This window comes from Anoplopoma fimbria, chromosome 24 (assembly GCF_027596085.1).
Source record: "Anoplopoma fimbria isolate UVic2021 breed Golden Eagle Sablefish chromosome 24, Afim_UVic_2022, whole genome shotgun sequence".
In the NCBI taxonomy this organism is placed as follows: domain Eukaryota; kingdom Metazoa; phylum Chordata; class Actinopteri; order Perciformes; family Anoplopomatidae; genus Anoplopoma; species Anoplopoma fimbria.
In genome coordinates, this window is record NC_072472.1 from 23,512,097 (window position 1) to 23,584,185 (window position 72,089).

Below are 72,089 nucleotides of genomic sequence, written 5' to 3' on the forward strand. Positions count from 1 at the left end.
GGATTTTGGATTATTGCAGAAAAATAAGCTCTGAGGCGAAACAAGCGTGTATTACCGTTTGTTCAGCGAGATGATCGTGTTCAAATGAACACAACATTTAGGATTTTTGAAGCGTGAACACAATCGACAGAAGTATGACGCTAGCGTTAGTCTATAAACAAACTACAACACGGTTGCATGAGCACAAGTATACACAACGAGGCTGTAAAGGTGGACAAGACAGTATGATGGCGTTATGTAGTCTCATTTAGACACTTGTTAACAACCGCCTTTTTAGACACTTAAAAGCTTCAAAATTCTGTATTTACTGTTGTATTTTGTATGTTGCTGAAAAAATTAAAAATCTCTTAGGCTTGTGTTAATTAGGGACTTAACGGAGATTTCAGGCATCTAACCAAAAACTCAAATTTTCAAAATCCATCGACTTTGAGACAAGGTAACTTAAAGTGCAGAAATGCTGATTCATTTCCAGATTTTCGGACTCATTCCTGCAGCCCTCTATTCTGGGAACATTTAGGGAGATTGACGGACACAGGGATGAAAGCGTCTATCTGATCCGATGATGATACCTCTAAAAGCAGATCCTTTTTGGTATAATAAAGCTTCCTCAGACGAGGGATATGAAACTCACATTACATGTCAGCCGGGAAGGCAGGGGAAAAAGTATTTCTTCCGGTTGTTAAAAGCCTGTAGAGACAATGTTATCTGCTTATCTTTATCCGCTTATCTCCCCGTGGCCTTTGAAAGCAGGCCGGGGCCGTAGGAGTTCAAGATAAATGGCCTGATCAATAGCAGACATTATCTGGATCTGGTAGGCAATAATCAGATCCAGTTGACATAGCGGTGCGCAGAAAGAACTGGCCTGTCAGCGGGAACAAACCTACTTCACTGGCCATCCGTCTAATGTCGCTGCCGAGGGACTCACTGTGGAAAACAATGCAGGCAGGAAAATTGGTTTAACCTTCCCTGGCTCAAATGCTTCAGTTACATCCCTAATGCAACCCCCTCCATCACACACACACACACACACACACACACACACACACACACACACACACACACACACACACACACACACACACACACACACACACACTCTCACCACTCCTCTGCCCAGTCACAAGAGAAATGGGAGACCCTTTTGCCTAAATTACAGACATTGCCGTGGAATGTGGGCTGTGGGCTGCGATGCCATGGATAATTTCAGACTAGTCAATTACTCCCCTTCTAACAGAAAGGAGCATATGTGTGCCCCGCCTCAAAACACACACACACACACACACACACACACACACACACACACACACACACACACACACACACACACACACACACACACACACACACACACACACACACACACACACACAGACACACACTATCGTGCGTATAAGGCATGATTTGCCTTGAACATTTTCATTTATCGTCCATATAATTCCAAATTCCCAAATCCAAGTCAAATCGTTGTCCTTATTTAAAGCGCTGTCACTCACTGTTTACATAGAGATTAAATAAGCCGAGGAAACAAAGTGTCGCTTTTGAACCAGGCATGTGACAGGGACATCTGAATTTCAATGTGCAGTATTGTTTTGTTTGTGATCCTCACCTTCATCTTCACGTCACAACGGTGTCCATGTAAACATTGCTGCTTGTCATACAAATCCATGGATAAACGTATTCAGTATAACCTCATCAAGCCCGTATTGGCTTTTGATCTCGATGACAAAACAAAATAGGATTATCAGCTTCTTTTAATATGACCCCAATTTTCTCTGTGAAGCATTACAGTGGAGCCATATCCCAGACAGACAAAACATTCCTAACAGATAACCCGCTGCATGACGAACCCCCAGCTTTAATTTTTCCTTCCTAATCTGCATGTCTTTATATTTGTGGGGACCCAGCAGACATCTACAACCAAAGTGCTGTGGCGCTCTGGAACCCCCCAGTGAGGCCTCGACTTAAGACTAGGCAAGAGCAACTGCGCTGGCAGGGATAATATTTTCCCTTTTCGTCTCTTTCTTCTCAGTGGCGCGATGGGAGCGAGGAGACAAGGGGAGGCAGGGAGATAAAGGAGGAGGAACTAGAGAGGAAGGGAGCGGGAGAAGAAAACCAAACAGGAGGAGATGTGGAGAGACAGACAAGATGGAGAGGGGGGGAAAGGAGCCAAACAGGGAGGTAGTCGGGAAGAAAAGGAGGGGAGAGAAACAGCCTGCTGTGTTATTTAAAAAGGAAGGACTGGAGGAAAGCACTGAGGAAATCACCACTAAGGCCTCGTATTAAAACCTGTCTGACCCTCTGCAGACCCCCGAGTGATTCGCCCGGCTGGAGGAGTATGGTCGGAGGGATTAGGCCTCCGAAACGCTCCGTCAAGACCATTCTGTCAGACAGCCCCAGTCATCCACCCGCACCCCCCCGCATCCCCACTCAAACAAGCCTCTCCAAGGCTCTCTCTATGCTCAACAGCTCTGGAGTGGGGCCTGATGATAGGCTCTCTGGGGGGACACGGATTGGCCACGGACATCAAAAGCCAGCAGGGTGACAGACAGCAGGGAGGTCTCTACCCGCCCTCCCCCCCAGCCTTCTATTTTTTTCCCCCCACTTTCAGTCGCCGTCCTTCTCTCTCCCTCCATCTCATCCCATGCCCCCGCTGGCCATTGAGGGGTTTCTAATTGCATTTTGCAGGGCCTGAGTTAAATAAGGTTGTTGTTCTGTCTACAGTGGCCTCCCTGCTGGGGGGGAGGGAGGGAATGGGCAGTTTAGGCCCCTTGGAGACCAAAAGAACACAAGGGGAACACGAGAGCTGATCTGCTGATTGTTTGTTGGCTGACAGGTGATCCGTGCTGGGTCCCCTCAAGAGGTCCTCAAAAGAGGATCACGCTCTGAATAAAAAAAAAAACCTGAATGCGAGGAGCCTTTCATACTGTGAGTATCTCTGTGTGATAGCGGGAGGCCTCATGGTTGTGGTCGGAGAAGGTTTTGTGTGTTTGAGCTGCAGTGATCTGAGCGTCATGTCATGTGACGGAGTGTTTTAACATGTCGGAGAGACAGCGCTGGGAAATCCTCCCTGACCTCGTCGCTCCTCTAGTGCTCATCTCCCCCTCTGTGTAACACTAGAACGCAGGAGGATGGTTGAACAGGAGGGAGGCTGAGTGCGTAAGTCCATGGAGACGGGAGCAATTTCATCTGTGAATCCCCCTCCACCTTCTCATGGTGGAGTCCGTACGGCCGATAAGTGAGCCGGTGGTTTGTGACCCACATGTGAGGCTGGTGGAGGGCCAGAGACTGGGGCCACGGCGGGGCCGCAGGGGTCTGTGTGTTGACAAGAACGGGAGGCTTCTTCCGCTTTGAAGCCCTGTATATTTAAATATTTCATGACCCTCATCTCAAGCCCCTTTTATCAGATGCGCGCTCTGGCTTGTGGCTGCCTTTCATTAATAGCACAGCGAGAGGAGTTAGTGTCGATCTAATGCCCCCATCAGCGAGGCAGATCTGAGGGAGCCTCTCTCATACCCGGGCCCTTTTGGCACTCAGCATATCTAGAAGACGATCTCGTTAAACGCTAGTAACAATTACACCAATTACAGATAAGCCTAAGTGTGTCAAAGCCACAACACGATGTTTACAATGATTAGCATGTGGCGTTATCAGCGGGGATGGCAATCAACGGCAGTGCCTGGTGCTTCACAAGATCACAGGGCTCTTTATCTGTCACTATCGATGCAAGGCCAGCGGCTGAAGACAGACCTGAGCGTAGCTGTCATGTTTGGCACTCGATCATGCTGCCGGTACCCAGCGCCAGTTAACACAAACCAGGTTTGACGGGAGACTTTACAAGATGTCTCAGGAACGGAACAATGATATCAAAAGGAAGAACATCACAGCTTGCCACACCCTTATTTCTGTTCATTATCGTCAAAAGGCATCACAAAGACACACTCTTCGGATCTCGCTGAAGCACTCATGACTCCACTCTCGCAGTATAAACAAGCCCGGTTGTCAGATTCGGCGAGTGTGAACGATGTGTGCTTCCAGCAGTGGAGTGGAACGCAGTTTGGGCCAGTAGATTTCCAGGAGGGCGCGTGCTGGCATGGCGCGGGGCACCAGTCTGGAAATGCATCTCCAAGACTGGTGACCATGACATAAGGCCCCGCTTGTCTGCCTGTAATAGAGATGCCTTTGAGAGCGGCCCGCATCCGCCCGCGGGACACATTCCACGCTTTCCTCCTCAAACTGTGCGCCGCCGTGAGGCTCTGGGTCCTAAATGTGCACATTGTGAGGCGGCCCTGCTGGCTGCCTGACAGCAGCACATTCACCATGGGGTTATTTGAGTGGACCCAGGCTCCCAGGGCGCAGATGCAGCGTGTTCTCTCTCTGGAAGTGTGTGTGATTCTTTGTGGACTGGTGTGTTTGTGTTTATGTAACTGCGTCCAACGATCCACCTGAAGAGTTTGTTTTTGCTGTTAAACTGATACCAGGACAGGCATAAAGTAGTGCCAGTGTGTGTGTGACGAAAGACTGACGTGGTATTAAGTCTGCAGGTTTCTTTCAGCGTGTGTGTGAGTTTGTGTTGGGGGGCCTGGTGTCATTCGGGGCCACAGGGGACCATCAGTGCTGAGGGCCACCCAGTCAACGCTAAGCCCAATCATCAGTGCCTGTCTCTGCTGGGGCTTATCATGTACTGTGTTTACCAACACCAAGCCTCGACAAGATGATCTGGGGCTTGCTGTCTGTCGCACTCACTCTCTCTCTCTCTCTCTCTCGCTGACACACACGCACAAACACATCCACAGCCTGTAAGAGGATTTGCACTGGCAACAGGGACAGGCGGCGTTGCTTATCCAGAGAGAAAACTGCAGCACCAAACACACAGCTTGACCTCTCATCACATGCCTGAGTACACAGGTAAACACACACGCACGCACGCACACACACGCACACACACACGCACGCACGCACGCACACGCACACACACACACACACACACACACACACACACACACACACAATTCCCTGAAGGAAACTGCGGTTTGGCCCGGCCTTTGCTTGGTCCACAGACATCAGATAAACATCGGTTTGTTGTATAATAAAGTTTTTAATTCAGTTTGAAGAAGGGCTGAATGAACAATACGGCGGTCCACACTGATCACACACTTTTAGCCAAATATGCTTTAGGCTTCATGCTAATGGGTTTAACACACTCTAAACAATAAAACAACAAACCTTTATTCCCACTGTAATTAGACTGTTCAGTTTGCATGTGAAATCATGCAGCATGATATCTACAGTGTTGCGTGGTAGATACTCAGAAGTGTGGTGGTAGCGTTGTTGTTTTCTGAATGAAATAGGTTTTCAGTAGCTTAGCTCTTTTGTTGATAAAATACTGCAGTTGTGTCCACACAGGCTAAATCTTCTCAAGCATTGCTGAAGCTCAAGCATTGGTCTGAGGTCTGAAATAAAACTGCAAAGGATCAGGAAGCGCATCACCGACCCACAGCCGCTTTTTTAATTCTTGCAGATGACGTGTTTGGCTAACAGCTAACGGCTCTACACATACAGCTGACTGAATCGCCGCCGATCCGACGCTGCCATGCGACCAGACACACAGTTATTCAGAGCCTTTTTACTGGGCATCAACCTCCCGTTTTTACGATGTGTTTTTATTGAGTCTTCATTTGAAAGCCTGTTAGCTTGGACAATAAGGTTTTGAATGGAATTGTGATTAGAGGCAGTACTGGCTGTGTTTCCCTCCTCTGTCTGCTGATTAGTCTGCTCCGATGGCCAAATTGTTACGTGATAACAGTGGGCGGTTGGTCGGCCAGCCCTGAGGAAGTCATTTGGTGTGGGTTCACTGACTCTCTGACCAGGGATATTAGAGGAGCGTCTTTTAGTCATGCTCGATGGAGTCCAGGCTCTGACTCCACTAAAGCCTCTGGTCTGCAAGCGGATCTAACAGGGCCAGAGAGGCCTGCAAACACCTGTCATCCACTAACGCTCCAGGCACAATAGCACCTGACACTGCCCATAACTTCACACGCGAGGGGGGAGGTGGCTCACAAACACTATATACATGACATGCCAACCAGCATGTTTATCTATTTGGAGCCATACGCCGGTGATCTGCATGTATGGAGCGCTGAAAATTTACACAACCGACACCTGTGATACGCAATTAATCACACCAGCGAGCACACGCAAACACACACATTGTCAGTGCCTGCAGGAGGTGTCCTCCTGAGACCCCTGAGGTGACAGATGTGTCAAAACAACATATTGGTTTCGCTCCTCTTTGCTGTGGTGTTGCTTTGTTCCTTTACCCCCCCAAAAAACATTGGATGTGATTTGCTCTGCATACTGCTGATGCATTTTTCACGGGTTACTCTGAAAACACCGTGTACCTCGACATTAAAAAGCAATTTAGCACTCTCAGGATTAAAAGCGCATGTTAAATTGAAGGCTACACTTGGCGTGGGCATGAAAAATTGAGTGGCTCCTTATATTAACCAGGTTGCGGGCTGCACACAGCATTTAGATAGACGAAATGGAATCTTTTAGCATTACTAATTCATCCAGAGGAAGGCTGTGGTTGAGACGTCGTGCACGATTCACCGCTACATTGTGAATACAAACATTAGCCGGCTTGCAGTGTCTTGTGAAAAGTGAGAATACCAGGTGGATGTCTATCAGCAGGGATTGTTAAATGTAACCTACTTTCAGATCTCTTTCATTTCAGTTAAGCTCCGCATCTTCCGTTCCCTTAGACAAGCTGTGAACTGTCCTTCAACCCGTATTGCACAAATTCACATACTGTCCATACTTTTATACTTGGCTGATGGTAGACAAAAAAAAAAAGCGCTCATAATCTACCATCAACATCTGTGATCTCTTTTTCCAAACTGATTTGAACTGCAGCAGGGTGAAGCCTTTTGTGAGACCTGGTTAAAAATGAATGAGGGAGCTGTTGGCCTGTGGGAAAAAGCAGACGAGGCACCGCTGTTTAAATTGGCCCTGTTTCCAAAACGTCCTCTAATGTTTCCTCTCAACACACTGAGGAAGCGACGGGAGAGAGCAGATAAAAAGAGCAGGATGAACACCCGTGTAGTGGACCGTGGCCCCACTTAAACAGAATGATGGATGCTAATGATGCCCATAATTACCGTTTCTAAAATGGTGATAATTACAATTCTTTTATAGCTCTTTATCCGCGGCCAATCTTGATAATGATTGTCGGAGTGATAAACAGCGATTGCCCGTGTTTGACCTTTGAAAGCACCACCATAACAAATAAAGCACTGCAGGATGAGCCCAGTGGCTTACTTTAGATGACTTGTAGCAATTACTCTGAATGGTGAGAAAAGTTATTTACTGACTCTTGTAAATAACCTCATTATTAACACAATAGGAATGATAGAATGTCTATCTTAGACAACCTACATTAACTGATTGTATGGCCACTTGGGAGAAGGGGAAACAAAAACAATAACAGCAACGTTTTAGCAAACAGTGGCTTATCTACAAGACCGGTAAAAAAAAAACCCACATGCGAACCACCCCCGGCCTGATATCCAGGTCCACTCTCCCTCCATGCAGCGCCGCCTGGCCTGGCTCCCCCGTCACATGGCATAGATTACGCCTGTGTTACACCAAATGCCTGATAATGCAATCAAGCAGCTTTGAAGCCTGGTGAGTCTCCAGTGCCTGCTGTAATGAGGGGAAAATGAAACCGCTCCCTCAGTGTCTGAGTAACCCCCCCTGATGAGACCTTCATCAGAGATGGACGGACAGAGAGAGAGAGAGAGAGAGAGAGAGAGTGAGAGTGAGAGAGAGAGAAAGCGAGAGAGAGCATTCAAAATGAACTCATCCATCTTCAGCCATGAGCCCAAACAGGGTGAGGGGGGCTGAACACCACGTTTGGAATTGTGTTAGTACCTATGGATGTTTGTGAACAAGTACATCTAGAGTACTGTATCCATCCAGGTGGCATATTGTGGAATTTGGAGACTTTCTGTCATTACTTGGACAGAGTCTGCAGTCAAATACAACTTAATCTGTCTGGATTTATAAAATGATGCAGAAATAGGCATTTCATACTTCACATAATCTATTAACTGCTTCTACTGTATGCACTTAATATGTAGCTATATGCTCTGAGCAGTTTGTCTAGTTGCTATAAGTAACTAACCACTGCTAGTGTTTTCTACATAGGAAATACAGAGGTGGCTAATAAATAGGGAGCCACAAAGCTTGTAGAAACCATGTTATTAGGTCTGTATTACATTGGGAGATTTTTGTAACATGCACATTGTGTGCCCATTTGAGTGCCGCCGCAGCGTCTTTATGTGCTCATGTTACTCAGATAGAGATGGAGGTGACTGCTGCCTTCTGCCTGCAGCTTAGAAACTGCCAGCTGCAGTCTTAACCACTGATCACAGGACAGATCTGCGCATCCACCTTATACACTTCTGTGTCCTGCATCACTCCAGCTCTCATACTCCTTAATTCAACATCCTCCTGCAGTGGCTACAAGCCTTGTCCTTCCACCAGAGTACTGACTTTATTACATTGACAACTCTCACTCTGCACTTGACCTTGTCTTTCATTTGAACCACTCTGGAAATAGAGATGTACACATTATGAGCTTTATGAGATGGGCACAGTAGATTCTACAAAGAAGACCACTTGGGATTCAAGAAATTATGATTCCTACTTGGATATTTTCAATGCAACGACCAAAGCCAGATTTAAGTGGGGGATCTATTTACAGAAATGGAATATTATATTGATAAGTATGTTTTCCTTAGTGTATAATCACCTGAAAATAAGGGTTGTTACCTTAGAATCAGCTGTTTATATCTACATAGTTAAACTACAAAATGCTCATCGTGAAAACAATAATTCCTTTGAGTAAAGTGTGTGTGTGGGCTTAGTATTAATACAAATGTTTTCACAGTATAGTTGTCATACTGAGTATTGCTACTGTATGTATGACAGTATAGCACGCATTGTTATACTTGTATGGTTTCTGCTATTATCGGTGTATGTTAGCGTGCTTACTTAGCGGCTTGTTCGCGTGCAGACTTTGAGTAGAAACATTTCACTCCTGCTGTCACGCTCACAATGAGACACAATGATGGAAGTGAAGCAGAAAGCAGAGTCATTTTTTTCACAAAGAAATGGTTCGTCTGCAATGTGATGAGATAACACTGAACAATCATTCTTTCATTTCAGTCACCGCAGAACCAGCCATCACAGACACATCCAGCCTGCTACTGGATTGCATTATATTCTAAAGTGTTCCCCGCTACTGTGTACATCCACTATATACAGTGTATATAGTGGATACACAATCTATTGTATGAAGTCGCATTTTGTAAGGATGAAGCCAGTATTGTCTCATTGCTGGGATTCTAAAAGCTTATTTTGTGTGTGTCAGAGTCTGACCCCTCAGTCCAGATCACTGCGGGGTAATAACGCCCCCAGGAGCTGCCCATATCACTCTTCTCAGCAGTGATAGCTATCATTGTTGCTAATATAACCACACAGTATGAAGCCACACACACACACACACACACACACACACACACACACACACACACACACACACACACACACACACACACACACACACACACACACACACACACACACACACTACTTGAAGACGGATGTCTCCTGCACTTCCCTGATCTCATCTTTATCTGGGCTTTAATGAAAACCAGGTAGATACAACAGCCCAGTGCGGTCACATCAGCAGCCTGTCTGCTCTGAGCTATGACCCTCCGCTCTTCTCTTTCTCCATGAAACACACTGCCCGTCTGTCTCTCTCCGTTCGGCCGATGATTCATGACTGCTGATCGATGGCAGCTCTCGTGTCATTTCTAACAACTGTTAACTGGGGATCATTTTGCTGACACCTGACAGGAGGCTGCCCCTGGGGAGGATGGATGTGGACATGGAGGAGCAAGAAGGATGCTGGCTGCCTCCCACATGAAAAGCCAAGAACAAAGCTGGCAGTGTGCCCCCGACTAAATCAAATGTTTGACCTCAAACTCCCTCTGAATACAGAGCAAATGGCCTCATACTCATTATAGTTGCACGAGTGACTGTAATAGAGGAGCTTACAACTCCTGCTGGGGGCAGATGAGGTGGGAAATACAAAAATGTTGAATATGCTAATGCAAAGAAGAAAATTAGTCACGTAGAGTTAAAGGTGCTAAATTCAGAATTGAGAGTATGTGTCTGACTGTGGGATTGCCTCCACACGGTTCAAAACATGGCGACTGCTGATCCAGCAGCTAGCCGCTAACGGTGCTAACAGCGCTAACAGTGCAAACAATGGCAACAGCGCTAACAATGGTTACATATTGGGGAACCCGAGGGTGGGGTAGTACCCTTCTGTTACCACCCTTTGGGTCAGGACGGTATTATCAGCAATAACTGCCCCATAAGCGCAGTGCAGAGTGGCGGGCATGAGCCAGCCAGTGGGGCTCACATACTGAGGCTAAGGTTTAAAAAAATGTCATAAACACTTTTCTTTGACCATATGATTTATATACACGATATATATATATATATATATATATATATATATATATATATATATATATATATATATATATACATAATGAGGTGAGATGTGAAGGAATATTCATAGGGAAATATGAAAACACAACTGCAATGCTAAGAGAATGAGACTGCACTTACACAGATAAACCTTATTTCTTACACAGAAAACTAAATGCTGTACAATTCTATTTAGAAGAAAATCCAAAACAGTGTCACACCTCCTAAGAAGGATGTTTTCAATTTATCCAGAATTAACTAGTAAACAGCGGATGTTATCAACGGACAAATGTTGCGTTGCTTTAAATGTTGCGGCCGCAAGGAAGTGTGGGACGGCATTATCTCCTTTCCTTTGGTAAAGGATGGCGGGAGGAAGAGACTACATTCAAATGTTACACCTTTAAGTTGGAGTAGTTTCAATCAACTCAATATATGAGTGAAATGACTAAAGAAGTCTTATATCAGTAAAATGTTTTTTCTAATGCAGGATTAATGCCAAACTCAGGTGTAACATATAACATTTATAACGGCTGTGTCCTATTTAGTTATACCGGTTAAAGTTTTGTTATTGTGCATGCTGAGTTATGATATGCCTGTAATTTTCCTATTGTAACGAGTCAAGTCTGCCTCTGAAAAAGGCCCACCATGCTTTTGGATCATCATGAAGCCTTCTAGTTTACTTACTTACTGTATTAAAACCTTCCTACTAACCTACCCTATGATTACATTTTCCAGCATAGGGCTTTTAGTGGGTATATTTTATTTATATTCCTTGTTGTCATTTTATAGACTCATACAGCCGTGCAGCTTTCCACAATATTTCTGCTGGTTTCACATTCAGTTATGTAAATCAGTTTTCTGAGCTTGTCATCTTGATTTTATTGTTTCCTTTGTTTGTTTTCTGCTTCGTTTTGTTTTGTTTTGGGATGAAATGTTTTTCATATTTCCCACGAGATGAACTCATCTGCACAAATTAACACGTTGCAAAGCCTCTGGTTTTTTTTCCCCTCACCATATCTTTTTATTACAACGTTGCTGTTTTATAACACTTTGATTCTATGTTTAACACTGCAATTACACAAAAATGAATTAAATTAAATGAATGTATTGCAAACAGAAACTGTGTATAGATTAGGTACTTCAAATGCATTTATTGAACAGGCCTATAGATAAGTATGACTATGGCAATTTTTTTGAAATAATTATATATTTTTTGAACCATTATTTAAATTAATCATTTAAAATACAAGTAAAGTAGGCTAAAATGACTAACACATATAACCTCTATACTACCAGTAGAGGGGCCCATATTAAACCTGCATACAAATATTATAGCCTAATTATACTGTGCACACCTTACATTTAACGGAAACACCACCTTAATTAAGAATTCCAATATATCATTTCCATGGCCTCAATCAATATTTGTGAACATGAGCTACTCTCTCCTAAAGCCAGAATAAGAGAAGTAGTGATGTCATCAAGTATAAAGTCTGGAGCTGCATAAACAATAAAAGGGAGACTGATTTTTTTATTACTATTGTAGTGGTCTCAGTTGGGTAACAGAAAATGTTCCCATATACTCAGAACATTGGAGCTCTCAGTGTCCTCTATAAAATTTCTCACAACTCATTGTCTATGGAGCAGTTTAAACTTAATACTTGACGACATCAAATTTAAGTTTTACTATAAAATTGTAGTGTTTGGATTTGGGAGGGTGTTCATATTTTTTGGACTGTCTTTGACTTTAGGAGTAATATGAATGGATTAAAAAAATGTGCGTAGTGCGCCTTTAATCCAAGCACTTTAAAACAACATACTGTAGCTGCAGTACAGCCTTTTAAACTGTCTGCTCTGCTCACATTCTGTCTTTGAGGCTGAGGTTAGGTGAATTCAATACAACACACTGAGCAGACCTTGAACAGTCTGCTCCCAAATCCTCTTAATTAAGTCTTAATAAACAATAGTGGGGTTTAATCAAGGCTGTCAATCTGTGCTACGGCTACATCACATAAAACATAGTTGCTTTGTAAGACAATCTTTTTAATAGCTTCGATCTCCACAGAAATCCTGAAGAGCGGTGGTATAAATTCTTATCCATCCAAGTTATCAAGCGACTACTGTTTGTTCCCTTCACCACCGTTGAGCACCACTCCACTCCACTGCACTGCACTTTTCGGCCAAGAGCATTAAGAGGCCAGAGATTGTATCAGCCAGAAAAGAAAGAAACGGCAAATAAACAACAGCCTATACAAGGACTTTGTTGAAAACAAGAAGAAGCAAGGCTCAAGGTCCCTTTACTTCGGATGGACGCAATTAAGTTTCCATTTGGAGGAATGACAAATTGATCAGAGAAGTCAAAGCCAGCATTAAACACTCCTGGTCTGATGCTACATCTCTCAACTCTCACACATACCTTTCCAACACTCAAACATGCACTGGAATGGGCACAATGTTCTAGCTGTACATCTATATCGCCAGGTATTAAAAAGCCTGCTGGGTACAAATAGAACTTTTGTTTTCATGAAGGAAAAAGCACACAATTAAAAGTTATTATCCCTGTTATTAATACAGAGGAAAGTGAAGCTTCGCGTGGTTTTGCAGACAGCAGTTGGGGCCGGGGGGAGGTGCTGAGTTGGGAGTCTCATGTCGTTAGGGCTTGAAATAATGACGGCAAAATCTCTGAGCAGAAATGATTTGATTAGTGCTTTCAGGTCTAAAAGGGAACCTGGATGCGTACCAAATGACTGTGGAGAGGGAAGGTGCGACAGAGCTCTTAATTGCTGGAACTGCACCTAGAGACTTGATGATTTGTGACATCTTATCCGGTGCTCTGCGCTAACACTAATAACTGTTAATTAACTGTAGCAAGGATGCCAGAGAGGAGGAAGCAAGGGAGGGGATGCGCACACACACAGTCACTCACACACACACACACACACACACACACACACACATACATGGCCTTGTGTGTGTTCTCTAGATTAAAGGAAAAAGCATCTCCAGGGATGTATACGAGATGGAGCGAAGATGTTGTGGAGGTCAGGATGTTTGCTGTTCTGTAATGCTAATGGGCACAGTGGAGCCACACTGCTATCAAACGGGAGATACAACAGCGCTGTCGTTATTGTTTTCGAAATTGATCCGACTGTGTAAATCTGTTAGCCCTAATTGGTCCACGAAGACAGAAAACAAAGTCAATGTTCCGTTCCAAGGCCGGCTTCAATTTCCAAAGCAGATGTTCACAGATGTCGTTTTTGTCATCGGAAGCGTCGGCATCTGCAATCAAGCTCTTTAGTGCGATGACAGGGGAACGCATGTGTTCAGTGGTATCGTCATTAAAGACAAAGTGCCTGGTGTGGCCTCCCTCCCCTCCTGTGTGACTGTGCACGTCGACAGCTTTGGAGCCGTCCTCCATCGGAAAACTGCAGCGAAACGCACGACCCTATGTAATGTCGTCTTTGAAAGCCATGACATTTTCACGGTGATTAATGATGAATCACACAGGGGCCTCATGAAATTGAGGACTTGATGGAGCATTCTTATGTTTATGCATCAACACAAATCCATTACTTTACATGCTTATAAATGGCTAATGATGTCTCCAACAGACAATAAAGTAGAAACAGAGTGTGGCAGCGAGGTGGTCTAGTTCTCTACAGCATGCAAACAGAATCAGACACAACTTTGTTCCGACTAGGGTTGTCATGGTATAAGATTATTATTATTATCGTCATTATTTATATATATATTTTTTTATGTTGCTTACGGACCCATGTGGTCCATTCTTACTTTAGAAGCCTTAAGGGGTATTAAGTGCAGCATGATCTTTTTGTCTGACAGTGAAGGCAATATATATTTATGTGCCATAAAATATCAAATAGGTCTTCAGATGAAAATGCATCCTTCAAGTCCTGATCTAGAGCCCTGCCCTGAATCCAAAACTAACCCAAAGCTATATCTTTGCTTTTTTTCATCCATTACTGATGGTTAGCTTTTGAGGCTAATGTTTCTTTCCCTTCTTCCACTGGACTTTGCATATCTGCTTATGACATGCATGGATGGAGACAGCTGGCACAGTCAGAGATAGAAGGAAATCATTTCTTATAAAACTGCTCTTAAAAATAACCTCAAAAGGAACCTGACCCAAAGCCAGAAGCTTTACACAGCAAAGCGTCCCAAAACCAATCCAGAAGCCCATTTTTTCGTGTGTTCTTTAACGAACTGTATCTTTAACATTTGCTATCCAAATTTCTGTGTCTTTTTCTTTATCTTTGTGTACATTTAAATTGGTCAGAGTTGATGCAACGGGTCAGATGGGGTTATTGATATTAGATCAAACTAAATTCATAAGAAGGCTTTTACAAATTTGCTACTGAAGTAAAAAAAAACTTGACCTCTAGTTGTGTAGCTTTTCCTTTTTTTTTTCTGTAGCAATTTCTCGCCAGAGTCAAGAGTACACCTACGGTATAATGACTGAAACGGCATAACAAAGTGTATTGACTGTTAAGTGTCAAGCTCTGTAGGAGTGATGTTGAAGGCTGATTCTCTATTTCCTCTCCTATCCAAACAGCTGTCATGTTTCATGAATCCAGCGATGCCCTCCTCGCCTGGAGAGCCGGAGCTGTCTTGACAAACAAACACGTCTCCACTGTTATTACCGTGTTTCCATCCCTCCTCCAGTGCCTGCCACTCCGGTGACAGCGACACAAAGAGACATGAGGAGCGTGGCCCTGGAGTAGATAAACAAAGAATGCCATCGCGTGTCACTCCTTCTTGGACTGATGCACTGGCTGCAAATTGAGGGAGTTTGAGGGATGGCTGCGAGGCACAAACACACGCATATGCACGAACACACACACACACACACACACACACACACACACACACACACACACACACACACACACACACACACACACACACACACACACACACACACACACACACACACACACACACACACAGTAAAAGCTTTTCATTTGTCTCTGACATGCCTCGGTCAAGCCATCGCCTTCAGATGTCTTGTGTTAAATACCTATGGGCGAACAAGGTTACGCATTCTGACGGGCACATTCACATTTTCAATTGAGACCTCTACAGTCTATTAAGCTCCAGGATACAGTGCGGCCCAGAGAGACGGAATGCCGCGAGACAGGAAATGGAGCAAACAGACCGACAAGCTGGCGAGTGGCTCGTTGTTATTTTGCGGGGGCCTCAGTGTGCGCTTGTCACCGCACAAAGCCTCAGTGAAGGACGCGGAGGATCACGACGCTGTCTGCTAATCAGAAGAGGGCACACTGCATGTTTTGTTTGGTTCTGTGGTACCTCGCTTCTATCGCACATCAAGGCAAGGCCCTGGAGCGCCGTTGGAGCCACGCAGGTGGGCAGCAATTTTGCTTCCCGCGTTTCAATTTTGACAACACAAGCGCTCCAGGGCCTTCAGAATGTGAGGAGACTGTCAGTGTTTCACTAACAATAGCAGATCAGCTGTGTGATGAATGGAAACATGCCTATATTCAGAGCTCAGAGTCCTTTAAAGATTAAGAGCTAAGAGAGGGAAAAAAAACGTTTCCAAGGAACACTGCACATGGCAGTTGTGTTTACCTAAAATCTAATTTCCTTGAAACAGGACTGTGACAGGCCTTTCTACTGCAGTGTGATCTGGAGTGTTTGTACACAGTGTTGAACAACTTGCTGGCATGTGTCCCTTTCATTTCTGAGATCCGGCCGACGTTTTTGACAGATGAGCGGCGCCGTGATGCAGCCTGTCTGAGAACCAAGGAGCTCAGAGAGACGGCAGATTATTCCTTACAAAGCCAATTAAAGAACGTTTAATGGAGATAGGCCAAATCTATCCTCCTCTCTGTGCTTCTGACAGGGCGCTCTAATTTGAAAGAGAAGTTGTCAGTTTGTCTGAGAGGAGTCCGTCAAAAAAGCGGTGTCTAAAAATAATACATTTCATAGAGTAAAAGAAGATGCTAACACATTCTTGACACCCTGCTGTTGTCTTGCTGTTTGTATCGAATCTCAGAATCATGAGAAACGTATTGATGACGGTCGAGATTCCCTTAAATTGCACCTTTAACACCGCAATGATTGTGCCGATGTAATGCTATATTGATCTACACAACGTTGCCTCCAGCTGTACTCCAGGAAATATCCCGATTCAAAATACTTTTTTTTTTTCAGAGCAGCCAAGGTAAGAATAATACTGGCTGTTTTTCTCTCAGGCAGTGTCTTTCAAGAGTAAGGACAACTGTGACAAAACCAAGCCGCCAGATGTGCTCTCATTGTTCAAGAACTGAAAAAAAGAAAAGTTCACGGTAAAAAAATCTCAAGAGTGAGGGTATGTGAGGGGAGGGCTCCTCCAGTCAGTCTCTCTCTCTCATCTTCCTTTCATAGCGTCTACGCTGCGTGACCTCTCTGTAAGGAGGGCGACCCGAGTCTTACTTATAGACCTGACACCCACTGACAGACGACTAACCCTTGACAGGTCAGGGCAGTCGGGGCCGGGAACACCTGCTACTCGACAGAACTAAAACTTCCCTAAGTGCTCAGAGGAGCTGTGGGAGCATGGATCGGGTTATTGAGGACGGGCAGGAACACCGGAGAGCAAAACAAAGTTGTTGTCAGTCAAAAGAAGTTGAAAGCAGCAGTTCGGAAGGAAAACACGGAGATGGAAATTCCATCACTAGGACAGCAGGAGAAGACTGGATGGGGTCATGGGGGTCAACTGAGCATGCCAAGGAATGGTGTGCTCCCAGTAGCTTAAGATCTTATCTTGTAGTATCAGCTTTTATGATGGATAAGTAAAAGGAGTGAAGGAGGGAATCATCATGGTTGGGTGAAACAGGTAAATATCATTTTATTTACTTCCTTTAAGCGCGCAGGAGAATCTTCCTCCAATGGAAACAACCAACGCCTGGTTATGTGATACAATGTCCTTCCTAGACCTGGAGGATCTTCTGTGTGGGTCACCTGCAAAGGTCTTCCATCACTGGCAACCCATTTATTCACTACTTTACAAATTCATCTCTTCTCTGACTAGTTGGTTAACGTCATAAAGCCTAGCAATCACTTAGAGGGTGTACAGCACATAATATCTTGTAAAACAGGACATATCTGTCCTTTTATCTATTAGTTTTTATAGATTTTAATTCTATTGCTACATTTATTCATATATGTATTTGTTTATTTATTTATTTAATTTATCTTTTAAATTCTTCTTGTTTATTGATGTATTTTCATATATGTTTAGTATACATCTGATTACTGGGGTATATGATCACATGTATAGGCTCTGTATTTGAATATGCAACTTACCCTATAGCACTATAAACTGTGGTAAACCATCTCACAGGGGGATAAGGGTGGAATGGGGGTCGGTAGGGGTATTTGGGTAAATTGTCTCAAAATATAAACCATTTTTTTGTGATGCTACTAAATGTTACTGTACAATACAATAAAATCTTTTAAATAAATAAAAAGTAGCCTGAAGCTTAAACAAAAAGTAAAGGGATGAAGCTTCCATTCAAATCTAGAAATGTATATCCGGATTTAGCATCTTTCTTATAAACTGTAAACTAAAGCTTGTTGACCTTCTGTAGCTCTGAAAGCAAGGTTAGTTCATCACATCTCTCTGCAGTATCTGGTCAGCCAGTATTCATGGCTCCATCATCCCCAGTCTATTTATTTTTCTACATGTTTCTACATGGTTTTTTTTAGGAAAGTATGTGGCAAAGGAAATAAGCTGCAAGCTTTGAAATATTCAACATCCCAAGGTTGGGTACACACAAAGCTAACCAGACACAGCTAAAACTACAAGCAAAATGAATAGATGATGTACTACACTGGTACTAATCTGTGTTCCTGTTAGTATAAAATTGAACTCAGGAAAAAACTCTGAGCTTAAAATAAAAAAAGCCACACATTCCATGCTAACATGCCAGTTTATACCGGGCTCAACGCAGGCACAAGTTTCTAATCTTCAAAAGCCGGTTTTATAAGTGCGTAATGAGTGAGACCACAATAGAAAAACAAACCATTTATTTTCCTCCCCCGGAGAGTAAGTGGAACCATATGGAGCAGTGCAGAGCCAGATCCCAACATCTGGGCGGCATGGGAGAATCAAAGCCAAGTGGTGCTGTGGACCCCGGTGAACCACAGCAACCTTTGCCTGCCCTGACGGAGCTTTGCCCAATGAGAACAACACGTTGGAAACATGTTCTCCTGAGCGTCTGAGTTTCCCCTCAACATTTTTTCAGGATAATTGCTAATCAAAAGGAGACTGTCGGCGAAGCTCCGGGCACGGTCCACAGCGGTAATCAGTGGCAGCTGAGTTTGACTTGCAAAACCCCACCCCCCCCCAAAAAACAGCTGGAACAGGCCATGGCAAATTCCTGTGAAACACTTCCTTTAATATCGGGTGGAGGTCGCAGACAGTGTCATCCTGGGAGGGGATTTTTATTGATGGAGTTTGACATACCTGTAGGTAGCTACTGTGGGGTGTTACCTTGAGAATGTAAAAACAAAACCAAAAACTTTTTTTTGGTTTGTTAGATTGCTGAACACTATTCAGACTCTGTTTCTGCTCTGAGAACACAAAGGGGCGATGCAATCTACTGATTAACAACACTCAAGGCAAAGCTCTGTTTAATAGCCTTCAGCTAGTCTGCATTACTCTGCAGCCAACAACAAAGAAACACTCTTATCAGACCAAGCAGGCTGAGGTTAAGACGCTGCACCACCTGAGGGCTATGTATTTTAGCTGGGGATTTAACGTCTTACACTAAGCCACTCTCCTTCTTGCTCTCATGCTCCAGTCCCCCCTTTCTCCCTTGGATCACATTCAGCCACTACACAAACAGGAAGAAAATGGCTCTGGAGACAATAAAACACTTTTTCCCCCCAACTAAAATGTTCATTGTTATTATTGTTTGTATAACTTACAAGCAATATCTTGCTTTGGAACGGCACAGCTGCAGAGTTTATGATCTATGATTACTGGGTGGATGGCAAGATGAGTGCACACAAAGGACCGATTTTTGTGCATGCCCCGGAGGTGCAATCATGTATTTTAATACTCAACAAAGATAAGGTTGAGCACTGAGTATACTCGTCCTCTGGGAGGGATGAGGGGCGGGGCCGCCTCCCTCATGTCCAAACGCATTATGCCAGAAGGGTTGTGGCCATGCTAATTTATTCCTGAGTGGTCCGTAGGGAGAGTGTCTAGTCGTAAAGACCCTGTCAGCCCCTCCCCTCAGCGGGAACTGCAGTCTGCAGGCAGACCCTCCCTGGGGAGGTGGGCCCTGCAGGCATATCCTACTGACTAATAATACCACCCTCAGCTGTCTGGGCACCTTCGCAGATGAGGTTGGAGCAGCAGTGTGGCATGACTTGACATATGACATAATCAAAGGCTGACAATGGAGGATGGATGCCCGGCACTGTCCTTCCATTTCCTCTTTTACCAATGCTTTAACGATGACTGTGCAATGGCCCCATACATGGTATAGGCCCTAACCCTGGGAGGGAGATAGCTCCTCATTACAGCCGCCCTCGGAGGGAGCTGCCGGCTTGTCAACATGGAGCCATGGAGGAGGCAGGCGGCCTGCTCCGTTCAGCCGCACTAGAATAATGTCAAATGAACTGACTGCTCGGAGCGTATGAGACAACCAAGGAACCACTTTATCTTCTTCATTAAAACCAGTTTGGAGAGCAAGTGGAAAAGAGAAAAAAAAAATCCATTTTCCTTAAAAGTCTCCAGAACAGACGGACCAAAATTAATTGCACCATTAGGCCCCTAATAGACAATGCTGGTGCGGTTTTCCTTCACAAATGCATGTGTGCCAACACATTGCTCTTAAAAAGGCAATTATGGCACCATTTTACATAAAAATAAATTTTCATTAAATAAGCAATAAACACAGGTAGGGGATTGCACTTCTCCAAAGGACCAGAAATTGTTCACAATAGAGGGGCAAAATGGTATGGCTTTGAACCTGGCTAATTCTCTCTTATGGTAGAACATGGCTCGTTACAGGTACAGTAGCTCAATGTAACCTTATTATGAAACATGATTTTTTTTTAAAAATGAACACTACTGTATTCTGTGCTGTGTCAATGAGTACGAACATCTGCACGACAACTGAGAGAACAGATTGCGAAAGCCTTTACATTACCTGGAATTCCCCCTCAGATATTCATACATGTTTGCCTTTGGCATGTAATTAATGGGCTTTCATATGGCGGCTAACTGCTACTAATGTATCTCACAAGAGATCTACATATGCAGGTACTGTTAGTCTGCAAGGTCCCCCGCACAAGAATCCATCCCCTCTGTCCTGATGGAAAAGTGAGGTGCTTTCAATGGGCACTCATGGGAGAGGTAAAGAGGAAGTAGTCCCACAATCGACACACATCCTGTTAGCGTGTCCCCATTAGAGAGGCTGTAGCGGCGACCCATTTTTGCCACTGCTCTCACGTGCACAGGATCATGTCAGATGCTGTGTGGTGAGAACGTTGGCAGCGTGTGTGGGGAATGCAGTGGGTTTTCTCCTGAGATCAACCGGCATGGAGGGCTCCGGAGAGGACATCACATCCTGGGCCAGGAAGACCAGAACTAAGTTGAGCGATGGACTTCTCTGATTGGAGCTGAGTACTAGGTGCCTCGCCAATAAGAACACATATCATATTCCTCTCATTGCCCCCCCCCCCCAAAGCTCCATTGCTACAAGCCATGTGCCCCCCCTGACCAGAATCCCAGCGTGTGATCTGAGGGAGACTGAATCGTACTGAAAGATTAAGGAGATGTAAAGGGGGGCGGATGGAGGCTTGGGGTTCTGTAGGTGGATGGGGGGGTAGGCCTGCTGGGCACAATAGCAGTAAGGGCTCCCCAGGCCATTAGCACAGGTCCCCAGGACATGGCGCTATTGCAGGCCCCTGCAGAGGAGAGCTCAGCTGGAGCTTCACATCTCACTGCCTCACAGCCAAGAACCCCCCCCCATTAGAGAAGATAAGGCTCCCATCGGCGAGTAGCACACAAACACACTCACAGCCACGTTCAAGTGTATGCGCGAGCCACACAGAGTAATGTCTTTGCCAGGAGTCATGGGGCGGCTGCAGACACACTCCAGTATCTGGGGTTGTTGTGGTTGTTTTGTCCACAGTTTCACTTTCTTTGAGAGCATTGTTTGTGATTTATAGCCGGCAGCAAAGCAGAAATATAAAACAGAGTCATATTGATTTGTTTTTTACTGTCTCTGTGCGTCATAACTTTTTCCTAGTTCCACACAAAATGTGAAAATTAATACAAACTGTAAAGTGACTTCGATTTGAACCCTACTGTCGCTTGTTATTGCTTGCTTTTTTCATAAGCAACCCCACTGGCAGCCTAAACTAAAAAAGCATTTGGGGAATCATAAAAGATGCTATTATAATGGATTTTGACCACAGATTTTTTTCCCTCTGTCTAAGCCAGACTCGGGGGAGAATACAACAATTATGAAAACATTGCATGGGTCTCTATTTTCTTTTTTTTTTCTAGAAAGGTAGTTTCACTAGACAGCACTTCTTCAGGAAGAAAATGTCCCCTTTCCTCCTCCTCCTTTAGACGGTCTCCCACCTTCCTCCCTCCCTCTCTTCCTCCCTGAATCCCTCCCTGGGCCCTGTGCGCTCCTTTAATGAGTAGCTGGAAATGACAGCTTTAATCACCGCCTGTGGCCACGGCGAAGGGCCCGTTAATGATAGAAAAGAACAGAGGGCCATTTGCATCAATCAGTCCTAAATCACTTTTTATGATAATGCAGTGGAGAGGGAGGAGAGGCTACCCAGATGACTCCTGCATGATGATGATGATGATGATGAGGCTCTTCTCTCCCCACCCTTGTACCCATGGAGGTTTCTTAAAGGGATACACCTGCAATTCTAGACTGTTCCTATCAGGAATACCAATACTTGTTTTTTTACAGCATCAGGCACACAGGAGATGGGCCATCCTCGTCAGATACCGATCAACCTAGATCCCAAGGACCGACAAAAGTCCCTACAATTTAAGTTTGGACTAGATTTTTACAATGAAAAAACATTAATATCTTAACACCACTGAAGCAGTCACAATGGTGTCAACTATTTGTTTGTGATTCGTCGCCATCTTGGTTCTTGACCTTTGCCATCTAAGATCGTGGCCGTCGCCATCATGTCTTTTTGCAATCAGAAGTGACATGAGAGGGTGGTAGTCCAACCAAACGATGAATAAGATATTTTCCGGCGACAAAAATGTTACAATAACTTTCATGACTAAAAACACAATGTGAAAGGGTTAAAGTTTCTAAAATGAAAACAACTCCGTGGTAGAGACCTGTCAATTACAAAGTAGCTACGCCCTAAAGCAGACCCTGCTTTATGGTCTATTAGACTCTAATGGAACCACAACTTACTAAATGAACATCATGCTGTATTGAAGAAGACATGAAACTATCGGTTGAGACCAGAAACTCAGATTTACAATGTTCACTGAAGTAATAAATCAAAGGAGAAGTTGTTTTTCTCATACACATTGGCATCCATTACTTTCAGACTGTACTTTCAGACCTTGCTGTGGGCAAAAAAACAGGTTAGGAATGTCTCTTTGAGGTGTACAGGCTTAGCCAACATATTTGCTATGCTAATCTACCAAGGTGGTATGTAGTGATAAATAAGAAGTGGAATTTTTAATAGTTGCTTTTGGGTGTAACACTGCCTAAAGGGCAATTGTGACATTGTACTTTTATTCTCTTTTTGCTGGCAAATTCAAATATCGTATATAGAATTTGTCATAACATAGATGTTCATCACTTTAGAAAAGGTATATACTTGCCGAAGGCAGTACGTTAACTTAGTAAGATTATACTTTGGTGAACATTTTTAGAGCAGAATATTTCTTCTCAGTGAAAATATATTGTTTGTGTATGTTGTTTCCATTAGTTACAATCTTTCAAGAAGAAAGGATAAAGACATACACGTTTAATTAATAAACTACAAACACTATGCATTTCACTAACAGAGGGTTAGGTAAATGTATGAATCCAAGACTTCTGTTCTTTAAAAGAGATGGACCAACTGTGCAACTGTCTTACTATACACTCCACATGGCCTACAGCGTTGTACTGATGTACTTGAGTAAGTATATGAGTTAAATAAGCATTGCTATCTTTTTCATTTAGTCAACAAGCTATCTACTATTTAATTACAAGTGATATGACATTCTGTGTTTCCATAATTAATTCAGAAGTGCTCTGATTAAATGCAATCAATTCAATTGTTAACACAGCAGGGGCTTCTGAACAAAGATCATCTGTGGAAGAATAATGAACGCAATCAAATGACATAACATCTCATTTGCATATTGTTGTATTGAAACACAAAAAGGAAATATAAAGCCTGATTAAACCATATGCTTCCTCTTAGTCGTCTGCTTCAGTAACATAGGCATTCAAATGTTACTTAATAATGATGTTGCAGAAGGAGATGTTTGTGAACAAACACTGGATTCACAAAGCCATCAGGGAGAAGTTTCTGCACCTGATGCTCGCCTCATACGAGCCAAAGGTATTTCCGTCAGATCAAGGGAAAGATGATCAAAACACTGATGAAAGAAAGTGGACACTTACCTCAGACACACTAAACCCTTTCTGTGAGTAATGTTATTCCTAGCCTCTGTGCCGACGAGAAGGTGAAATTAATATCAAGGCGATATTCCAGAAAGACGTAAACAAAGTAAGACACTCCCCTTTGAAAAAAGAAAAATAATTCAAACGTCCGTGAATGCTCGGATAATTGTCTGAAAGGCTTGTCAGTGCTTGGCAGTTTAAAACGGCAGAACAAAACATACCAATTTGTCACAAAAGGAGACTCTGACAAGCGCAGAATCCTCACCAACGCACAGACAGGCATGACAATGCCCCTTCAGGCTATTGCCTACTTCTGCTCACTCTCTCTCTCTCTCCCTCACTCACCTTCTCTCTCTCTCTCTCTCTCTCTCTCTCTCCTCCACAGATGGCTTGTTGTGAGTGCAGTGGAGGGCATGGCTGTTCCACAGTAATCCCCAGCCACACAGACGGAAAAGCTTGTTAGAGCACTTGCTGATCACCACAAAAAGTCAAACCAGAGCCAGGGAAAGGTCACCAGGAATTAGGCTGCGCTCAAACTCCAAAGGCTTGCCTAATTCCCCTGATAAGCCCCTTTGAAACTCAACCTGCTCTGGCTGTGCCATGGGCTCAGCCTTGCCTGGAACTAAAACCCTCCACTAAATCGAGCTGGAACTCATTTATACAGAGGAGTGCACCCACATGCACACGCAGACTCACAGCTGCAGTGCTGAACAGGCGAGGCTTTTCCCGATGACTAGGCTAGAACAATCGACTCAAGAATCAATGATTCCCAATGTGTGCGAAAGGAATTGAAGCGGCCTAGACGCAGCGCCGGGGCTTTAGGTCTAAGCTCCTTTGGACACGAGGAAGCTTTGAAGCTGGAATGGGTCTCGGTTTGGACTTCATGCTGCTGTTGTTGTCAATTATCCAATTTGAAAAGGACACCAGAGGAAAACATTTTGAAACAAGCAGTGAGTGAAAACACACTTGTGGGGCACACACAGCAGTGTCTTGTGGAAAGTCAGCATTTAAATGGTCCTTGGCTTCAGCAGCTCTTTAACCAGACACATCGAACAATATGTGCTGGATCTTTTTTTTTGCCCTCAGGCAAACAAATGTAAACTGTCTTACCAAGTTGGAACAGTACAGCGTTTTCACACTCACGCACACGGTTTACATTATTTTAATTTCCACCCGCGCAGAATAATCGCAAACTATAACAGCGGCAGGATTTGCATTCTTCTTCCCTTCTATGCTTTCCTCTGTTACACATGCAGAAATTCATACCCAAGAGGTAAATATGAGAACCTCCTGAGGGAAAAAAAGAAGAAATAACTTAACAAAAGAGGACTGATGTTTATATTCAAGAGCGCTGTTGCCTTTATACGCACAGAAAAAAAGGCTCTTAACAGTGACACTGAGAACGGAAGGTAGAAAGGCCTTGACAGTCCAGCAACTGTAAACACCGAACTTTTCCCTTGATGTAAAAAAAACCTGCGTTGGCCTTAACTTTCTATTCAGCCAAAGCAAAGTGCACATGCGGCTCAGAGTTGGAATACATTCTAACATAAACAGAGCAGATTCTTCCCTCCAGATAGATCAAACAGCCGGTGGTAAGAGTGCAGCGATCACATTGGCATGCTATACCACTTGTCTTTTATTTCCTAAGAATGCCCAACACTTTGTTATTCCATCTTCTTAACATTCCTCCATTTCCTGCACCCTATGAAAAAACTGAGCTAAAATACAGAGTAAACTGTTGCATTCCTTGTCAGGTCACGTCTGTAACTAACAAGACGAGCACTCTGTCAACATCTTAATTACATACTACAAGACCGACACTTTGTGAAGTGGGGAGTTTACTGAGAGAACTATGGCACCCACAACCAATAATCTGGCTGTTTTGGTCATGTGACGTGCAAGCTGTTTGGCCCATGGGCGCCTGTCGGTGGAATGATGAAAACACTTGTTTTATTGTCACAGCCGTGAAGTATCTCTCCCCCTGTCGTGTCAGACTTTGTATTAATCACCAACACAGAAAAAAATTAGCTTTCCCACCAGTTGTGACAAGGGAATGCAGCAAGCAGGCCTGTGTGAGCATAGCACAAAAAGGATTTAATTACTTTATCACCTGCTCCAAACCATAGATGCATGTTGTTACCAAGTTTATTTAGTGAAAAGCCAACTACATTCTAAAGTTTACGTCCACATTTGGGTTTTTCTCTGGAAAAAGGAAAGAACAAAACCCCTGTGTGTGTTTTAATAACCTTTAGACACACATTGTGTGAATATACTTCAGTTTTTTTCTAAGTATTATTTGGGACATTTTATACCTTTATCAGGTACACTATAGACAGATGACAGGAAAGTAGGGGAGAGGGAAATGAGAAATGACACGCAACAAAGTTCCCCAGCCAGATGCGACCGGGGACATGTGGCCTCATGATCCTTTAGTAGGCTACCAGAGGGCTCTTAAAATATATTTTGTAACAATCTACAAATTCAAGTCAGTTCTCCAAAACTGTTTCTGACATATAGTATGTGAAGTAAAATCCATCACAAAAAGATAGCACCAAAAAAAGAACATTGTAAAGCACAGCATAGAAAAGCCAAGAACAGACTATTCTCTAAACACAGCATAGTGGAGCAGTGTTTGCTCTATAAACCAGTGTGGGAAGTGTGGCCTCAGCTCGAGAGGTGTGATGTGATCGTTCTTAACCCAAGGTGCTGCTGAAGCCCTTGCCCTTCTCTCATTTGCGCTGCAAACAGCAAACTGTCGCACTTTGCCACCATGCAAACGAAGTGATAGGAACTCCAACGCTAAGTGAGCATCGGCCTCTTCATAGCACAAGGGCTGTTTGGCGTGGGCTGGTGAGGCAAAGGAAAAGGCATTTCAGAGGCAGAAAGGATGAGGAATACACAGTAAAAGGTGACGCATCAAACAAATGGTATCAATAGGAGAATGAGGCAGCAAAGGGAATTGAAGCACAAGGCCAAGGGATGCTTGTTTTGCACTTGTGAGTGGGTGATGGGGACAAACTATTGAGTGAAAGCAATGGTATTCAATATTATCAGAAAAAAAAGGCAAGCATCCTTAAAGTAAAATTAGGCATGATCGATTCTTGTAGCTCCTGAAGTACTGAAGGAAACTCAAATGTCAGATCACTTTCAGTCTTGTGCATCGGTGAGATTACAGAGAGCCGACCTAACTAGTAGGGCTGCCCCGATTGATCCAGTAAAAATATGCCATGGGGACAAACTCGTACTACAATGCTATAGTTAAATACTTTTTGAATGGAGCTGAGGGTGCTGCACATGTGGTTGCTTAGATGGGCAACGTTCTACTAAAATAAGACACAGCGGTGGGCAGCACAGTCCTGCCTGGCTAAATAATCGAAGAACAGCTCAGATTAACGGAGGTTGCGTTGAGTTACATTAAAGTGGCCCTGTTATGCTTTTCCACTTTTTCCCTCTTCTTTAGTGTGTTATATATATTTTTGTACATGTAAAAGGTCTGTAGAGTGTAAAACCTGAAGTCCACTCCTACCCTCCCCTCAGAATCACTGCTCCTGAGCTGCCTGAAACGGCTCCATTTAATTCTCTCTTTCACTTCTGTAACTTTATGAGGTCATAATGTTACGAAGTGTTGTAAAACTCTCCGGCTAGTTTGAAACGACAAAAGAGAGAGACGGAACTGAAGCTCCGGAGGAAGAGTTTTTTGAGATGTGAGACATTGACCAATCACAACAGAGCGTGCTAGCTGACCAATCATAGCAGACTTTGCTGTCTGGAGGGAGGAGCAAGCGCTACAACAGAGCATTTCAGAGAGAGGGTGAGAAGAGGTGCTGCAGGACAGCCAGGATGAGAAAAACTAGGCGGATTATGAGCATTAATGCATGTAAACATGTTGTAAGTGTAACTTGAGATAAAAATATGCACCCGGAAAATAGTATAATAGGGCCTGTTTAAGATGCGTTCAAGCTCCAATCAGTATAAATTTGTATGGCTGAAGATTATCACGATGTGTTCCAATGTAATTTTGTAAAATGTAGTTTTTGGCAAGAAACTTGAATAAAAACAGTTTGGTATTGGTATACTAAGTCATGTATCAGCCCATATGACTCATTGACCATCGTTCTCTACTAACTACGCCAAAAAAGAGAGCGCCGCCATAGCTGAATCCCTCAGCCTCTCTACAGAGCTGTGTTTCTGTCGTAGAAGCCACTGGGAGCTATGGATTCACATTTCAGATGGCCACCAGGGAAGGTTCGGGCTTGAGGCGCCTGTGCCAACCTGGAAGGAGAAAACGGGCTCCCAGCTCGGCTGTACCTGCCCTTTCCGTCACACGGCCAACAGGTTCAGCAGACACCTCTTTTTCTAGGCAAGCGCAGGTGAAGCAAACAGTGATGGCTGACAGGGGGTTGGCCCGGAAAACAAGAACTAGATGTGAAGGCCATTATGGTAATAGGGGAGTAGCCTGCCAGGGACGTGTCACAATAGCGAAGAACAACGGACCACTGCAGGAGGTTGTGTGAGGTTAGCCAACCAAACAAAAGCACTTCACCTGGGAAATAGCTCATTAAAGTACGCTGCTGTGTGAATACCAGGTGTAAAAAACATCCAGATTTAACTTGCAACAAACAGAATTCCGTTCTCAGTAGATGCTCTGTATGCACATGTAACTAAATGTGTCTGTGTGTATATGTACTGTATGTATGTCCGTGTGCAGGAGATGAAGGCGGTAGTAGCTGATGGCAGCGGGCCTAGGCCAGGGCCTTTTTCGAATGCTCCTCATTAACAGCTCATAATGGCTGGCAAAGTCCTCGCGCCACCCTGGCTCACTCTCATTAGCAGCTGGCAGCGAGGTGGGGAGATGAGTGGACGTTGGCATCAACCGAACTACACTCAAGTACAGCATGGGAGCGAAGCGGAGAGAGCGAAGCGAGGAGGGAAATAGGTGGCGCGGGAGGGAGAAATCCTCATCTCAGTAGATTTAATTAAAACCGGGGTGAACAGATGGGGAAGATGGAGTGAAGTCCAACAGGAGACAGCTCATCTGTGTGGGTTTCCACATTTCTCTTCCCATCCCTCTATCTCTCCCCATCCGCCCCCCTCCCTCTCTCATCTCTGCTCTATTTTTTGGGGGGGGAGATAAATTCTTGGCTTCCATAATGTCCCAATTCGATGCATCTACGCTGGCAATGTGACAGATGACAAAAAGAAAAAAAATGAAAAAAATTAGACACACAGCTCCCATGGGCTCTTAAAGGAACGTGGGCCTTTAGTTTGCTGTGGATAATTATGGGCTGGGCTAGTGCTGGCCAGCCCAGCACTGGGCCCGGGATGTTGCGCTGAGACTGGCTAAACCCTTATTAAAAGGTAATCCAGGCAATCCCCGTGTAAAGTAAAAGAGCTATTTGTTTAAAATAGAGAACCGCCAGCCGCAGATCTAGCCAGACAGAAGGGAAGGTCACTCAGTGTAGGGTTTTAGATCAGAAAAAGAGATCAAGCCTGCCTGTGGCTCTTTTTCTCTCCTCGCTCCCAGAAGAAGTCGCTTTTCATTCAAATGTAATCATCACCGTGCCATAATATGACCTTCATGGCTGCATGTTAAAAGGAGCAAAAACAAAGCATCCAGCTCCTTTAGTCCCTGTGGCCATTCCAGAGTATACAAAGGGATCATAGAGACAAGCCAAAACCACTAAATTAATTCAAAGCATGGCAGAATAATGGCCCTCTCGCTTTGCACTGAAATGTAAATGCACATGCAGTGCATATGTGTTAAAGGCTGCTACGATTCCTGGTATTTTTACCCTCTGTTTGACGTACTCTTTATCTTTTGATTGACATTTGCTGCCAAAGCACTGTCATAACATCCTAGCAACCGCAGTTGGAATCACACAAACATGAATGACAGAATGAAAAATATATGAAAAAAACCCACATCCACCTTGTGCAACAATGCCACTAGTTTTGCATTTTCTTCAGAATTTTTTCTGCCTTAGCTCAATTCCCCGCTACATTAACCTCATTATCCTTTGAACCTTTTCACTGTTAATGCCAAATGCAATTTGTATTCTGAGGCCGGGCAAAGAGCTCTAAACTGATTATCCCAATTTGAACCGTGGCAGTCTTAGATATTGTTGAGTCTGAAAGGGCCATCGAGCTGGTGAATGGGCTTCTCATATGCCTTCTGAGTTTCATGACACAATGTTGCGTCTGCTTTGCAAGGGATAAATTAAGCGTGTGAAAGTCTAAGCAAAGCCCTCATTTTCCAGTTAATCAAATCTTCCCCTAATCAAATTAGCGCACATAATTCCTCTGGATGCGTGGTACAAAAACAGCATTATCCCCCTCTCCGGAGCTGAAAGGCAGGGAATCAGCGTGGTGCCTCTCTCTCCTCTGCATGAGCGGCCCTCAATGGAAGAGGAGGGCCGGGGTGAGGTGGTGGTGGGGAAGTGGTGGGGGGGTAGAAGAGACCAGGGGCGAAAGGGGGAGGGCACGGCTCTTCCCAGTGGCCTAACAGAGAAAGGCAAGGCCGGGGTAAACTTTGGCAGCGTTTAAGTTCCCAGCTCATTAAAAAGCCTGGCTCAGTGGCCACCTCCAGGGAGCACTGGAGCGTTGGCTAATGAGGTACTTGTTTAATTTTCTTTCAAAGGCCTGGACATCTGTGACCCCCCCCCCCCCACACACACACACACACACTCCCTCCCATTTCCCCACTCAGCCTTCAACCCCCATGCCTCATCTTTTTTCCTTCGAACCCCACACAAAGCCCGTCTATCAATAGGCCGCAGGGCTCTCTCTCTGGTTTGATGAAGTGTCTCTCATTGAATAAGGCAGATAATACATTTGGAGGGGTGCAGAACAATCGCCATTAACTCTGATCTCTCCCTCTGAACAGTCAAAGCCCATCATGGAAATTCAATAGTGGTCAAGCTAAATAGATAAATGTTCACAGTCCACCGTAACGCTCTAATTGATTTCCCTTCATGAGATAATCCACTCTCCTCAATGGAGGTCCCCGCCACTCCCATTCACCCCGGCCGCCCTCTTTGGAGGTACTGCAAATATCTCAGGGCGGAGGAAAAAAGGTAAAAAGACGGGGAATAGCTGGTATGTATTCATCTATTTGAGTAGTGGCAGGTTTAGCTCCTCGTTTTGATGTAGTGGATAGGCTCGAGTCCATTTTCTGTGACCTGCCCACGTCTGCCACTCCGACCTTTATGTGAGGCTCGGTCTCCATATCCGAGCCCCATAACACCTCGGGAGACATTAAAAGGCACCTCTCTCTCCATCGCTCTCTGTAATTGGAATTCAAAGCAGCAAGTGCCGCGTCGCTCTTCATTGGTCACTTCCACTTATTTCATAATGCGTCTCGATTCTTCCATTATGAGAGCTGTCTGACTCATATTTGCACCTTGATGCCCCCATAATGTCCAAGACCTGGGCAGAATACAAATGTGCTCTTTGCGCTGCCTACATTTCCTCCTTGTCTTCACCCGCAGTCTGCTCTGTGTGATCTTCAGCTAACAACGTATTTTATGAAAGGATATGAACTAGTTACAGAGGAAGTGGGAGAGGAAGGGCGCTGAAGCGGGCATGTCAGAAACGTGTTGGGAGCCAGTTAAAGGGCCTCATGAAAACATTTGTCAATTTGCACAATGTAAACAGGCCGTAACAATGTGTGTTGGGGTCAGCAGGTCAAACCCATGGATCATGCATCAGCTGGCGCGTGGTTATTGTTCCACTCAGCCTGTCAAAGCAAGGGGGAGAGGGTGTGAGCATGAGTGTGTGTGACAGAGGGAAGATGTGGAGGAGAGGCGCAGGGGCCTTCGGGGTGATCACAACTAAAACGCCACGCTATTATTAGGATGCCACTAGGAAGCACCATCTGGGTTGTTTAATGAGCCTTTACCACGGTGTTACGAAGAGCCGAAAGTTAATCTCCTGAAACGATATGCTTATAAAAGACTGGTGCCTGTTGTAAACCAAGAGCATTGTGCATTAATAAGGCCGAACTATTCCTACGAGTCACAATGAAGCAACGTATAGCTTTAGTGCACATCACTCAGCAAGCAGCACGGCTACGCACATTTTATTTTATCTGCCCCAGACTTTTGAGAGATTGACATCTGTTTTTCATTTGAAACAGATAGCAGCTGCAAATTTACATCAGCAAATTTCATGTAGAGTGTGTTGGTAAGACTAGCTCACTGTAAGAAAACACTAAAGCCCCTTTGACACATGCACTGTAACACTAAACGTATTTAGACATCACTCAGATGAGCTGTGTGTCAGAACTCAAATGTCTGAATCAGCTGGAACGGACATTAAACTGGCTTTAGCCTGCCAGCTCCATTCTTCACTACCGAAAGAACACAAACACCCGACGGTGAAGAGGAAGGGTCAAAGAAGATGCTCACAAAAGTGCCTAACTGGAGAGACAATGACATTGGGGGACTTCTGTCGGTAAGGTCTGAAGTATTACCAAGAGGTGAGAACATGTCTGACACTGACAATGATATATGTGTGTTAGGGCAACACATATGAGAAAATGGCTTAAGAAGCATTCATCTACCACTGATAGGACAAATCATTATTTTGTGTATTAGATGGAGTATTTATGCTCACCTCAAAATGGCTACATTATTGAAACTTTTTTCTTTTCCTCATGTCACAACAAAAACAGAAGTCTATACTAAATACAAATAATATAATCAAACTTAACAGCCAGCTATGTCAGCCCTACTAGTAACACATGCCTTTCTTTTGTTGCGGCGTGAGTTGGTAATGTGGTGCAAACCAAATGCTACAGGGTCTCAACATGGGGGGGGGTTGCTCATCGTGACCCTTGGCACTGGGTTTCACCGTGCAATCCCGATTCACCAAGTGGCCTCGCCTGCAGCGGACAACCAGGCCAAGATGCAAACCGTGGAGGCGGAGGTCAGCACTGGGGTGATAGCATAAGGGCAAGGGTGCGGGGGCGATGCTATCCATCTCCCTCTGACAGCCTTCAGGCTATCCATCAAATGGGTCGGCTCATACGGGTCAGACTGCAGGGGAATGTGATTTAACCAAAGCTGCACAGCACCCTGTGTGTATAACTGTGAAAGCTGTGATTCAGCTGTGGTCCAGGTTAGGATGAGTGATCAGACAAGAAGACAGGCTTGAAATAAATCCCCACTACAACCCACTGGGATGAACCGCGCTGAGTGATGGATGGATGTCTGCACACCTACATGTTGCATGTGTCAAATAGTACGTTTGCTCTAAAGTAACTTTGGGCGAGGAGAGACACTCGACCACCGTGTTTCTGAGTTTATTTGTTGGAGTTGTCTGCAATTATATTGTGTAGAGAAAGTATAAACCCGTCAGTCAAGTTAACAAAAGGTCAGCGGCTCCCAGACTGTACAGTACATCCCTGTCTGAGCGGGGGATGTTAGAGCACTACCATGCTTGATCAGGGCATTGCCTTCAGCTACACTGCTGCCCAGAGCCAACCTTGGAGGTGTGTTTTTTGGGGGGGGATTGATAGGTGGTAAAATTGGCTCCTGGAAACCTGCCAACCCACTGACTCATCGGCGAGGACCCAGGAGGAGACCTTGAGACAGACAGAGTGTTCTTTCTCTCATGGCTCAGATCTTCATAAGTGTGGGGTTAAGCCACACCAGATCGTTGCATTGCGTTTTTCTTTCCAAAACTCTTGAAGGCATCATGTAGGCAATCATGCAGGACATGTCCCGAGGCAGAGACACGTGGGTCCAGCACTGGCCCTTAGAATCCATGTCTGTATTTGAGCAGACTTTATTGGACCAGAAGGGACAGGAGAGCCTCCTCAGATACCTCAGAATAATACAGATGCCGCATGAAAACAAAACAAAGGCCAAGATAGAGCTAACCACTTGCACAGAGGTGTATTAAAGATGCATTGCAGAAACATTGTGGTTGAAAAGTTGGCAGGGTAAGGAGTGAAAGCCACAACGCTGAGTTTTCAGAAAATAGGTCCTCCATTGTCTCCAACCGAAGCCAATAATCAAACAACCTCAAACACGTCATTTCATATTTGTCTGTCTTGATCCTGAGTGACAGGCAGAACAATCACATTAAGTTCCTCTCAGCAAACCCACAAGTGTAATTATTATACTAAGTAGGAACAAATCAACACACGCAGTGCAGTTGTATAGTAACATTGACACACGGTACTTACTGAAGTGAGAGTGAATAGAACTTAATAGACTCTGAAAGGAGCAGTTGTCTTTTCCACTGTCAGTTTCAATTACTAATTTAAGGAACAAGCCTCTTTTCATGATTAACAATGTTAATTAAAAACTGTTCAAAAAAAATCCTATAAAATGAAAAGAACTCAGCTTTGGTTTCTATTGTGATTTGAGAGTGACGTTTCCTTAGCAAGAGCCCTTTGTTTCTGATTTGTCATATTTCTTTAAATTCTTATGTTTCAGGTTGATACTTGTTATGTGTTGCTGATGATGAATCTAAAATAAAAAATGTAGTCTGAGAAATTAGGATTATTATTAAGTACAGACACCACATTGTGTACAGAACATGGGGGTGATGGCAGCAGCTCTGATCCTTATAGTGACAGAAATCCCTACATTCATTAACTCAGCCATAGGTAAAGCTACTGGGAGAAAGGAAGTAGGTCTGTATAACATCCAGCTCCATCCCAAGACAAACTCAATTTGATGGAGGAGGATGATAATGTGACTGATAACGTGATAAAGTGCTGATGATGTTGGAATTCACTTGTAGTGTAAGAAACTGTACTGTGCAGAGAGAACCTGCCCATACATGAAGCTCCGGTCAGGGTTGTTCACTCTAGAAAGGTGAATGAGGACACTGAAAACCCTTGAAAGGCATTGGAACCAACATAAATGTATGCTGACCACAGTGTCCATGCTCGATTAAGGACAAAACTAAAAACTTTGTACAGCCTCCTCTCAAGCATTTGATAATGAGATGGATTTTGAATCTGGTATTACTTCACAGAATTAAACTGAAGCATAATAGTTACAAAGAGAGGTCCAAAGTTTAAGGGCCGGATTATACGCCAGACTCACTGGATGTGGGCTTTTGGTATGAGACTACCATTGGCAGCCTACGTATATCAGCACACATCCTCCTCCCCTCCCGCTATCAGCCTTATCTACCTTATCACAGTCGCTTCATCCTTTGCTTAGCGCCCCTCAAGACGATTGTGATTGGTTTAGAGAAATACAAACAAGCTAGAGTTTTTTTTAAAATATATATACCAGACATTAGGCACCAGCTACACACACACACCCCTAATCCTCCAACAGAAGGGTGTGAGGAGAGGGGGTTTCTGAAGATATTCGACAAAGCATTTTTACAGAGCACAAGATTATGTAAAGGACATTTAAAAAAGATATAAGTATCCTGCATACAATGACTTTATATTAGCAGACAAGGGGGTTTTGAAGATTTGACTCTTTTATAGTGAATGGAAGTATTTCAAATGATAGATATGTCCACATTAATAATGTTTGAAATGTCATTAGCAGGAATCAAGTCCACAAATGTTTCCAATGCAACAGTCAAAAAAACCAGCACGATTTGCTGAAAAAAACACGGCACTGATGGGTTCCATAAAGTTTAGGTCAATGCTTTGGAAACAAGGGCTCACTGTGTTTACCTGACGGGCTCAGAGGACTTCAGCGGCTTGTCAGCAGGATAATTTGCCATCTGTACGGGATGCTTTGCTTTGCTGTGCTGCTCCTGCTGTTTAACATAGCCTCTCATTGCAGTGACACCAGGATCTGGGGTCTGTTTTTAGCACCGCGATGCACGAGGAAGACTTTCAAATGTTATCTACATTAGCTGAAAGTAAAATTGTTAGGCAGTGCCTGCTGCTGTGACAAATATCACTGTGAGCATATGTTCAGATATGCAGCTGTATTTACTACGCAGCGTGCTAATTGGTTAAGCTTCTAAGTACAGTATGTTTACACATGCTACTAAGTGCCAATTATAGGGACATAAGAGGAATATTTAAGTACAAGCACGATTATTTTAGCCACTTATCAAACATTTTAGAATATTTGTTACATCAAAAAATATTTTTTTACAAAAATGGTAGTTTCTGCTTCACTTCAAACATTTTATACAGGTGATTGCAGCTGATAACTGTCTCTCCTACATTGAAAGGTGGCCACGGTGACAGGCGAGGGTAGTGGCGTGATGAATCAAGCTGCGGGTGCGATCATTTGAAAATTCCCCTGGCAGATGTGGTTGTGTGTGCGTCTTTGATTAACTTCATTAATATACATGCCTCGCTCTGATACACAGGCAGTGGCATATGGTAAAAAGCAGGAACAGGAAAGAAGTGATTTGCTGTTTGCTCTGGAAAACAAACAAGCCAACAGGTCCTAGCAGATGGCGCTGTGTGCGGTGCTGGTGGGAGGCAATGTGCTGCATCGGCGCTGCCGCCAAGCAGGAGCTCTCCTGTGGATGAAGAGAAGTCTAACTATCGCCCTCGGCCTGCCGCATGGTAAACAAATAAAGCGTCCTTCTGCTTTCCTGTGTTGAGCTTTTTATCCTGCGTTGATCCTACCTCCTAATTTCAAAGCACAAAAAAAGAGCTTGTTTTTGGCAAGTTAAAGTGCTCTGGGCTTGATGCTCCTCAGAAAGCGGCTTTAAGAAGAACTGTGTTTAATAATGGCTTGTTTGTGTGCAGCTCTCATTTCCCTCTCTGCTCCCTACGTCTTCCCTCAGCATGCCTGCGAGCACACTTTCCACTTTGTTCCTGTTTAAACAGGAAAGTCGGCAGCTCATTTACACTGATAATAGATGTTGGTTATGCATCAGCAAGAAATTGCAGTTTAAAGGTGCAATATATGAGATTCACAACATTAATATATCATCAAACAACTATTAGCTTTGTAAAGACATAGTGGAGTATTGTCTTCCTGAGCATAGAATGAAGTCACTCTTCCTCCTTGCTTTTAGTGCATGTGAACGAAGCAGCACATGTTAGCTCCCAGCCGCGCCGCTGCACGACTCTAGCTAGCAGCTGATGACAACGGCCCACACCAATGTCACGGTCGCAGAAACGAAGCACCCACCCTCCGATTTCCCCTCAGGTTAGAACTCACAGGTGAGCAAAATATGCCAGTACCTTTGCCATCATTTTTGCACTGTTACCTGCAAGCCAAGGCTCAGCCGTCGTGTTGTGAGCTGTAGAGAGGCAAGAGAAATGTTCCCAATCTAATTTTTCTTTTATACCACATGCACCTCACAGGGAAATGCCAAAACCACAAATAATAAGCAGGGAACTGGACATAAAGAATAATAAGTAGGCAAAGAATCAAACGTTTATTACTAGAAGGCACATCTCGCAACGTTAACGAAAGTGAAACATAATTTGTGTTGATGATTCGGGTCTGCTCCAAAATATAAACTAAAACAATCACTGACACTGTTGAGTAACCCGGATTCATAGAAAACAACACATATTATATGTTTTTTAACTCCACTATAGTACAGCCCAATACATTTCTAAAATAAGATTCAAAGCTCAGAGCACGAATTCGTTTGCATGTATTTTGATTCAACTACATTTCACCTGTGTTATCCAAAGCAGAGGATGGGCCAGGTATGTGGAAGGATCAGAGGGAAATGGGGGGGAGAGAGAATAAAGTGCTTAGTTGGCCAGTTGTTCAAGAGTGACTATTATCATTAGTCCCAGGTCTGCAGAGCCTGAGGCCCAGTCCTCTGATGCGCTCCCCTGCTTGCAGACCAGCATATACCTTGCCCCGAGCCAACGCGCTCCTATAGAGCAACGGCTGCAAGTATTGATGTGCTGAATAAATCAAAGCAGGGAGAAGATGGTCAAATGGGCTGACTGTATTCTTAACATGAGCGGGTCATTACACTGCGGATGGAGGTGTCACCATCCGTCTCTGATGGCATCACATCTAGGAAACAAAATGGCCAATCGGGTAGAAGATCACTGGTAGGAACGTAGCGACCTTTTGGTAGACATTACCAAACCAAAATTATTTTTCTGAACAGAAATAACACACAATGTAATAACATGCTGGACAAAATTATGGGAGCACTTATTGAGAAGGTATATTTATTTTTGATTCTTTACGTTGAAATTCACACACGTTATGTTATGCAAAAAAACAAAGATTACCCAGCTAAATATCTGTCTTCAAGCTTTAATTTAATTTAATTTTTTGAGTGTTTACATCCTCATTTTTTAGGACTTACAGGCTTTTATGTCCAAAAATCTGGGGACTATGTGTAACATGGGTATTATTCCTTCACTTGATGAAAACATCCTCAAAGCTAAAATACAACACTTTAAAGTTAGTCATTGCTTTATTCCAAATCCAGTATTGTATGTGTAACTGTCAGTTTTTAACTCGCGCCCACTGTTATTGTTGCTGTCTATGTGTTTTTGCATATGCTCTCCCGAGAATGTAATTTGAAATATGTTTTTACTAGTGCTGCAGCAGTACATGTGCAGTTGTATTCATAGCATGATGAAATACAGTCTTCAACACAACATGCTTATGTGGTATTTTAAAGTTGCCTGTTATGCAGCTACTCAAAATTATGAATAAACAAGTATTTGAAAAGTAAAATGAAAACATATTTCACTATATCTGTTCAGTTATTATCCATCTATAAATATATATATATATTCTAAGCTATATTATTGAATGTTGAAGGATGCAGAGCAGATATTCCTTCATGATAAATGTGCTGATAATTACATTAAGCATATTTAAAGCTAAACTCTTATCTAAGGCAGATAAAAGTGGGACCGAACACACAGCTCCATATCTTTTGCCTCTCCTACTTCAATCTTGGGCTCAAGCATGCATGAAATGAGGTTATTTTGCAGCCAAAGTTTCTTAGGACGAGTAAACTGAGGTGATTTCAAATTTTTGTTAAAGTCGTGCTGATTAATACAGTGCATGTTTATATGTATATAGTTCTACCTTACGGCAGAAGTGTGATTAACAGATTCGTTGCGCCATTTTCTTCTTCAGTGCTGCTGATCACACGTAAAAGAAGTGACTGATGGGAATTATTGGAACGCGACTCTGCAGCTTGTCAATGTAAAAATACCAAGGACAACTAAATATGAATCCGCTGTGTTAAAGGGTTGTTTGTTTTCTCTGTGACTGTCACCACAGCTAATGATCTATAGCTGAACAACTCATCTCATCAACTGAATCATTGGTTGGTCATGTGATTTAATGATTTAGAAACCTCCTCCAAATACAGTACGTTACAAATGAATGCGTGCACAATGCACAAATTTATTCCACGTTCTTATTTTTAGGCCGTTTTCTTTCTCTGAACTCCATTTCAAGTACAAATACATGAAAGCATGTTCTCATCTTCAGATAAATGTGTTTTTTTCTACAATATCATGCTTTTTTTTTTTTTTTTAAAGAGCCTTCTTTTCATGGGCTGTAAGTGGTTATGTTTTATGTATGGTGTGCTGGAATTCATGCATAAGAGAAAAGCTTTCAGAGGCTTTTATGTTTCCTCCGTGTTTAATATCCAAGGCTGCGATTAAGATGCAGTTACTCTTGTCTAAAACCTATGATAGTGTTAATTTCATCATTTGCACTTAAGACTGCCTATCATCACCTTGCACTATATATCAATTAACATACACCGTTTGCTGATGTTACTGATTAACAAAGTTGCAGGCGCTGATTAAAATATTTCCCCTTGATTAGTGAACGGTAAACAACTTACTGCGGGCCATCGCTGATGAACGCGTGGCTGCAATCAGTCACTAACGGAGGAGGAGTGGGGGAGAAAGAGAAAAAAAACAGAGGGAGGGGGGGATAAAAAAAAAAAGAGCAGGAGCCACAAAACTGAAGGTTTGGAGTCCATAATTAGGCAGCAGTTTTTCCTCTCTAACCATTTTCCCAAAAGAGAAGAAGCCTGACTACTTAATTGGAGGAATCAAATTTAGTCAAGCGCCCCGTCGGCTCAAACCTACATCATTAAAGTTGCCAGCTAACAAACATCAAACACGAGGCAGCATTAATGAAGCAGATGTATTAATTTTCCATTTATGAGCAGCTAAGCAACTCACTGCCGCTCCGCGCACTCCCCTCTCTTCCCCCCCTTTCTCCCTCTCTTTCTCTGACAGCACTATTAATGATCTTTAATGCCCCACAGGCAGTAATAGGCCCCACTGGGAGAGCCCAAACACTGCGATTTGTATTGAGGATTTAGACATAACGGGGGAAAGGGAAAAGGAGTGAGATCTTGGGGACAGCTCTGAGGCGCTTGATCAGGCCCAGGCCTCACAGGGGCGGCTGCCGCTCCGGGATAATAAATGACAGCCTCGCGATTAAATCAAACCTTCTGCTCAAAAGGGCCAGAGCGGCTGATTGTCACTAACAATCAAGCTGCTTTTTTAAAACACCTCCGGGAAAAGAAATCAAAAGCAGACAGCGTGGAAAAACCCCCCCAAAAAAACTTCAATGGCAGTTTGGCTCTCAACACCTGACAGTTAAAACGCATAGGGAGAGACAGACCAGAGCCAAGTCCAGGGAATGAAGACCTGTCACTGGCAAATATCAGACCATACTCATTATGCCACTATATTCAAAATGCACCAGCCGGCAACTATGAGTCCCCATCATGCATCGTTAGCAATATGCACATGATGAGCAAATACATTTTACAGTCAAAGTGGCTATTTGCTTAGGATTTGTAGCACAATATCACATCCTTTATGAGATTCTCATCTTTGCAAGTATTAAATTCAATGTGAGCAAATTAAATTATAGGGAAATCCAACAATAGCAATCTCTCTCCAATATAAGTCTAATGTTAAAATATTGGCCACGACTCTACAATAGGCTGATATAAAAGGACAGAAACATTGTCATTTGACATTGTCCCTAAAGCTTCATGTGCACATCTAATTATCTGGAGCGGAGGATAACCCAGATAAATAAGCCTGCACCAACATTAACCTACAAATTAGATATGCTGCGCTTTCCAGACCTGAAGCTTTCTGAGGCTCACCCTAAAAGCTGTTTGTTTGTTTCTTCATTAAGCTCATTTACAGCTCTCTGGAGATGTACTGGATGCTATCCTGTTACAACTATTTGTTTGTGAGAGAGACAAAATGCTGATGAAATCAGCCTGTACAGCCCACTGTACAGTATATACTCAGCTGTGCCCGCTGAAGCAGTAGTATATTTGGCTAGTCCAACTCAGAGTGAAATTGATAGTTTTTGTTCGTTTTCTATTTAGTGTGGTTTGGTTTTCACGGTGCACAAATTAAAGTGGACCAAATAAAACAAATATTAAATGAGAGGTGTGCATGAAGGAATTTATCTTTTTTCGTCACAAAAGTTGCCACGTCTTCGCAGGGAATCAAAGGCTTTAATTATGATTGTTATCGTTTTCACTTTGACTCCGCACTGATCTACTCTGCGCACGAATCCCTCTAGTTTATGTCGCTCACTTCTCGCAAGCGGCATTGGACCGGTTGTTTTGAGCGGCACCAGACTACGATTACTGCGTTCACAACTTCCATAAACAAACCACACCAGAGTTTGATTAAAACCGACCAAATGTTGGCTTGTGACAGCGCCCTTAAGCAGGCATGGTTAAGCGTGATTAATGCCTGCCACATCACGAGGGTCACGAGTGTCCACACAGCCCAATTGACATCACACCATAGTTCTGTTTATACTGTGCGCTGAAGGGCAGCGCATACACAGTAAATAGCTAAGCTAACACTTGTAGCGTAGAGTTTTGTTGGTATGTGGACGTACGCACGGATCCTGAATGTACACCCTCTAATTGACGTCAAATCGACCCAAGTGGACCTTCATGTTCTCGCGGACACTAGTTGTATAACTTCGGCTATAGAAGTCAATTAAAATGCTGACCAGGACTGTATTTGTGTGTTGTCCGTGTAAGGTCATACAAAATGTTATACACTGCATGATGAACTGAATTCACATACTCACATACTACACTAACAAAACTGAGGATGATGCGGTTGTCAATTAAATCCTGACCTTTTCCTAGTTGACGATTTGATGTAAATGGTAAGAGTTAATTCCACAGACTGTCACGCACTTAAAAGGCAGCTGTGACACAACCGACCTGCCACACAGCAAAACACTTGCGATGCCAATAACACAGACGTCCACATAGGTAGGGAGTCTATCTTTCTTTCCTCTCACTCTCTCGCTCTCTCTCTCCTCAGACAGCAGCATCATCATCATTTCCTCCCTGCTTCACTGTGGCAGGCAGCAGTGGGGTTAAGCTGCCAGCGATGTGATGATAGTGAGAGGGAGACTGCAGCTGGGGGTTGCAGATAGCACATTCTGTCAAATAGCGTCAGGCTGCCTGCATAATGAAGTGAAGAGACTGACGGTGGGAATAGGAAAAGGGGGATGGTTTCATTTGTTATTGCTGAAACTGATACGGCTCCACCACAGTCTGAAAAGCAGCAGGAGTCACAGCTTATAGGCGGGAGGAGATGAAACATTAAGTCGTGGCCTGATTAACTATCAGTGCAACATCCTTTTTTTTTCTTCTTTCTGCAGGGTGTGTATATTGGTTATGGTCTCCATTCCATTTAATATAGACTCTTAGTCCCAGGGTACACTGGGTGACACATTTGTGTTACTGACATTTGTGGTGCCTATTCACAGAGATTGTGAACAGGTGCACAGCCCAATATCCAAACGCCTTCGGAAAACCTTCAAGGAAACCTTTGGTTCAATACAACAAGAGTCTTATTTCAGTAGTTTTGGCCATCATTTCCTTCAGTTGTTAAACATTGTACTCCGCAAAGTAATTGTTAAGATCTGGGAACACTGCGGCATCAATAAAAGGAGGTCAGATGGAGCAAGTAACAGAAGCAGTTTGGCCAGATTATGGAAACAATTCCATAATACAAAATGAATGTACCCAAAATATTGTTAATAATCACTGCACAGGAAAATTGTTACTACAACACCAACTACAGAAAGTATGGTAGGCCAAAGTTTGACCACAAACTGGTCCGCAAACTGTGACCGACTTGGCTTACACTTTTATATTTCTTCTTTTTTTTTAATCCAAAATTAGTTTCAATAACCACAGGGTCCGTTTGAAGTTGTCTGATCATCTGACAGCAATGTTTGTTCATTTGATAATGTACTCATTATAATGTATCAAAGGGATTGCCACAATGAACACAAAATGAAAGTTCCTTGTCATAGCTTTAAGTAAAACCTGAATCTTAGAAAAGATGTCTCAAGCGAGCACTGTTAAATAACATGAACATTTCTGTTCAGTCAAAAAAACTGTTCACAATGCTTTTTTACAATTTAATCATACCTTACATGACTTATATATATACAGGATTTATAGCATTCACAATTTATGGCTGATGGACAAAAAACACATAAGTGCATAAGTCTGGCCTTAAAAAGTTTAAATAAAGGTGTTAACAGAAACCCTTACTACGAGGCTTCAATTAAACTGAAAGCCATCGACCATGTGAACGCCACATCAGATAGCCACTCTCATTGAAGGCAGCCTTGAGGACACGCTGGCTGATGGTACTGAATCACATTACTGTTGCCTTAGGCTGTTTATCTCAGAGCTGTGGCATTTGTCATCATTGGACTCCCCTTGATCAATGCCTTCTTTATCATGATATGTTTCTAAAGTGACTTCTACCCCCCCACCGCCGCCACAAACACATACACCCACACGCACAAATGCCTGCACGCACACCTACACATCTCCCCTCAACACCCAATGATTTCATTAGTTTCATATTAGGATGGATGGGGCTCTACTGGGGGATATAAATCAATTTGGGAACACTTTTCTAAACCTCAGCCTCAACCTACAATGGAGCCATCAAGCAGAGGGGTGGCTGAGGGGCAAGAGGCTGGAACAGCTACACCATTGGTTTGCTTTTGCTGGATGGGGGTGGGTGCAGGGTGCACAAGTAATTTTGCCTTCAGGGTTTATGATCGAAAGAGTTCCCCCTTCATGCTCTATCTATCCACCCTAGAAAGCTCCCCGTCTACCCATTCTCCTCTTCCACAGCCACCTTTTCCTTTCATCCCCAGCGCTTTCCATCCATCCTTCCATGATTTACAACTAGTACTCATGCGCTTCCTGGGAATTGATTTCCAGGGAACTGCGCCTTGTGCCCATCCTTTCTGTGGGGGCCATAACGATCAGGTTGTGGATCATTAGTCTGGACCACTGTTTTCCACCGCTCTGCTGGCTGGGCGCCATACATCTCCCCCCTCCTGCCGAGTCACAGCCGCTGTTAAATTGCCTGTCCCCTTCCTTCCTCTTCCTTCTCTTCTACCCCCACCTCTCCAGACCCAGTCACACGTCACAATCCTCATCTGTCCTCTTTTGCACCAGAGCATTCATTGAAAAGCAAGCTGCGCCGACCCAAAGCTGTAGCTCTAGGCCATTCAGGTCCGAGGAAATCCCCGTCATCTCTCTCCCATCCTCAGACGCTGACCTTAACCTCAGCAGACAGACAGATAATCAATCCTTTATTAGTCCCACAATGGGGAAATTATTTCTCTGCATTTAACCCATCCCGGAGGAGCAGTGGGCTGCAATGAAGCGCCCGGGGAGCAACTTGGGGTTAGGTGTCTTGCTCAAGGACACCTCGGCATGTTGCCGGTAGAGGGGTTTGAACCACCAACCTTGTGGTTACGGGACAAGCGCTCTACCTCATGTGCCACAGCCGCCCTCTAGATGACACATACTTCATGCTATTTGTGAAAGAAGAAGTCGCCAAATGATATACAGGGATGCCGTATCACCACAGACAGACACTGACTGGGGTAATATGAATAAGAAAGCGATGGAGTCAGTTTGTCACCAAAAGGGCATGAGGAAAGCAGTGGAGCTCATGGTTGAAAGGCTCTTATTACGCCCCCTGAGGAACAATATGTTCTGATTTGTTGCATTTGCTTCTTGACAATGTGCCAGAATTGAAGGCCTGATTGAGCTTCCAGGGGTATTTTGAAAGACCGAGGCCAGTATTTTTCTTTGAGTGCTCATCGAGCTGCCGTTTTTTTCCTCATTTCTCTCATTCTGCAATCTTGAATTGAACAGAACAATACAATGACACTCAGGTTTAACTCTAGTGCTAATCACGCTCATTCAGTCTCAGGGCCACAATCACGCAGGCGACGACCTGGCCCGTTCACATTGAACACTTCAATTGTTTCTGAAAAAACAGTGCTGGTTTGGCTAAACAGCGCCGTCCTGGTATTAATAAATGTTTCCGTGCCTTGAAGTTGAAGTCATAGTTACTCACGTCTTAAGAAATTACAGCTTGGAGACAGAAATCATCTCCAGCTGCTGTCTAGTGGTTTCAACCCCTATGCAGCAGGATTAGCTTTCTCAAACCCACCATGTCTCACAGCTGCTTGATTAATTGCATTTTCATCTGGGAAATGAATCCAAGACTGGTCAAACAAACATTTCGCTGTATTAGGAGGCCGAGGTAAAACAAGCAGCAGAAGAGACCGCCAGCCTCAGCTGCCTCTCGTGGCTCTACTCTGTGCTCTGGCATTGGCAGCGGAAGCTTCTCGAACTAGAGCCTGGGCCTGGCAGCGTGCACTGGCAGTGATGATTTACAACAGCATTTAAGTGAATCTAATAAGCAGAGTGAATGCTTGCCGTTGCTTTGGCATGGGCCGTGCTTGGGCCCTAATCATTCAAATATTTTGGCAAAAGGCAATGCCCCGCTTCTCTCCAAAAGAGAATAATGAGACACGGAGCTCTTAATCACAGCAGATCAGTTCAAATAAATGAAAAGAGAATCAAAAGCATTCTTTGCCGAGGCAGCCCCGCTCTCCGTCCAAATGAGCTGACAGAGGGCCAGATCTGGGAGATGGAGATTTACCCAGGAGATGGAGCAGATTTTCCATGACTCGTGAAGCGGTGTCTTACTCTGGCAGACTAGAAAGCGGTTCTGGAGGAAACGAGCCACAGCTTTTGTTCCATTTTCTTCCACTTGGATGTTCAAAGTAATTATGTACAGTATGCACACATATACAGACATACGAACACAAATATTCAGTCCAGCCCAAGAACATGATGCCCCTTGATCTTCGCAGCTTTTTAATCATGCACTTTTTTCCCCCACACTTGTTCTCCTATCACACCTCAGAAGGTTTCTAGATACCCACGCAAAGCGATGCGGTAGCTCTGACACCTCGTCCAGACTCAATAATTCACCATGCTTTCACTTGCCAACTCTTCCTGCTGCCAATCTGAAAGCCTTCCACGTACTCCGCTTGCTGAGACAGCGCTCTAACAAACGATGCTGTCAGTTAACAAGATGGAAAAACATTCTGTTAATTTTTTCTCTCCCTTCTTCCCTCCCCTCCTCGGCGAGGAGTCTTGATGTGCGGAGACGAGGGCTGGATCACAGCTTGCCTGGGGGAAGCCTGACACAAGACAGGCTGCTGCTGACATGATGAGCCTCGAGACTGCTGGCAAATTCTTGTGATGTCACTTCCCTCTCTCGACAGCTCTGACACAATGGCGTGGGGTACTGCGAAGGCGAGGAATAGACGGAGCTGCTGGAGGTGGTGTTTGGGAAGGAGGCGCGTTGGGTGGAGGCCTGATGAGAAGAAACACTGGTGCGTCGACTTCGCGGCTCTTCTGTTTTCTTTAATGTTCCCGCTTTTATCAGCAGTTGGAGCTGTCAGCGGTAATCATGCCTGTAGTGAAGAGCTGCAGAGACGATAAGCCCGGCCTGTCAGCGCCGCATCCACCACGGCAGACATATGCTGCTGCCTCTCTCCGTGTCTTTCTTTATGCATGATGGCATTCTCCCCAGAGAGAGCAGAGAAAAGAAGCTCAGAAAGAGGTGGATCATCCTCACCGGGAAAATGGAGGGAAATCTATCAACTGGGGTGGGTTGGGTGTGTGCATATGTGTGTGTGTGTCGTTTGTTACAGTAAATTTATCCTATGATACAGATAAGAAGGATATTTCAAATATAACAGAATAGGCAACAACTTGTCTCTTTCTGTGGTGAAATAGGAGGTATGTGGGTATGCCTTTTTCAAATCTCAACAACCATTCATCTCATCAACATCACACCTGGGTGGCTGATTGCTGGGGACCAGAGTGAGTGCCATGTCGAAGTTGGTGCAATTTGGACATGTGAAATGTTCAATATTAATAAACTTTGAATAAAAAGCTTTAGAACTCTGTGCAGCAGCGGGGGCGGGGCTTCAGGGCTCTGCGAACTAAGTCAAGTATGTCGTCGGGAGCAGGCCTTAACAGCCACCGCCCATTGACTGCAGGTGAGCAGGCCCATGTTCCAAATGTCCACACATTTCAACGATTGTTGAAAATGATACTGAAACTTTGTCCAAAATAAAAACAACTAACCCAAAAAGACATTTGGCTGAAAGGAATCTGAATTAAACTGATGCTGTGCTATTGTTTTTTCCCCCTGTGGCAGCTTCATGTACGGAGACTGGTGTGTCACTATTAACTGTCACATCAATACACCCAGATGATGACAAATGTGGCCTCGTGTCAAAGCTGGTGCAGTCTCTTTTAATGGCTACAAGGCATCATCATTACAGACATGAATAGTAATTACATGCGCAGAAAAACATGGGGATGCTGCGGTCGCACCATGTGCATGACAGGTGTCGCGCGACATAAATTATGGAACGTGTGGCAGTCAAAATTCGCCGGGCATTTGGTTACCAATTATCCTTCTCTTGTGAGCATTAAAGCGCTGTGCATTGTTTACCGTTAACAGACGTAATTGAATAATAATACCCTGGCCCCACATGTTCTCTGTGTATGGGACGAATAAATGAGCTTTGCTCTCACCCCTCCCTCCCTTCACCTCTCCCTCCCTCGCTCTGACAATGGGGCTGAGAGGCTTGCCCTCGCAATGGCCATTAAAATAATGTGGCCTAACCTGAGCAGGGGTTAACCAGCTAATGTCCTCAGTGGACATGAATAATGCAGATCGGGTTCCTAAACAAGCACACAAATGAATCTATAAATCACCCAGGTCAGGGCAATCTTATTACCCCCCCACCCCCGACAACCTCCTCCCCATCTCCCTGTCGGATTCGTCCCTGTCAGGTTCCTGCTGAGGGAGCTTCCTTGTATAAACATGCAGTTAAATGTCCTGTTGGTTTAATAGGTAAGGTGTGGACTAACAACGCAGACAAACTGCCATGCAGAATTGAATGCATTATGCAGTAGCTCACCTGTTCCCTTTTCGATGTTGTTTAAAAAAACCAACATTGTCAAACATTCAGTTGATGTCTGTGTAAAAATAAATTATGGCTAATGTCAAAACATGGCGAGTCAGTCCTTTGACTCTTGTTTTTTATTTAATCAGTTTGACACAATCACAAGCGCAGGTTGGGTAAAATTATCTTTTAATATTCTGTCTAATCTCCTGCCTATTTACAAAAACTAAACATTGTATTCCCAGTCTTCTTTAATGGATTACAGTATTCTGCATAAGTGTCATCGTTATTGTGTCCATTCCCTCTAATGGCGATGAAATGAATAGTTTATGATTTGTGTGGCCATTTCTCAGTTTTCTAAAATAATTTCTTTCTCATACTCTGTATTACCAGTCTAGCACCAATTTTAAAAGAGAGACATTTTTCTCAGTTTATTAAACATTTATTGTTATTGTTGCAAACACATGCCAAACTAATGTTTTACCACAATGGCACTTGTGTTTTTTTCTAATCCTCTTGGAATTGGGGCATAACCAGCAAATCACAATCAACGTTTCGAGCAACGCTGTGGGGACAATGCGAATAGAAAGCGGGTAAATCGCAGTTAATTAAAATAATGAGAAATAGCAAATAAACCTCAGCAGTTAACTTCCCAGTTGTTGCTGACATAAACTGAGGAAAAGAGATAAGTTATGGGGCAACGATACAGTGTCTCTGTAAACAGTGAGAGTGGATCAACATGGATTTCATGTATGATGAATTACCGGAAAAAAGCACAAACAAAAAAAACAGCTGAACACTAAAAAGTTTACAAGGCCTTCACATGTTCTCTTCCCCCTAGTCATGGCTGAATAACTTTCTGAAGGATCCGCATGACCCGAGTTTTGCTATTAATCCAAAGATTCTGGAGGTGACCCACCTAACCCCAACCAGTCTATTTCAACACTATTATCACCTCTAAGAAATGTATTTTTAATAACTCTTCCTGCACGTCCTGTGGGTCTCAAAGATTGATCATAAAACCCTGAAGCCCAACCCTTCCCTATCAAAAGAGAACATAAGCATGCTCGTGGGAGTTAGGACACTGCTGGACACAAGAAAGGGAGGATGGTGTTTTTATGTGTGTGTGTGTGTGTGTGTGTGTGTGTGTGTGTGTGTGTGTGTGTGTGTGTGTGTGTGTGTGTGTGTGTGTGTGTGTGTGTGTGTGTGTGTGTGTGTGTGTGTGTGTGTGCCCTGATCAAGGAAGCACAGCGGTTAAGCTCACATAGACAACTAACCCTGTTCATTTTTCAAAACGAGTAAGCGCTCCTCCGTACTCCATCAAACAAAGCCACTGCTAGCTCACAGAGTCATTTCCCTCTCTCCCAATTACAAATGAGTCCATTAGTGTGTCTGCAGTGAGCCCTGCGCTGTCTCCCAGTAATGGCTTGTGAGATTTCCATCATAATCATAATGGCTCCCAGAGCAGCCATGAGTGCAGATGGAAGGTCGCTCATAGGTAATGAGCTATCTCACCACCCAAAGGGCACATGTCTTTTGCTTTGTTATTTAGAACTGTATGCCTGGCATGCGTGCGCTTGTCATGGCAGGTTTCTACATACGTGGATGAGGAGGCGGATATGGCATAGGGAGGACAGACATGGACTGGATGAAGCCTGCCACTGATTAACATCATGAAAATGTCGTCTGGGCTGCGACTGTAGATGCTAAATACTGTAACATAACTGAAGACGACGTATGACAGCTAACGCCGAACGCAACCCTCACTAGTTTGCATGCTCACATTCTCTCCGTCTCCCTCTGGTTGTGTAGCTGTGCCAGGCAGAAACATCATTAATGCCAGCAGAGTCGGTATGACGCACCTCCACTTGCCATTCGAAAGGCATCAAATTCTTTTCTCTGGCCTCGGAGCATGGCAGCCAGTACATCTGCATCTTCTGCCAATTATTCTCCGGCTGCTGGTCTTGGTAACATTTTCAGAGCGTGTGTGCTCACTGTACTAGTGAGCTGGCTGTCTGCATAGCCACGGGGCATGTGGGACTGGTTGGAATGGGCTAATACAACCTTCCCTCTGCCCCATGCTTAATTGACCAGAGAGCTATGTGTTGTTGTGATGCGGGTCATATCAATGAGGGGACCTGACATTTTCATGTATGATTCCGGTTTCATAAAGGCCAGTGATTGTCAGATGCTTTTACAAACTTTAATATCAGCAATCAATGAAGGTTAATCCCAGTGGGCAACATTGGTCCCCAGAGTACTGCAGAGAAAGATCTGACCTAATTGTGTGCCCCTAACTGGAGCCATGTATAGAGCCATATAATGATGTTCAGCAAATGCTATTGGTAGCCTTGACATGTGCCTGTATGTTAGTCACTTTGTTCTTGTAATGCTTTTTATCCTAACCAGCTTACATGGTGTAGTAACTATGACACAATCATTTTCTAAATAAGAGTGAGTAAGAGTTAGAAATAAGGGTGCTAACTAGAACCATATAGGGTTCCTTGCCTTGTCCCCATAGGAGAATCCTTTTTGGTTCCTGGTTGAACATTTTATAAAACTACCAAGAAGCCTTTTCTATTCCCTTTTCTATCCCCCTAGACCTTTAACCACCCCAACCATGGTTTAATGATGTATCCCAAACTAAAAATTTCCGAACTCCTACTAGAAAAAGCAAAATGCAACACCACTCAAAGTCGGAGCTCCAAGTTGTAAACTCCAGACAAGGACATCTACCTCGACTTCAAAGAGAAGCAGTTGTCTGACATCACACACCAAGAGAAACGCACATTGTAAATGCTAAACCATAAACTAAAAGACAATGTAAAGTATATCTGCAATACTATCATATAGTAAGACCTGTTCTATGTGATTCGTTATAAAAATATGTTGCTATGTTATTATAACAATCAATGTTTTCAACAAACTCTTCCTTCCAAAAAGAGTTATTTTGATGAAAAGGGTTCTTATTGGAACCCTTAGTCTCACAAGGAACTCTTGGAAAACCCTTTCTTCAAAAGTGGGCTCTTAACAGGCAAATGGGTCTGGGAATCTCAGCACTTCAGGAAGAACCCTTATGGAACCTTTAATTCTAATTCCTCGATGAACCACCATCCTACAACACAATATGCTCAATTATTAATGGAGGTAAGAATGATCTGGGCAGACCTCTAGGATTGGTCCTGCCCCCACAGTCTGGAAATTCAAAGAGAGCTCACACCCCACTGTGCAGAATCAAAAGGAATGGGGTATTTACTGCTGCTTATGCAGCCTTTTTGTAAGTTAGCCATTAGGGCGTTCTAATGATAGAGAAATATACATAAGGGTCAGCCACAGTTCTATACTTCAGCTCACCAGCTCCCCGGAGGTCTGCCATCTCCCTCTGCTTTAATTTGAAATCATTCAGAGGCAAAATGGTAGCCGTTTGATTTATCCCTTATTACATTGCTTCTTAAGAATGTGTCAGGCGGCCTCATGAATTCATTCATCTCCATAAGCTTTCTCAGCGCCACTTAGGCCTTGTGTAATCTGGGTGAGACCCCTTATCACTTCATTTGCACAAGCAGGAGACTATCAATTCCTGTCCAGTATCTGGGCCAGGGGAATTAGAGCAGAGGTGTTTGGATGTGTCCAGGCCTAGCTGCAGCGACAAGAAACTGATTACACATTGGAACACCATGCAGGTGTTCCATTCCACACCCTCTATTTACAATATTAGTGCGCATTAGTTAAATATATCTGCTGCTTTAATGCTTACACTCTTTTCAGTGGAGATCGCAATCGTCCACCCTGAGTCATTGATGTATTGCCAGTGTGACAAGAGAGACACTTAAAGGCATTTAGCTGGTGCCTAGCTGCACACAGCAGCCTCATAAAGCCAGACAATGGCTGAGCTTAATAAGAAACAGAATGGATCCCATGAGAGTGGAGGACCCATCAAGCTGGGGAATTTCATTTAATTTCCCCGGGGCTGTCTATGTCTTGTACACATAATTAGAGCCCAACATGCAATGCTCCTTGTGTTTTGTCAATAATTCCCAGAGGAGCAATCAGGACAAGGGTTGGACATGCCTCTGTGACCTGGGCTACTTGCAACAAGCTCAGCCACCTAATTACACTGCCTCTAACAAGCAGTGTGGTGGTGGTGGCCGTTGTGAGGGAAGGACATGTGCGTGCCGGGGGCGGGGAAGGCCTGAGCCCTGTAGCCGACAGCCCCTCCTCAGAGCCCCTGATGTCATTAGTATTGTTTGTGGTTGCCGCAATGCATGCTGGGACAGCGTTGTCATTCTGACAAGCCTGTTCTCCATTTCCCTCATTTAGGAACCTCTTCTGTAGTGACTCACTGTCTCTGGTGGTTTACACAGCAGGAGATTAGGAATATGGTCGTACGCAGCAGTTATTATACATTTCAGTGGTGCATAATAATCTATCTTCTGTCCGTGACTACAAATAATTATATGCTAACAATCCTTGGAAGACTATTTTTGTCAACCCAAAGTTGATTTTATCTTCACATATTGTTCAGTTGGAGTTGTTGCACTTAAGGATAATTCCTTGGAAATACTTCAGCTGAAACTGTTAGCCAAGAAGGACACTAGTGACTTACTGATTGATTACTGACTTATCAAGCAGGAGGTAGAAGTTCACAGTGCAGCTTAAATGTTAAATAAAAAATAAAAAGAATCTTGTTCGAACGTAAGAGCCTGTGCATGTAAGCAGAAAGCATGTCACCATGATGAAGAGATCGTAGTCTGAGATCATATGTTTACTACTTCATCTCTTCCATAGACTGCATTACAGTCTGCAACACTGTTCATTTGGTGTCATTTACAGTCTTTGTGTTGAGTGCACTAAGTTTTCTGCCATTTGACAAATCGCAGATAGAGAAATACTGCTGTAGCTGCAGGGATTAAAGCCATTTTGTGAGGGTGAGCTGAGGTTACTGTGGGGGGTGGAAAGACAGAGAGCCAGGAGCCAGTCAATTCTGAAGCGAGTCGTCTGCAGAAATCATTGGCTTGACAAAAGGGCAACGAGGGGGCAGAGGGTTGGTGTGAGAGTCACTGGCCCAGTGGGTGGAGTGGGGGTGGGTGGGGGCTTAAGTGCAGGTGAGCCGGGCCTTGACAGACATCCGCCGAATGCAGCGAGAAAGTTTAACCTTGGCGTCTCGGAGAACTCACTCTCAGCAGGGAGAGAGGGCAGATAGAGAGACAGTGAGGGGAAGAAGAGAGAGCGTGTGAGAGAAAAGAGCGCGGCGAATGACTTTCTGCATAACAACAACCAATTTTCATAAGCAGCCTGTTTCCAGAGACACTAGTTTGAACCCAAGGTCTTACTGCATGCATTATTAAAGACCGGTAACAGGCAACACCACCTCATAAATAGAGATGAGGACTGACACCCGAGGAGCCGGGGCGCTGCTCACTCTTGATCGGCCACAAATCCACCGGCCTAACATGACCCAGAGGGTTCTACATACACACTACGTCACAGCACACTCCTCCACCCAGCAGCCCTCCGCTTGTTTCTGTCATTGCACCTGACAAATGGCACCACATGGAGTAAGTTCGTTAATGCGGATGTCTATTGTGTAAGAACTGCATGGAATTTAGTTTGACCCAACTTGTTTGGCAGCATGGGTGTTATTTTTGGCCACGAGCTTAGGCCGATTTTAGCAGTGCTGCTAAAACAACATCAGTGATGTTATTAGAAAAATGACTAGAGCTAATGATGTGCTTAACAGATGGCTATGAAAATAGTTCAATCAGTTACTAAGAATAATATGCCATGCCGTCTGCACAGCATTGATAAAGAAGTCTCGCTGGAAGAAGCCTAAGTGTTATATCTTGTGTTCACAACTTCAACAGTGAAAAATATCTGCCACCTTCTACTCCTACATCGATATATACAGGACGCAACATTTCTTCAACTGTGGTTTTGTTTCCAATTCAAAGCTTCTCTGTATGTGGCCAATCTCATAAAGCTTTTGATATATCTACACAATTTGCCTGAGACATTTTTCTTTTCCAGGTCAGGAAAGATGGAAATGGATTTTCTTTTGTGTGTGAGCACCTCAGACAAACAGCATATTTATGTTTTTTGTTGCTGATTGAATAATTTTCCATTCCCTGTGTTCTCAGCTTGCACTGGGAATTGAATCATTGTCTTTGAAACATGATTCACTGCTGCAACTGTTTTTTTCCCCCATTCAATTTCAAGGACTTGGCAACCTTGTCCTATTCAAACGTGTGCATTATTACATTTTATTGTTGGCCATAAATGAATGGTGAGGTTGAGCACTCTAGAGGCAAGTGTAACACATTAGGGCTTGTATAATATCACGTCTCAAGGTAAGAGTGAACCTTCTACGATCCTGTGTCTCAACATCAAAACTGCTGTGCCCAAAGCTATCAGACAGAATCAGAAGGCAATCTAAAAAGCTACAGCAGTGCTCTTTGTGGATGAAAGAGAGGTTTTGATTGCATTCCTCATGCTTTTGAATAAAGGTGCATTTGAGTATTTGCACCTTTACAGACAGGCATCACGACATTGCTGTGTCAATGTAATCAGCATGGGTCCAAATGCTTTAACCAAAACTTTAATAACTCGGCTTCTTTTGACCATTCAACAAATATTTAACAGTTCAACACATTTAACATACCAGAGTTAGAGTTTACACATTCCTGAGGCGCCTGGGAAAAGTGTGTAAGCGTTTTATAAATACAGAGCAACAAGTTGCCTTTCTTAAACTATAGACACCTTGTCAGACTGAAACCGCTCCTGCATGCAGATTGAATGGCAATTGAAAGCAAATGTCAATAAAGAGTGTTTAGTTAAAATTGGAATGTTTTCCCTTCTAATGAGGGGATTGGCTGATGTGAAACTGTAGTGCAGGAATGCATTGCCAACACTGTCCTATCTCGGTAACTTGTGTGGCTGGCGATTTGTTGTAGATGTTGCTGGTGAAACATGTTACTTTAAGGGTTCTAACATAATGAATTTTAATGGCTTGAACAGAAAACACATCGCACAAGCACAACACTAATGACTTGTTTATTACTGTCCATATTTAAGGAGGAGTTAGTGTTAGCAACTGGAGATGTGCTGTGACAGAATGACAATACAATCTGTTGGCAGGGGAGTGTGGCAAACAAATATAAATAACCTGTGTAGTGTTTTACAGACTGGCATCTTCCCCTTTTATCACCATCTTATTTCAGAAGGACAAAAAGGAACATGGAAATTTGTGTCAATTAGGCCGCTTCCATTTAATTACCAGTGTGTCAGTCAAAGGGTGAAAAGTCTCTCCTCTGACCTTCTCTCTTGTGGCCTTACGCTCCACGGTGTCATTACTGTACCGCTGGATGGGTGGGGGCGGGATGAGTTGCACTACAAGGGAGGTTGGGAGATGAGGAAGGAAAAGGGGAGGTTGCAGGGGGAGGACAGGCGTGGGTGTGTGTGTGTATGTTTGTGTATGTGTGGGACTGTCTCGGGAGTGTTGCTGCCTGCTGACCTGGCCATCCATCAGACAGGGTCCATCCATCCACCCACCCCTACCTACACCCCCTTCCCTCCCCTCCCCTCCCCATCCAACCTCCCCCACACGGAGCCCATCAGCGTGGCTCTCTGCCAGGCCTGGAATCTCCACATTAATTTCTCATCTGTGGCACCCTAATGAGCTCCGCCTGCTCGTCCACCTCTGAGACCCTGCTGATTATCAGACAGGGAGGCGGCCATTTGTCAATGGCAAGAGGTGGCATTTACACTGCTGACCTTGCTGCCAAGGAGAGAGGAATCAGAAAGGGGGAGAAGAGAGAAGGGTAGGAAAGAACAGGAAAGAAAAGGAAGGCAATCAACAGCTGTGGAGCGCCACGCTGTCTGCTATCACAAGCACTGACATGGTAGGGTGATCTTTATTCATGGTGCTGAAGGTGGCCTGATTTAATGCACTCAATGTCCACACGTCCATCTATCTTTCCTTCTTTGGTAAAAAGTGCTTGAGGCAACAAAAACCTAGAAGTGTAATAATTTATTTTGCTTCTAGCATCCGCCGGAACTTGTTAAATGACTTCTCAAAGGGGGAATATGCTTCCTCGTTTTCTTTGCATCTCTGCCTCCACACAAGTTGTGTGTGGAGGCGAGAGGGGGCTCAGGGGTTGGCCGAAGTGCTGAGCCGGGGGCCTGTGTGCATGCGCCACGGAGGGAGCAGGGATTTGCCGGTTATTGGATGGAGGGGAGCGTTGTAGGTCTGTGACACCCGCTAACCTTGGCCAGGGCTTCTGGGACTCCGGGGGTATCCATCACTGTGGCAGCCCAGAGACCCAGACCGGGGGAAAAGCCACAGAAGTTGCCGGGGGGAGGGAAAAATGCTAGTAAAAATTTAATGCACTCCGCAGAGCGGTCATGTCATACTTGGTTATGGAAAATAATCCCAGATGCCTGCAGTGCTAAAATGGAGCTGTAATGTGCTCGCCTCCTAACCCGGCCTGACAGCCATGATGTACGACTACCATTACCGGAAAATATCACTTCAACTAACCCGTGATCCAGCTCCGCTAAGGGTCATATTATCCATGAGGAACAAATTACACTCCCCCAAAGTAAATACAAATTTCCTACACCGACTGGGTACAAAGCACAGCGGGGGGAGGGGGCGGGCGGGACCGCTACCTATGACAACGCTCTGCAGAGTGACAAGGATGATAAAGTACATGACAAATCACTGGCTGACAGGGTACTCTAGTGCAATCAGCCTCAGCCTCGGCCTAGCGAGCACCCACTCAAGCCTGTAAACACTACTCTCTTCCTTTGGAGGGGGCAAAACACATAATCTTTTAACGCTGACAAGTTGCTCCCTCCTTTTTATTACTCATCCTTCCCACTGCGGAGGAAAGAGGGAGGGTTTTTGGGGGGGGAATATAAAATGGTTTTATGTACAGCTCTGCCGAGTGATTGAGAAACTCGACTCTTCTGCTGTAATTGCCTGAGGGCAAACACAGCAACACAATAAAGGAAGAGAAACAGCAAATATATTACCAGTTCAGATCTTTATTTCATGTCAAGGACAAACAGGTTCTCTCGGCTGCTCTAAAGCACCCATTTAGATCCCTCGCCTCAAATAAGAGGAAAGCACGGCAAATTACAGCACTCCGTTGCATGGCCATTAATAAGACGCAAAACGTTGTCAAAATGGCATTTACAGCATGGGGCTGCTGATAGAGCGAGTAAATAACACTTAGGAAAGGTGTGGTCGCTATAAAAAAAAAAGCCCAGAGGCATGGGAAGGAGATATAAAAAAAGCGACAGCGTGATAAAGTCCTGCAGATTACAACACAGAGTCATTGTCTTCACAAAAGGCCTAAGTAACACGACGATGAACAGTAAAGCTGGAGAAAGCACTTGAGCACCAGCAGATATTCCCTCTAAACTGTTTGATTGGCACTTTCAAGGTGTCACTTACTAGCATAAAAATCACTTAAGCATTAGCAAGTCCAGACAGAGAGGGAACCTGAGCGCTCTTGACAATATTACAAAGACTGCTGAGACGAGGTGCAGATATTTGCCGCTGTTAAGATTCTAATCAGAAATGATTAATGCAAAACGAATGTTTCAGTGCATACATTTTTGAGAAGAAAAATTCTAATTAAAGAGGCAACTTTTCTGATAGTGTACTACTCCCCCCCCCCAAAAGGCCTCAGATGGTGGGAAACCTGTTGGTGTTAACTACACCATGAAACCAGGCGATGTTGTTGGGGCTTTGGTGGATGCACATGAAGGACACCTGAGGCTGCGGAGCTCTTTTTCACTGTGCCTTCCTGCCAGTTAAGTGGAGCATCGTAACGGGGAACAAGCTGCTCTAGCTGAACAGGCCAGCCCGGCCTAGACCTAATGAAAATAACCACCTGATCCTGCCTGGATCCTAAAAATGGCAAGAGTGTAGAGAGTATCAGTGCAAGAGCACATCTTGATGAAGGAGCCCCAAGACAGCTACAGACGCACGTGGACATTCTCATCAGCAAAAGCTTTGAGAGGTTTTTGGCCCCTTCAGCAGGCCTTTTTGCTTGCATCCCATACTGCCAATTTAGAAATGTCATGACTCCTAAGTGGCCGACTAAAGGATGAAAACAAGGCAATTCATCCCATTTTACATTTACAATATAATAAGAATGAAATGAGCTGTAAATAGTGAGGCAAAATACATGACTTCAGTTCTTTGGGTGTTTGTGTGAATAAGGAATCAGACATGTAGAGACACCCAATCGACCACATTAAATATAAAAAATTAAACCATGCATGCAACAGTATCCCTGTCACATTTTTCACATACAGTGTTTACCTTCAAAGCAGAAGTATTCACCTTTCCCGTCTCATAATCTGAGCTCTGATTGTACTACTTGATACTGGCAGAGGGAAAGGAATACCGGTGGTAATGGGGGCCTTAGCAGAGATGCTAATGATAACGCATACAGAGCTAATAATACCTGTGTTGTGTGACGAGCGGCTGCAGCGAGCCTGCCTCCTACATGTCTCCCACTATGCCATTAACATGTCATGCTGGCGAGGGCCCGTCCTACGGGTCACTTTATAATGAGGAAATGCTCTGACAGTTTCCAACACGCTCGCACACAAACACACCGGCAGGACTGTGTGCACACATACTCTGAGATGCGAATAGCTGTCTCTTATCAGAGTCTGGCAGCTCTAGCCGACACGGCAGAGGCCTTCTACACCGAGCAGAACATGATTTCTCCTGGGAACACTTTTTCCATTTCCTGCTTTTGAAGGGGAACCAAATAAGCCACGTTTGTCCTCATCTGAATACATTTGACCCATTAAAAGGACTCTGCTCTCCCGCGTCCTTCTCCGCTGCCGCGCTGTAAAGGAGACCACGTCACCTGCAGAATGCAAATGACAACGGTGGCAGTGGGCGAAGCGTGCCAGCCGCCTGGCAGGTGTAGATAGTGGCAGAGGTGACGTGGAGTGAGTGGGGAGGGGGGGTTGAAAGTGTTGAGTGGGAGCTCCAATTACTCCCTCACATTGAGGAGGAACACATGAGTCAGCCCCTGTCATAGGGGTCCCCTATTTACTAATTCACTCCTCTGTTACTTTAACACACAATTAATCAATGACAGGAAGGTGTAGTCGGAGCTGTTCATCAGGAGCGTAACGTGAGCCAGGGTGAATTAATACAGTCACTGGGGGCCGGATTACAGCTTACCATGCTCTCCCTCTCTTCCTGAAACAAAAAGGAATTGCCACCGAGACAGGAGCAATTTAAATCGACAACCCTGAGTAATGACTCAATTTGCTGCACAGTCTAAACACCACAAGCAAATGGCATTACTAAATCATCAGAGTGGATCTAGATCTCTGGTTAGAAGTCATTGGATGATATGGTTGCTCTTAGAATCCTTGAGTTACGCTCAATCTGTGAATACCTGGGTATAATAAATGGAGCTGCACAGAATACTAAAAACAGTAGTAGAAGCAGTTGGATATTGTACTGCATCATTTTGGCAGCCATTATTGAAAAGGCACAACCGCAATTATAAGTCAATAATTTACAAGGAAAACCTTTTGTTTTTGGAACAACCTCCTCACGCCCCAGATGCCACCATTAAACACTGCCTTTTCTGTGTTGATTCCACTCTACACTTACACATCGACAGTTGGGCACGGCCCCTTAAAAGTGTCAGTGTGTAACTATTGTGACGCAGTGTGTTTGTAGTAACGTCTTCCCTACAGCTAGTTTTTAGTGTTAGCCATGCAGAAATAAAGACACAGCCTTTGTGTAGTCAAATATAGAAGTTGTTCGTCTCTACTGTCCTGTAACTTCTTAAATATTACTAATTATATATGTTCATAAAATAACATACAGAGGCCGTCTATCAGAGAGGACATCACAAACAGCAATCTTTATCTGATAACCCATTGGCAAAATAAAACTTACAACAGGTTTAACATGAGGATAAAGTAAAATGCAGACCAATGTCAGCATTATGTTAATAAATAACATGAAAGAAAACACGCATATGTATGTTTCAGGACCTTGGCCTCCCTCAGAGGCTATCCTTAACATAAGAACATTACTTTAGGAGCTCCTAAATGTACACTGCAGCTCGTGTCGCCACGGTTTTGTGCTCAATAGTTTATTTCTCGTTTCTCAGAATTTTACCCTCCTCCCCTGGCTCTGTAACTATTGTCTTTTTTTCACCTACGTCACTCATACACCTACATAGTATACAGTCTGTTTTATAGATCTATTTTTATCCATTTCCATTGCTATAGTTTAAGAGTTTGATCTTGCCAATAGGAGGTGAAATGTTAGCTTTGTTAGAGTGACAAAAAATAATAGGGGTGAAACAGGCTTAACTTGACACCTTCACCAGAGACAGCAGATAATGTAAATAAGGGAGAGATTTTGTTCTATCCTGCATGAAACCTCTGGAATTTAGTGACCTTTTCCGTAATGCCACCATAACGCCAAACCTTGGTCAGCTCCTACAAACTGATCTGAACATTTCTACTGAGAAAGTAGATAACAATCTAATTACACCACACGATACCCTCAAGATACTAAAGTCCCAATACAATCTAATTGTGATTTTAAACATTTTGCAATGCAGATAACATAAATTGTGATATATAGCAATGTTTTTCCTATTTTTTAACTGTGAACATCGGTTTAATCTAATAGGATCAAGTTTTCACTTGGTCCATCTCTCTTAACACATTTTTATTGCAGCAAAATGGTTTTGCCAGTCAAGCAGATAGACTGACCATCACTGTCATAAATGTTGCATCATGCACCTGACAAACAGAACTGTTTGTATTAGAGTCTACATAGTCCAAGCCCGCTGACTTTACCCATTACCAAACCAGGAAATACTCAGTATCCTCGAGTAGATTAGCAATTGTTACCGAAATATTTTATTTGTATTTGCAATATTAATAGTTTATGTAATAAAAGATTGATTCTTCTCTTCTGTGTATCGAAAACAATATAGTCACGCTAAATATTGCGATACTATCCTGTGTCGTTTCCCCGACCCTTAGTTTTAAACCTGTAAAACTGCTGACCAATGTGTTTCCCTGGAAATGTTTCATTTATCAATTACATTTTTTGTTAAATTGCAGGAAAGTGTGAAAACAAAACCATGAACCTCTAAGCAAATATAGGGCGATATTACACCACAGGAAGATGTTGGTGTTGGAAGCAATGTTTGTGTTAATGAACCTTTAGAGTGTGTCTTAAAAACAGACCGATAAAATGTGAAAAGATAAAGATGGATAGGAGGATAGACAGATATGACAAAAGGTACGCAATACTTAAATATGGAAGTGCTAGGCTTTAAGCAAAAGAAAAGCCTGCACCCTCGGCCCTGCCTGTCACAGCAGTCTCATTTAAATGTCATCTAAATCCTAAAAACCCAGAACAGTTTGATTTAGATTTTGCACATCATTAAACCATTTATAATTAATGTGCAGCTAATTAAGGCTTTCTCATAGTTATTAACACAATGTTTAATTCTAATCACATTAAATTCTCAGCCTTAAAGAAAGTCTAATATTTGAATCACATTGAAACCCAATAAAGGATGTCTAAAAGGATCCAAGCACAAATGAAAAATCACAGCGAATGGCAGGCTTACCTTGTCGTCTTGGTCACTCTCGGTGTCACCCTGCAAAAAACAAGAAAAAGAAAGGCAAAGCTGAAAATGAGGAATAATTTCGTAGTTTCGACATACTAGTGTCATAACTGTGCATGATTCCATTTCCACATTCGTCAGCGTCATAATCTAATTTACCTTTGCCAATGGCATATCTTATCATCTCTTTAATGACAGACTTATCACATACCCATATTCAGTGTCTGAATACCACCGGATCACTTCATTAGCTGACATGAGCACCAGCATGAGAAACAAAGCTAATTTCTCATGAGCAGCGTTGCCCTTGTTAACATTGAAACCTATGTGAAATTCAGACGGAGCTGGAATCTGCAAACACCATCCGCCACTAGAATTATAATTCTGTGATGTGTGTTCCTGCTTGAGGCTGGGAATGGGGAAATGACAAGAGGAGGAAGGAAACTTTGTAATGGAGGGAGGAAAAAAGTGGTTGGATTTCATTTTTTTCTTTCCAATTTCAATTTCAAGGTCCACTTAATTCTTTATCAACTAATTAGTGTGATGCTGGGTGACTGGCGGCCCTCAACGTTGTGCATATGGCTGAGGTGCAGAGAAGCACTGGAGTCGGTAATGAAGAATGCACTGGGGGGGAATATGGGCAGGGGTTGGCACATTGTGTGTGTGTGTAGGTGGGGGGGGGGGTGGGGGCAGGGAGGGGTTGGTGGGTGTCGATTAAAGTAGGGAGGGAGTGGAAGGAAGGGGGTGAAATGATTGACAGGCCAGGGAGTGAGCGACAGAAGGCCGTTTTTCCTTTCCCCCCCCTTTTTTTGTTACCATCTCGTGTTTTTTGCTGATCTGGTGCCCTGCAGATCTCAAAGGTAGGTGTCTGGGCTCGTGGCTGGTCTGTTTCTGAGGCTGGACGGTAAAAGAAAGGGGGCCTTGCGAGCTCAGCAGGAGCATAGCATCCAATTTACAGGCCTGTCCCACACGGCCCCAGGGGCCGCCCGCGGCACACTGCCATGATGGTCAGCTCCAGCAGCTCATAAATTATGCAGAGGCAATAAACGCACTGGGCAAACACTTCTCAGACGTTTCCCCTCGCTCTCCATTTCTCTCTCGCTCTCTTCCTCCACCACCCACAGCATACCATCCCCCAGTTTAATACAGTGTGCAGAGAGCCAGCAGCCCCGAAAGATTGTCAGCTGGAAGAAAAAACAAGGGTAATGCAAGACGAGTGAAGATGGTGATTAAACGTGAATGTCAGTGTAATACAAAAAGCTGCACACTGTGTGCATTCCAGCTTGTGAATAAACAGGCGTGTCGGCCGCGTATCGCTCTCCCCCTCTCTCCCGCACAGGACTGACTAATGCGGCAGCAGACGAGATCTGATGAGCAGTATTAGCCATCTTAACTGTTTCCATGTATTCAGGCCTCTCAGAATGTGACAAGAGTAATGCGACGGAGCACTCATTAGCTGCTTCTCTGCCTGTGCACACTACACACCCGGGAACACAGGCACGCAAAAGGGTTCTAGTAATGGACATCATTTGAGTTTTTCCACTGTGTTGTGATCCATGAAAAAACTCTACCAGCCTTTCTTTCTCGGGTTCCCTTTTTATTTTTTTCCCTTCTTTCCCCGCTCTCCCTCCTTTCCGTGTTCGCTGGCTGTGCAGCCAATTGCTTTGATTGCCGAGATAGAAGCCGGCTGGAATGACTTGCCCTTGCTTGTGAAGCAAATGGAACATGCTAATGGAACTCATCGTATTACCCGATGCAAAAGTGCCATAGCTCATTACTTTAAGATAAAAGGATATCATTGTAGACGGCAAGCAGAATTGACTTTCTGTGCCGCGACTTGATGATGATTTAATCAACTGCTCTCTTTCACTTCTCATCCCTGCGCCTGTCGCTTTTGCAGGTGCCACTAAACGAAGCACTCACACGGCTAGTGGGGGAGAGAAAAAGAAAAGAAATTGCTGTCATTATTTTTTTCTCCCGAGGAATAGAGGTATGCAAATTTCCCAGAGCGACAAAGGGTGGAAAAAAAATGGAAAACTTAATAAAATGGAAATACCTTTATAATGAGCAAAGTAAAAAATCCTGAGATCAGGCCTGACAGGCGAGGGCAGGCAATTTGATCGTCCTCACAATGCAGACGCCAAAGCTCTGTTGAACTCGCTGCTCAAGTACAGAGCGAGAAGTAACAAATAATAACACCTCTAAAAGATAAAGAACACATCCCAGGCATACAAACAAGCCAGAACTGTCACTCACTGATAGGTGATCATAGTGAACTAATGCGCTGTCTCATGCATAAAGCAACCTGAGGCGGAGGAGAAGAATCCCTGCATATCTGGAATTATTTTGCTCGTTGTATTTCTGCTCTCTGAGTCGTGCATTAAACACGGAGACGGAAAGCTAGAAAGTCTCGGCTTTGCACTTGGAAACGCCACGAATGATTGTTACCCCTCATCATTAATAACTGAGGCACGGTATTGTGTTAGGAGGTAAGCATGAGCTCAAAAATGTGGTTATTGCTACTGACGGGTGAGTATATCAATCTGCAGCGCTATGGTTAACTGTAATGTCAAAAACACTTTAAACTGATCCTGGGAGGCCATGTCTAATGAAAAGACATATGTCAGAGGTTTTAAAATGACTTACAAAAAAAAACCCATCAACAATGGTGCTATTGAGATCAGTGGAGTTAGCTCTCTGACAGGTGGTAGGAAATGGGTCTTATTTAAAGCAACAGTCATGAACAATAAGGAAACCATTAGTCCTGGGAGGGGGCTGACAGAGGAAAGTGATACTCTACCCAGGCCCTCTGCTGTTTGTACAGGTCTGGCATTATACTGTACGGCTAGACCCCAGTGTTAAGTTTAAGTAACACAAGATTGTCAAACATTAGCGTCGGCCCTAAGAGCTGTTGATGTTGGCCTGTATCCGGAGCACTTCTGATTGCCGCTCTGCTCTCACGTGGGCCTCTCTTTTGGCTGAGTGCTCTTACAAATTTCCCTGCGCTCCGTCCAAGCATCGAGCCTTTTGTTTGTATTGGTCTGAAAGTAGGAGTCAATTATTCTTGTCCTAAATCCTCTCCAGCAGAGAGTAATACTGCCCCAATACAAAGGGAGCATAAGGATCCGTGGGTTGAATGCTAAATGATGCAGCTATGCTATCGTCCGTAGCAGCAGGGCTCACCAAGAGTCTCCTGCATGAGCTACCCGCAGAAAGAATGTCTGTACTGAAAAGGTAACCACATCACACAGGCATGAGTGCAAGGCTAGCATTCCATGTTCCCTTTTCCAACACAACCTTCTGGAAATCCACTGGTCCACAAATACTAACAGATGTTAAGTCAATCAAAAATGACATGCATATGCGATAATTGTGAAGGCAAACAGTGTGTGTTTATCAGGCCTATTATAATTTTATATCCGCTGTCTCTGGTGTTACAAGTCTCTGATCTAATACTTTCAGAAATGGCACCGTCTTAGGTCGGGATCTGTGATGGATGTGTATTGTCGCCCCCATGTGTGACATTAGCCTCGGGTTATGCTGGTTGCTATCCATGACCTTAGAATTAATTATGGCAGATATGGGCTTCATTAAAGCGCCCCTCTGCACAGAGGATGGTGTCTGTTTATCAGCCAGAGCCAGCTTGTCCTGCAGGAAGGCTGAAGGGGTTAAAGCCCAGGGAGGAAGCCAACCTGCCTGCATGCCTGGGAGCTGGAGAGACAGCATGAAGGATGGCAGCCATTGCCAGGGTCAGCTATGACAGTGCCAATTTGATGCGCTGTCGTCGAGGGCTCCTCATTCCTTCCTCCTAACAGCTCCTTCCTGATATAGCTGCGCGTCCTGATGGTTTTCTGATGCAAACAGTCGCATGGCAAAATGGTTTTCTCCCCTCCCGCCGCATCCTCCTCCATCTGCTGCTGGGGCCTGGGTGCCGCCGACCGCCTGCCTGTCACAGCGTGCGTGGAAATTAGCTGGGGAGGAGGTGCTCGCTTGTGCTAATTACATTTTAATCATTGGAAATGTGTTGGCAAATCAAGCCTTGATTGCCATCTTGGAGCCCAGCGCTCCTCTCTGCAGGTTGGGGATGGGGGCGGGGGTTTGTGGGCCTAGAATGTAGCTGAGCCCAGGCTCGCCGAGCCGGACGCATCGCTCTCCACCACGGCTTGATATGGCGGCGTGCCTGGCCTGCCGCTGGGTAGAGGCTGTGCCGCATTATCCATGGGGAATAGAGGGAGACTAGCATGGCGAAATGGTGATCTGTGCCATGCTTATTCTCCAATCCCCCGCTCACACCTCCCGCATCCCTCTCTGTTTCTCACCCACACATTACACAGTCTGCCAGTCCCGCCACTGTGAATTGAGGAACAACAAATAGAGCCGGGCAGGAGGAGACTGATGAGCTCAGGGTTTGCTACACAGCACCTGCTTTGGCACACAAAGCTGCAGCAGCAGGCACCACCACAATACACTCACAAACTTCCTTATAACATATATACAGAAATGATATAAAGAAACTGACTTGGCATCATCAAATTTAGACTTATCCAGAGAACATAGGAATAATCTTGATGAATACGCTCGATACATGTATGTATACACCAACATGGCCGCTATGCTCCACTGTGGCGTTGAGATTTATGATGAACTTCCCTGGATAGACTTTCTGCTAAAAAGCTCCTTTTCCTTGGTCAGATACCATCTGGCACAGTTTTTTAAGGTTCGAGTGTGAATCAAACACACACATGCCAAAACAAACAGCGTGACTTCACACTGTAGTGAACCTCAAATAAACTAGAAATAAGACCAGCAGACACACGTCATTAAAAAAAAAAAGGGATCCTTAAAAGACAGTTGAGCAAATACACCTAAAAAGTTCAGTAAGAGGAAGGAAATTCAACATGTCATGCCTGACTGGGAGCGATCATTGAAATAAGCAGATCTCTGAGGCGATGACATCCAACATCTAATTTCCACAGCATCTGCTTGATGTCGAACTGTCATATAAAAGTATGGCAGGGAAGGAGTAGACCTCAAAAAAATCCTCAAGGAAAAGAAAACAGCACAGCTTGAGTGTTTGAGACAGTCTATACAGTCACATAAGGCAAACGCCTTTCATTAACCAAGAATGTTTCGTCAGGGCGGACCAGACTTCTGTTTGGACTAATACAACCAGGTCTGATCCACATGTGCAGCACTAGCCAGATGCAGCGGGCCAACATCTGAACGCAATTTCCCTTCAAATGTACAACGTTATCCAGTAGATATTCAGTTTCGACCGCAAACTCTGGATTTCACTCACTGGGGCAGCGGAGCTAAAGGAGGGACGGCAGCGGAGGAGGGCCTTCCATAAAATAATAACAACTTTATAGTCTGTGACCCCTGATTCAGTACTCTGGAGTACATTATTTTAATGTTTTATTTCCCTGGAACGTGCCAAAACGTACTGAAAGAATACTAAACATGACTCCTCTTCTAATTAATTCCACTTTGCTACATCTCTAACTTTTTCATTGTATATCACCAATAATATCACATAAGAGAGTTGGTTGCAATGTCTGCAAAGGGACTACATGCTGAGGTGTAAGCAGAAATGTGTCAAGCAGAAACACAGACACATTCACACACCTCTGGATGCCTGGGATGAAAAGATGTGTTCAGGAGGCTAACAAGTGGTCTTTGTGTATGTTGCTTTCTGTTTGAGTGCGGAGGAAGGTAGGAGATTTAAGTCAACCGGGGAAGTGGCAGCGGACTACTGGAATGATGCTTGGCAAAAACAGATGTTGCCGCGGGTAAATCTCTTTGTTGATCAGTCCCATCCACCCACCCGACACACTCACACACACCTCACGAGGACCATGGTAGGAAGGAAGGAACAGCGAGGTGCAGCAATTTGCTTTCTTAAAAATCCATTTGTTACACAAGCAGGTTCAGTATCTCTCCTAGAATGATCTCAACACGGTTCTCCCGGCTAAATGGAAAAAAATAAATATCAATAAGACATAAGAAAATAACAAAAGACACAGCTGTAGCACACAAGTGTGGGCACATACACTCACCTTGCCTCACCCCAACCCTGCACTGAGTTAACAAGGGACTGAGGCACAAAGCAGATGCTGGATTATTCAAAGATTAATAGCTGGATTTTGAGATAATTACATACATCAGATTTCATTGTTTGTGCAGTTATGGTGACTCTCCTAAAATGAGTCCTTTTGCTGTGTTTGGTAAGTATCACACAAGCTAGACTTTAACAATGATCCTTCTTTACAGCAATCTGGCCACACATGTAAACAATAATTTTGGTGAATGCTCCTAAAGAAGCAGAACTTCCTGTGTATCTTGAAGACAAACTAGATTTATATTAAGAGGAAGTGTTGTGATGAGGATGACTAGATGACATTGAACATCCCCCTGTTCCAACCCCCGAGATGTTGGAACCAATGAAATTTACGATCGGTCATTGAACCTCAATACTTTTAAGTATCTACTGAAATGTGTTCGTCGTGCTGAGGCATGTCAAATATTAAAAGCTGGCACTGAATGCTTGCTCAGATTCATACTGTGATCAGTTTCAGACTTACATCAATCAATTAAGCCTTTTTTAGACAAGATCGTCTGCTTTTGATAAATGAAAAAAAGGGTTTTACTGAAAGTAACTTTAGATTCCTCAGTAAGCTATAAATATATGTTATAATATTACGCACGATGGAGCAATTATAAAGAAAATGATCTCTGTCTTCCTCCCTTAGTATTACTTGTGAGATTCATGGCTTGCATGCACCTGGATGTTAACAACAGGCAGCAACCCTCTGTTGTCAAGAGATATAAACCTCATCTGCTCCTCTTGCCTCCCCCCCTCCCCCCCTCCCTCCACACTGACTCATAGCTGAGGGGGGAGAAAAACATCAGGATTAGGTTCTGTGCCTCTAATCACTTAACTCCTCACACCTGATGGCACACTATTAACTTTGACTGTCTCCAGTGACCCCGCGGGTCGTTGCCCATCACATCAAGTTTTTATTAGGGAATTTTCCTCATCATTAGCCATGGCCTGGAAACGAGCCATTAATATTCATACTGGCAAACCAAAATGAGGTCCCACTGATTTTCCATCATCCAGGCTATCTACGCAGCTGCTGCCGTTAACAGTCACCCCGGTGCAGCACATTCGCCACGTATCATTATGGGGCTCCATAAAGCTCTTTCTCTGGGTCTGCCATGATGGGAAGGGGAACAAGGTGGAGGAGGAGGAGGAGGAGAAGGAGGAGGAGGAAGAGGAGAAAGCTGTGAGGCTTGCAGCCAGCTGACGCCCGTCTGAGAGAAACTGCCCAGCTCTGCCAACAATCTGCCTGGAAGTCTCATGCATAAAGGCCGGCACTGTCAGTGCTAACAACCCCTGCAGGCTCTGCCAGGGACACAGCTGAGATACCGAGTTCCCTCAGTGCTCTCACATTAGAGCACACGTTGTTCATCAGTCTGTAATGGCAGCTAGGAATGCATCTCTTTGGAGAGGCTTGAAATCACTTCCACAAGAATTCTCTGTTATTTTCATTAAGATTAAATGGTCCAAATAGCGATCTGTGTGCTCCGGTGTTTCAACCTGATATATCTTCAAAGTAAGACCTATTTAAACTCTGCATGATTTTAGAACGCCAGGAGTCAGAGCAAACGCTTCCAGTGCATCCAAGATGGTTGCCCATGTCTCCACAGATTGCGGCTCATCATCAAAACGGTCCAGCCGGCTCGTGTCTCGGCTTCCCTGTTACCTTAGGAGGGCATCTCACATCTCTGCTGCCAGCAGGAGCAGGTGCTCAGGCTCCACACGGTGTGAACACAGGCATGATAAGGTGCCTCTGAGCAACACTGTTCCAGGCATCTCCTGCTGATAAGACTGCTCTGTCTTCCCCACTCTCCCGAGCTGAGACTCGCTGGCCCCGATGCAGTGACGGCCTCCTCTGTGTCACGTGTGGGAGCAGCAATTAAGAGGCAACGCCCTGACAGGTCGAGATAAACGTCGCCCTTACGCTGCGTCTCGCAGATGTAAGGTCGAGCCCTTTGGTGCTCCTCGCTGAATTAAACATGAAAATGATATCTGCAAATCAGTTCTGTGAGCTAGTATGTGAGAGGCCGCACCCTACAGTCAGTCTGACAGCTCATTTATTTACCTGTTATATTTACAGTGAATGCTGGAAGCCATTAGTTAGTTACCCGGTTTTGAAAATGCCGTCTTGATTTCATAAACAGATTGCGATGACAACAACTTTCAGCAGAATGAGGATATAAGGTGAGACAACAAAACAGGTGCAGCCGCTTCAGCATCGTCTTCCAAATAATTAGAGCTGCAGTGACAAAAACACTTTGTTATCCTCCTGCTATGATTTGCTAGCTGTCGCGGTGTACATCTGAGTCGCCTCATTATGCAGAAAGAACTCAAATAAAAGCCGACATCGCACACTCCTGTCAAGAATCTGTCTAGCACACATGCAAACAAGCGCAGATGAATAAACATTAGTTGTTGTTGAGGGCTGGTCTTTGAGCCGCGAGGCTCACAAAGATCCGCTTTGTACAAAATAAAAATATTTAATTTGAAAGACTGATGCAAGGCAAAATGAAATTAAAAGGAACCCATGCTAACTGCTAAAACAAATTACTCGCAGCGCGCTAAATTACATTTGCTCCTCCATCAGCGAGATCAAACGAGCCTAGTTTGACTCTCCTGCACTAATGATTTCCTGCACTCACCTCCTTTTTCATCCCAGGGGTGTTAATAAACACTCAGTCTGGGTTTTTGTTTGTTTGTTTGGTTTATTTATACATTTCCCTGCGTCTACCCCTCAGCTCGCTCCCTCCCTCTCTCGCTCACTTTGCCCACGCCGGTGGCAGGCTGGGTGAATTAGAGGGATCTAATGTAATCCCAGGGACAGCGGGCTTCTGAAAAAACCTGCTCAATTAAAGCAGGATGAGCCCAGTGGGAGCGTCCCTGGTGGAGCGTGGGGTGACTGACGTAGCCCTTTGGTTGGGATTAATTAGCATGCTAAGTGGTAGAGCACGATAGCAGGCTGAAAGCCGCGGACGAGCCATCTGACATCCGCCACCTCCCACAATACCAGCAGTACAGTCACGGTTCAAACCAGTCCACCCCCCGTCTGTCCCTCAAAGCCTGATTTAACCTGACAAAGGCATACAGGTATGGACTGAAGCCAGAGATGAGGGGACTGAGGCTTTGTGGGGCAAGAATCTAAGCCAGCTAAGAATCCATATCTGCACATCTTTGGTTGGGGAAATGACAGATAAAATGTCTTGACTTGGAAACCCCTGTTTTTGCAGATTCCGCTGTCAATTTTTAAAAACGAATTCACTTTTCAGTGGTAGATAGCCCGCCAACATGCTGGATCACGCCGTACTATCACAGGACGCTCAACTCAACTAAAGGACAGCTCCAGGATAGCAGAGTTGACCAGAGGAATGTAGTGTTGACGGCTTGTTTTGCTCCTTGAAACCATTAGTAGCATGCAAACATTGGGTCAAACTGTGAGTGCTGATGTGGAACTTTGATTCTTGGAGCTGTGCTCTCACAGAGTTTCCAGACATTTATCAAAGTGTAATGTGTTGCAGTGTTTCATGTGTTTTCTGTTTGATTTCTGTACAGCAGAGAACCACAGAGCTCAGGCCCCAAGGCTCTATGCTCATACTGGCTGCCCCAGCAGGGGGCCGGACTTCAGGATGAAAGACAACCCATGCATAAAAAACTGTTTGCCCAGCAATCCAGACAACCAGTACAAACAATGTGAAAACAACTATATGGGAACATCTGCATCAAATTCACATTTCTGTCTTTGTCAAAGGTTCTTCTTCTGTTCTTTGGCTGTAATGGTTTCTAACTTATGTACTACACTGCCAACCTGAGCAAATATCTACATGGTACTCTTTGCTTATGTTTCGTTTTTTCAATTTTGATCAATAGCTCCTTAAACATTTAAGATTAG